The sequence below is a fragment of the Chionomys nivalis genome, chromosome 8, assembly GCF_950005125.1.
Source record: "Chionomys nivalis chromosome 8, mChiNiv1.1, whole genome shotgun sequence".
Classification (NCBI taxonomy): Eukaryota; Metazoa; Chordata; class Mammalia; order Rodentia; family Cricetidae; genus Chionomys; species Chionomys nivalis.
This window is the reverse complement of record NC_080093.1, coordinates 92,224,538-92,296,626: the sequence shown is the minus strand read 5'-3', so window position 1 is coordinate 92,296,626 and position 72,089 is coordinate 92,224,538. Positions and strand designations below refer to the sequence as shown.

The window sequence follows — 72,089 nt, the reverse complement described above, 5'->3', positions numbered from 1 at the left end:
ATCTCTCTTGTCTTCCTGATTGTATGTGTCATGTGACAAGCTGCCTCACACTGCAGGAGTTATACCTTCCCTACCTCAGTGAACAGTAAACTGAATTAAACACTTCCTTCCTTAAACTGATGTTGTCCAGTATTTATTTTTCTACAGGTTTAAAGAATTTATATTCACAAGCCCTCTCTACTGTTACAGACCAGTCTTGATAAAAATACCACTTGCCAGGGTAGGGACATGGGAATTAGAAGTATCTGAAAAAAGTACAAAGACATGAAAATAATAAAACAGAGAACAGAAAAATACTAGGAGGGAGTTTCTGTGAATACTGAAATCACCCACGTTTAATTTCTAATTGCTTAAAATATCCCAATCCCAAGAGGTAGAAGTAAGAAAAAAGACTGTATTAACATGATACAAGGAAATGAACAGACCAGTTGAAGGTCGTGGACTGCTAGTGGTAACCTGCCCACTGAGGCGTGGCCTCTTGTACTATATATGCTGATGTAGAGCTTGCTTCAGGCCTCCTTTTTCAGCCCCTCCCTCTGTTCCAGTTGCAGATTTCGATTTCTGATCGCATTCCAGCAGAGGATTCTGATTTGTGAGTTTACCCCCTATATAAATAACCATCTATTTATGGTTATTTATCATAGATGTGCTATGTTGGGGTAAAGGTTTTGCTCTTGTTTCCACAGGAGAAGAAAAAATATGGATACCATCAAAATTTTAATAAAGATTCGGTTTGAAAAGGAGAAACCTCTTGAAAAAAAGAAATGACAGCTCATCCACAATGGTGACAACCACATAGGTGATAAAGAAAGCATATAGGGTTGGGGCAGAGTTATGTTCTTGTCTTTGCAGAAAAATACTCATCTTCAAATATTCAAGAGACTCTGGATATTTGAATGATGACAGATGGAAAAATAACTACCCAATAAGGATCATCAAGAAAATCAAATATGATTTGTAAGTAAAAATGATAGAGTATATACATTTATATAGATGTATATATATATTTATGAATATATAGAGCTGGCTTTGGAGTTGGACACTGGCTCTGTCCCTCTCTAAATCCAAGCATGTTGTTAAAATAAAAACCCAGAATTTCTGTCTCATGTCAGGAGCCATGATATGGGACAGAAAAACGAAATTATTAAAATTTTACTTTTCTTAATATCAATTTTTGTCTCTATGGTATCTTTCATTGAATATATATCTGTGTGTGTGTGTGTGTGTGTGTGTGTGTGTGTGTATATATATATATATATATATATATATATATATATATTTTAAGTTTTCCACAATGAACAATGAATTTTCCTGCACTAATCTTTGAAGTTTCCAGGAAGAAGATGGGGCCCCACAACAAGAAATCCACCTGATTGGTATGATGTCATGATGCTGATAGCACTACTACAAGACCTGTTTTGGGTACCATCTGCTAAAGCTGGTTCCAACTTGCTTAGCTGAAATGGTGCACTTTTTTACAATGTTCTGGCCAGATCTCCACAAAATACTCAGAGACTATTATACCAGACATTAATCTTGGAACTTAACCATCATTTTACTTTCACAGGATTCCATAGAAAGAACATCACCCTCATGACAGATGGAAGTAATTCTTGAAGATGATGTCTCCTCTCCCAACAAAATTTGTCCTCAGGGTTAGGGACATCATTTAGGGGTTGATTGTAATTTGTATAGGGTTAGGATTTGGGGTAAATTTTATAGGCTCAGGGATCTCTTTGAGAAAAAAAGAAAAAGGGAAAATTGGATGGGATAATAGATTGGTATGAGCTTACTCACACTAATAATAATAATAGTGAGTGAATAGTTGTGAGTTATTATTTATAGGCAACTACATTGGTATAGATTCTTGTATATTGATACAAAGTTAAATTATATTGAATATTGTATGCATGCATGCTTCTACTTCTGCTTAAAACATTTTTATATATTGTTATATATTTATCATATTGTAATGTACATTTATACCTCTGATCAAGATACTTATACATTGTTTAAGTTTTTTTTCTCATTTTTTTATTCTTTTTTAATTAAAATTTCCAACTGCTCCCCGTTTCCCATTTCCCTCCCCCTCCTCCCACATATTGCCCCCTCCCCCGCTCCCCTCCCCCTATCCCCACTCCTCTTCTCCTCCCCCAAGTCCATTCCCCCTCCCTCTCGATACTGAAGAGCAGTCCAAATTCCCTGCCCTACAGGAAGACCAAGGTCCTCCCACTTCTATCTAGGTCCAGAAAGGTGAGCATCCAAACAGGCTAAGCTCCCACAAAGCCAGTTCATGTATTAGGATCGAAACCTAGTGCCATTGTCCTTGGCTTCTCATCAGCCTTCATTGTCCGCCATGTTCAGAGAGTCCAGTTTCAACCCATGCTTATTCAGTCCCAGTCCAGCTGGCCTTGGAGAGCTCCCAATAGATCAGTTCCACTGTCACAGTGGGTGGGTGCACGCCTCGTGGTCCTGATTTCCTTGCTCATGTTCTCCCTCCTTCTGCTCCTCATTTGGACCTTAAGAGCTCAGACCGTTGCTCCAAATTGGGTCTCTGTCTCTCTCTCGATCCATCGCCAGATGAAAGTTCCTGTGCCATTCTCCTTGGCCTCTCGTCAGCTCTCAGTGTCTGCCACATTCAGAGAGTCCGGTTTTATCCCATGTTTTTTCAGTAGCAGTCCAGCTGGCCTTGGTGAGCTCCCAATAGATCGGCCCCACTGTCTCAGTGGTTGGGTGCACCCCTCATGGTCCTGACTTCCTTGTTCATGTTCTCCCTCCTTCTGCTCCTCATTATAACCTTGGGAGCTCAGTCCGGTGCTCCAGTGTGGGTCTCTGTCTCTATCTCCATCCATTGCTAGATGAAGGTTCTATGGCGATATGCAAGATATTCATCAGTATGATTATAGGATAGGTTCATTTCAGGTTCCCTATCGTCAGGTGCCCAAGGAACTAACTGGGGACATTGCCCTGGGCATCTGGTAGCCATTCCAAGTTCAAGTCCCTTGCCAACCCTTAGGTGGCTCCCTTAACTAAGGTATGAGTTTCCCTGCTCCCCTATCCAACCTTCCTTTATCCCCAATCACCCCGATTCCCCCAGTTCCCCTCATCCTCTCCTTCATACTTTTCTCTCCCCATCACCCCTCATCCCCATCCCACTCCACCCCCAAGATTCCAATTTTTTGCCCATCGATCTTGTCTATTTCCCATAGCTGGGAGGATATCTATATGTTTTTCCTTGGGTTTACACTCTTGTTTAGCTTCTTTAGGATCACAAATTATAGACTCAGTGGCCCCTATCCATGACTAGAAACCAATTATGAGTGAGTACATCCCATGATCTTCTTTTTGGGTCTGGGTTACCTCACTCAGGATCGTATTTTCTATTTCCATCCATTTGCATGCAAAATTCGAGAAGTCATTGTTTTTTACCGCAGAGTAGTACTCTAATGTGTATATATTCCACACTTTCTTCATCCATTCTTCCATTGAAGGGCATCTAGGTTGCTTCCAGGTTCTGGCTATTACAAATAATGCTGCTATGAACCCACAAACCTATGAACAACTGATTTTCGATAAAGGAGCTAAAAGTATACAATGGAAGAAAGAAAGCATCTTCAACAAATGGTGCTGGCACAATTGGATGTCAACCTGTAGAAGAATGAAAATAGACCCATATCTATCACCATGCACAAAACTCAAGTCCAAATGGATCAAAGACCTCAATATCAATCTGAACACACTGAACCTGATAGAAGAGAAAATGGGAAGTACCCTACAACATATGGGCACAGGAGATCGCTTCCTATGTATAACCCCAGCAGCACAGACATTAAGGACAGCATTGAATAAATAGAACCTCCTGAAACTGAGAAGCTTCTGTAAAGCAAAGGACACTGTCATTAAGACAAAAAGGCAGCCTACTGACTGGGAGAAGATCTTCACCAACCCCACAACAGACAAAGGTCTGATCTCCAAAATATATAAAGAACTCAAGAAACTAGACTTTAAAAGGATAATTAACCCAATTAAAAAATGGGGCACTGAACTGAACAGAGAATTCTCAACAGAAGAAGTTCAAATGGCCAAAAGATACTTAAGGTCATGCTCAACCTCCTTAGCGATCAGAGAAATGCAAATCAAAACAACTTTGAGATACCATCTTACACCTGTCAGAATGGCTAAAATCAAAAACACCAAGGATAGCCTTTGCTGGAGAGGTTGTGGAGAAAGGCGTACCCTCATCCATTGCTGGTGGGACTGCAAACTTGTGCAACCACTTTGGAAATCAGTGTGGCGGTTTCTCAGAAAATTTGGGATCAACCTACCCTTGGACCCAGCAATAGCACTCTTGGGAATATACCCAAGAGATGCCCTATCATATGACATTGTTTAAGTTTTGAGGTCATTGGCCTCATTCGTTTCACAATTGTTTATTGTATAATATTCTAATATGAAGTCTTAATGCTATATAGGAATTAAGGATTATAGATCAATAGCCATCTATGTTTGTCATACTTATAGACTAATCAGGTTCCTTAGATACAAAGACATTATATTATGCATATGTAGTTAATCTTCAACCACTTCAAAGAACTGTAGGATACGGCATTTAAATAACGTAAGGTTCTGTTGAAGTGAGACACAATTGCTCCAGGCAGCACTGATCTATTCCCTAGAGAATGTTGAGCATCAAAGACATTCCACTTGGAGCTTGTTTTTTCTTGACAAAACTGGCTTTGGGCAAAGAAATGTCCCTGCCTCAACACTGACAAGATACATAGTAACCAGAAATGAATAAGCAGAACTGTCAAACCTTGCCAAGACAGGGTAAGACATTTTTGAAAAATTTCCTGCCTTTGAAAATGGTCTGTCAGTTATTCTAGGCCATAGCCACAGTTGGTTGCTTCAACATTGCAAATGAGTCTTTGAGTGATTGCTCAGGTAGCCAGTTGTCTCTGTCATTTGTTGCACATTTTGCAAGTTGTTTGATTGCACTTCATGCTTACTCAAGTAATATTATTTCTTTTCTCAGATCTTCAATGGAGTTGAAGACTAGATAGTTGTAGTTACTTTTCTCTCATGATTTGGCCAGTTATTTATTATACAAGACCTAAACTAGTTAGGATAGGATAATTATTGAACATATTTGTTCTTATTGTATATAATTTTGTATTAGGCTTAGAACTCTCTTATTTAAACAAAAGGGGGAGGTGCTGTGGGAAGTCTTACAGTGGTAACCTGCCTACTGGAGAGTGGCTTCTTATACTATATATGCTGATGTAGAGCATGCATCCAGCCTCTTTTTTTCAGCTTCTCCCTCTGTTTCAGTTGCGGGTTTTGGTTTCTGATCTCCATCCCAGTAGAGGATTCTGATTTGTGAGTCTACGTCTAAATAAATAACTACCTATTTCTCAATTCTGAGCTAGCCCATCTTCAATGGCCTACATCCATAGTTAATCATTAATTTTTCTAGAACAAAACAGGTCAGGCTCACACCCTAGACCAAAACATTCTGAGGCACAGCACTCCCTGGATGGAATCCAATGTTATCTCCTTAAAGGAACTGGAACTTTTGTTGGATCCTAAGACTTTTGTTTGATATAGAAACATACCTACTTCTATATTCTTGAAATACAAGGTCTGGATATTAGCTACACCTGTTGACAATTACCCTGAGAAAGGAGAACCTGCTGATCTAAATCTAGGTGGGACCTTTGTTTGAGGTAGAAACACAATAATCTTGATGGAATAGAGGTAAATTCCAACTTGCTGGCCTTTGGTCAAGGTGGAAATAGGCTCACATTTTTGGGCCTTCACAATTCCTCCTATTTTGGTAATTATAAGAAAGCTTGTGCTTCTGCAACAGGAAAGATGCCTTAGGTGAGCACTTTCCCATTTTCCAGACTTACCCGTGTTCAGTTCATGCATTCCAACTATGCAAACCCATGTCTTAGTCACGTGGGGGGGGGGAGGATCAAACATCTCTGACTGTCAACCTCTATAATCAAAGGGTTAAGGGAGAAAATACTTCGGGGCTCTGTGTCTCTGAGCTGAGTTTTTGCCAAGGGAGTTCATCAGCAATTAGCTAATTGTTAGCAAGATACTGCTTTGTGCTATCCATACTTCTATGGCTATAGTATCTCTCAATTAAAGGAATAGAGGTCACCAGGGTTGGGAATGCTCCTTTTGAATTGGTCTAGAGTGTTTCTTGATAGTATTCAGCTGTATCAAAATCTAAATTTGTCTTATCAAGCATGTCAAGTTCAAGAATTCATTGGAAATGTCAAACTTTTCCTTGACAAATTCTAATATTTTTCTAATCATTAACATCTTGTAGTGAGCTAAAGCACTAACAGGTCAGTACCATAACACAATTTGTCAAATGACAATTCTCTTAAATTCATTCTAACCAAAAGACAGGAAAAGGTTTCTGTGATGGGTGAGAGTCCAATTGCAATGCAGCTTTTAAGAAATTGTCCCAGTCTCTGAGCAGCAGCAAATACCCTTAGGCTACTCTCCTCATATTTGAGAAGGGGCTTTAGTTACTTCTTGTAATGAGTCTTTTTTTTCCCTGAGGGGAAAATTGGGGCCCCAGTTCTTAGGGTTTTTTCAACATTTCCATAAAAGACTGAATACTTAATTCACAGTCAGAGTTCTGTGTCAGAAAGTATAACACAGTTAAATGTTCAGTCTGATGTATAGCCTGGTTCCAAAGTAAACAGTTTGCCCATCAAGAGGCTGGGAATCACTGTCAACTTGATCTTCTTTTCCTTCTTAGCCTGCAGTATTTGTATATCAGGATCATGATCATTGATTCAGGTACCCCTTTCCGCAACCTGCAGCATGGTAGTATGAGGAACCCAGGAACATAGGTTCTCATTCTGACTCTGTGGGAGCATTGGCAGCTATGATGTCATCAGGGCTGGCACCCTTCTGTTGGATGCTTCAAACCATATGTTCTGGAAGCCCTCTTGTTTGATTCTTATCCTGTGAAAAAACAACAGACATGTCCTGACCTCATAGTTTCACAGGACTGGGTCCTTTTCATAATCCAGTGCAACGGTCTCTCTACCTTGCTCTAGCAAAGGTTGCCTCGGTGCCAGCATGCCAAAATCTGACCATAGTAGATTGCTCATGGACATCCATGTTCAAGAAATTTAGCATAAAAATTGCATGGCTCAAGGCATTATGTGGCATTTGAGAATATAATTCTCCTATTTTTATCTTTTGAAGTTATGTTTCCAAGGAGCCTTGGACATGCTGCACAATTCCTTGTCCTTGAGGATTATAAAGAATACCTGTCTTATGTTCGATATTCCATTGGGAGCAAAATTGATGAAATGCTTTACTAACATATCCAAACCTGTTATCAGTCTTTATGACTTGGAGTCCTCATATATGAGAAACATTTTAAGCAATGAGTTACTACATGGAGTGGCCATCAAAAATCATGAATATGTACTGATTGTCACATTCACGTATCTTAATTTGCCAAACTCTGCAATGTGAGTAACATATACTTGCCATAAATGATTAGGAAGTAGTCCTTGGGGAATTTGTCCTAGATGAGGTATAGGTAACTACTATGGGCATAACAATTTTAATGAGCATCTTCTCCTGTTAATTTAAATTGTTTTCTTAAACTTATACTATTTTGATGATGCAGAGCATGTGATCACTGAGCAAGCTCAACCTGTGATAAAACAATTAGTTTTGTAAGCTTACCAGCGAAAGCATTACCTTCAGCTAAAGGACCAGGAAGATTTGAATGTGCTCTGATATGTCCTACAAAGCATGACAACTTTCTTTGTTGTGTGGCATTTTGAATTTGCTGGAATAGCATCTTAACTTGCTTATTGCTAGTCACAATACATGGTATGGTTTCTAGAACTTCAAGAGCATTAAATATATATTGGCTGTCAGTATATAGATTAAATGCCTTATTTGCAAAAAGCTGAAACATTATAGCCACAGCTTGCGGCTCAACTATTTGAGCTGAGGCCAGTTCCATTTGCACTACAAGTCCTTAACCATTAACCACATACATAGCTCTTCCATTGGAAGAACCATCTGTAAAAATTAGCATAGCATTCTTTAAGGGATCTTTTGCTACAACTTTAGGAAAAATAAAGGAATATAGTTGTGCAAATTGCAGCAATGTAGTAGTGGGAATGGCAGGCCACTTCCCACCACTCAGCTCCTGGCCACCAGCTAGCTTTACCCAAAATAATTACATGGAAACTGTATTCTTTTAAACACTGCCTGGCCCATAAGCTCTAGCCTCTTACTGGCTAACTCTCACATCTTGCTTAACCCATTTCTATTAATGTGTGTAGCACCATGAGGTTGTGGTTTACCGGGAAGGATTCTAACCTGCTTCCATCTTGGAGAGGAGAGCTATGGTGACTGACCTCACTGCCTTCTTCCCAGCATCCTCTTCTGTTTCCTCTGCCTACCCAATTTTCTGTCCTATTAAAGGGCCAAGGCAGTTTCTTTATTTAACCAGTGAGATCAACACAAAACAGAAGACTCTCCCATATCACAACAACAGATCATCTGTAAAAAGGTTATTAATCTAGTCATCAAATTGAGCAAACACAATTACTGTTTCCAATCACTATTATAAAAGAATAAGTATTTTGAAATAACCAATCAATCTGTTGCTTAGTATAAGGAACACTGATCACAGCTGGTTCTCTGCCAAAATATCTCCTAGATTTCATTCTGCTCTTCTGTGCTAGGCAAGCTACTGTTTCAAAATAAGGGTTTAATACATTAAGTGGCAAAATGGGAAGGTGTAGCCATAAAAGTGGACCAATTTTCCATAATACTGCCATAGGAGTAAGTTTTGTAGTCAATATATGTGCTTTCCAAGGTTAATCATAACTAATTTGATGTACTTGCTATTCATGTATAGCATACTCTACCTGTGTTGAGTATCTGTCTGACAGTTTCTGTAAGCTGTCTAGTGGAATTCGTATCACTGCTCTGTTTAAGAATTTCACTTAGCCAGGCGGTGGTGGCGCATGCCTTTAATCCCAGCACTTGGGAGGCAGAGGCAGGCGGATCTCTGTGTGTTCGAGACCAGCCTGGTCTACAAGAGCTAGTTCCAGGACAGGCTCCAAACCACAGAGAAACCCTGTCTCGAAAAACCAAAAAAAAAAAAAAAGAATTTCACTTAGTGGCTAAAGGTCTCCTGTAAAATATTTTAAATAAAGTGTCAGTCATTGGATGTTTCCAAACAACTTTTAAAAATCATTTAGGGTCTTTATACCATCTTTCCTAATTTCTAATTTTTGAGGTTCAATTTCTTTAGAATGCAACATATGATCTAAATACTGAAAAGGTGGGTGCCTTTGCATTTTCTCTATAGCAATAATTAACCCTGTATGGGTTGTAGTAGTGCATATGTCTCAAGTAAAACTCCTTTATCATTATGGGCAAGCAGGATATCAGTCATATAATGAATAATATAAACCTGTGGAAATTGATCTCTAACATTTTGTATATCCTAAACTACAATTTTCTGGCACAAGGAAGGTTTGCCATACCCTGAGGTAAGATGCACCATTGATATATTGAAATATATTTCATATTGAATATATGAAAATTGGTTCTTTGAAATTAACTAAGGGAATACTAAATGCAAATCTTTGGCAATCTTGTGGTGCCAAAGGAATGGTATAAAAACAATCTTTTAAGTCTAAAATAATCTTATGGGTGCCTTTGATATAACTGTAAGAGAATACAGCCTTGGTTGTAACACTCTCATCAGTTGTGTGGTCCCATTTACCTCTCTTAGGTCTTGAATTAATATCCACTTTCCTGATTTCTTTTTAATTAAAAAATTAGGAGAATTCCAGGGTGAATTGTAGGGTGTAATGTGACCATTATCCAGCTGTTTCTGCACTAACTGTTGGGTAGCTTGTAATTTTTCTTCTGTTAGAGGCCACTGATTTACCCATACAGGCTCATCACTTTTTCAGACTATTGGGTCTGCATAAAGTGCAGGTTTTTCAATGACCGCTCCTAAAAATACTGTAATCCTGCCCTGGGAGGCATTTCACTAGGTAAGATAGGATCAATTCTTCCTTTATTTTCCTTACCTAGACCTTGATTGGGTAACTCCTTGCTGAAATATTTGATTAGCAATAACTGTGTTGGGGCAATATAAATATATTCCCATTCAGATAACAATATCTCAGCCCCATAAAATTACAGGTAAATGAGGAACAATGTATGGTTGGAAAGTCCCTTCATGACCTTCTTTATCCTTCCAGTAAAGTTAATTACTACTTTGTTCAGAATTTTGAGTCTGACCAATCGCTTGTAGCTGTGTAATGGTCTCCATTGTTGGCCATTTAGAAGCCATTGACTGACAGTTTTAACAGAAATTCCCATCCACACTCATGTCCAGAAGACCAGAAAACCTTTTTCCATTTATAAACAAGGTGAGTACTGGTTGTTGAGGACCTATGACTTGTAGCTAATAGGTGTCAGATGAACCAAATCTGGCCTACTTCTCTTATCTCTCTTAATTTGATTTTTGGTTTGCACAGCTAGAAGTAAAATTAATTGTGCAAACCTCTGAGCTGTCTTTACCATAGAAATCCCATTAGGAGAGTGAGTCATAACCTTGATCTCTCCTTCAAAATCAGTGTCAATGAATATAGGGGTAAGAAGAATCCTATAAGAAGAATATAGGAGAAGGGTGCTTCTTCTCCCCTCTGGTAAAGGCCCATAAACCCCAGTTGAGAGAGCTTTCATCCCCATTTTGGGATTCAGAACAGTACATATAGAAGAGCTGAGATCGAGCCCTGTGCTGCCTGGGGTTGTTCTGCAAGGGTCCTGAATGGATTTTCTTGTGGGAGAACAGGTGGCTGGATTTCCCCAAAAATTTGTGTTGAGGCCTGAGGCCATTTCCCAAAAGGGGGTTTCCTTGGTCATCTCTCTTTGACCTGCACTCACTAGTTCAATGTTTCCCTCTCTTGCATCTCTTGCACAGTCCTGGTTTCTTCCCTGCCCTTGGGCTTACTCTCCTATCAGGACATTGCCTAATCTGATGCCTCATAAAATCACACCAGAAGTAGCTTCCAGGAGGACCTGTAGCCCTCATTCTCCATAGGCTTTGATTTCTTTGTTGGGAGAGAACTTCGTTAACTGTCTTTCCCTGTAAAGCAGCAGCTATGACCATTCCCTGAGAATACAAGTGGCCAATATCAGAACAAATCCAAATATAATCGGCAAAGTTACTTTTCTTTCTAAAGAGCCTTAAAGGAGCTTTGCACACAGTGTTAGCATTCTCAAAGACTAGCTGTTTAACTATCAAAAGTCCTGCTTCTGTATCTCCAATCAACCTGTTTTATGGCCTGTGTCAATCTGGAGATAAAGTCTTGAAACAATTCATCTGGTCCCTGCCTTTACTAGACAATTTCTCAGTTTGTTCTTTAGAAGACAGAAAGCCTTTTTGGCAGCTGCATTAATTTGAGCATATGCTGCCATATCAAAATTTAACTGCTGATATGTCCCTATATAAGGTCCCTTACCTACAAGCATTTCCTAGGAAGTAGGAACTTGCTGAGCTCAACCCCCCCGTCTCTCTTTCTCTCTCATTAGATTAAAAATATACCAATCCAAATTTCCACTTCCTCCCCTCCTCCCATTCCCTCCACACACCTCTTACTCCTTACTCCACCCCCTTTTAAACCTAAGAGAGGGTAAGGCACTTTGTTTTGTGGAAAATTCAAGGCCCTCCCTACTATATCTAGGCTGAGCAAGGTCTCCATTCAAAGAGAATAGGATCCCCAAAAGCCAGTACATGCAGTAGAGATAAATCCCAATGCCCCTGCCAGTGACCCCTCAGTCTGTCCCAGCCATCCAACTGTCAACCACATTCAGAGGGACTTGTTTGGTCCTATGCTTGTTTCTTCCCTGTCTAGCTGGAGTTGGAGAGTTTCTATTAGCTCTGGTAAACTGTTTCAGTGGATGAACCCATCATGGTCTTGACCGCTTTGCTCATATTCTCATTCCTTCTACTCTTCAACTGGACCTTGGGAGCTCAGTCCAGTGCTCTGATGCGGGTCTCTGCCTCTGTTTCCATCTGTTGTTGAACAAACATTCTATAATGATATTTAAGATAATCATCAGTCTGACTACAGGGCAAGGCCAGTTCGGGCACCCTCTCCTTTATTGCTTAGGATCCTTGTGAATTCCTGTGAATTTTTCTAGAGCCAGGTTTCTTGCTGACCCCATAATGGCTCCCTCAATCAAGATATCTCTTTCCTTGCTCTCATATCTGTCCTTCCTCCATCTCGACTACCTCAGTCCCTCAAGTTCTCTTCAACCCTTCCCTTCTCCCCTCCTCTTTCCCTTCTCCTCTTCCTTCCACCCCTGCCCCCAGGCTCCCAATTTTGTCAGGCGATCTTGTCTGTTTCCAGTTTTTAGGTGGGTCTATATATGTTTTTCTTTGGGTTCACCTTATTAGTTAGCTTCTCTAGGATCATGAACTGTAGGCTCAATCATACTATAAAAGCATTTGTTCACCTATGTTCATAGCAGCATTATTTGTAATAGCCAGAACTTGGAAACAAACTAAATGTCCCTGAACTGGAAGATGCCCCTGAAAATGGATAAAGAAAGTGTGGCACATTTACGCATTAGAGTACTACTCAGTGGTAGAAACAATGACATCTTGAATTTTGCATGCAAATGGATGGAATTAGAAAACACTATCCTGAGTGAGGTAACCCAGTCCCCCCAAAAATGAATATGGTATGTACTCACTCATAAGTGGCTACTAGCTATAAACAAAGGACATTAGGTCTTGTTTCTCTTACCTGCAGCCTGGTATGTTTTGCAAACTCGGTTTTCCACAATAGATAGTCTCCTCCTGACAGGCAAGCTTTGACCAACTGCTTCCAGTCCCCTAGGGCAGAGCTTCTAGAGACACATTTTCCGGTAGCGTCTTCGGAAAAGAAGCCGTGAGATCGTATTGAGCACAAACTGCTTTTTAATTCTTTGAGTAACTTGAATGATATGGAAGTATGTACCCTGAGTGGATTTCCTTGAACGGCTCTTTGCTCCACTACAGGAAACAACTGAAATCCTTGCGTATCTTCCCCTCTGCAAGCAACCTCTCTGATGTTAGCCTGCAAGGGAGACTCATGATTAATGTTAAGTGTCTGCCTTGCTCATGGAGCTCTTTGTACTGTAGGTGGATTTCTTTTTAGAAAATTTTACAACTTTATTTATTACAAAATTAATACATGATTGTTGTCAAAGAAAAATGCATTGTTTTCCTTATAACTGCGAAGAGAAAGTCCTGGGCTTATCTTTTCTTGTAACGAGGCAAACAATTATTAATTGTATTGATCAGAACTACAGACTTTTATCATCAGACCTATGAGTTATATGCATCATTCTGGATAATTTGACTTATCATTCTTCGTGCTGTTTTAATATCCCTGTTCTTATCCAGAGAGAAATAAGATCCTGTTAAGAACGTAAATTAATTTTAAATAACCAAGAATCATGTACTGGTAAATTCTTGGAAGTTAAAATCTCATTTAAGTTAATGCCATGCACAAAATTGTACATAGATAAAACTTGACGTATAAACCCTTTTCCTATTTGCTTTGCTTGATTATGTTCAATATGTCTTCGGATTATGATATGGAGATTTATCTATGTGAGAAGTTTCTTCAGGAATGTGTTTGGGAATAAACCCTTGGGGAAAAAAATAGAACACCTCTTTAGAGTTGCCCTGAGATGAGATCAAGTGTCAGGTTTTTAAACTACTGCATCAACCAGTAATTGATTGTGCCCTCAGGAAAATTGTGACAACTGTGTATTGGTGACTCTTGATGAAGAAGGATAATTCCAAGAATGGAAGCTCAGTTCTATGTAGCCAGTAACCACTTTTCCCAACAACAGGTGAATGACTACTTCTAAATAAGTTATGGGAGATCTGGGTCACTAATGACACGATATGAACATATGCATCCACACAAGCACGCATAGTCTGCATCTTCTGAAAGAGTACTGGTGAGGGTACATATAACAGATATTTAATTCAGGAATTGCCATGCTAGTTGCTTCCCACCAATTTTCAGTATATTGGCTGCACACATGAATTGTATGTTTAGACATTTTCAACTAATCTGATGTAGCAGAAGGAGGGAGGAGATGAGCAAGGAAGTCAGGACCTTGAGGGATTGGTCCACCCACTGAGACAGCGTACCTCGGAATTCACCAAATCCAACTGGACCGGGACTGAATGAGCATGTGATCAAACTGGACTCTCTGAATGTGGCTGCCAATGGGGGTGGACTGAGAAGCCATCGATAATAGCACTGGAACCTGTTTCTACTACATGTGCTCGCTTTTTAGGACCCTAGTCTATTTGGATGCACATCTTCCTAGGCCTGGATGGAGGGGGGAGGGCCTTGGACTTCCCACAGGGCAGGGTACCCTGTCATCTCTTAAGGAGGGAGGTGGAGGAAGGAGGATAAGTGAGGGAGGGGAATGGGAGGAGGGGAGGAAGTATAAATTTGTGAATGGAAAAATAAATTTAAAAAAATGTTGACAACAGCTGATTAACATAAGAAAGTATTTATTAATTTACACATAGTGTTTGGACATGAAAAAAAAAGAAAATGATATCTTTCTTCAAATGGCTTTAACTGTAGGTGGATCTAACCAGCTATTATGGTAGGAAAAGACATACTCTTCTGAGATGAGGGGATCTGCAGAGTTTCTAGTTTCTGTTAAAATGATGTTACCAACTCTTCCTGTCTCTCAGCATTGCTGGTCACTAATGAGGGAGGTGAAGACTCCTCCTCATAGTCCTCTGAGTCATCAGACTCTGACCAAATGTAATCATCCAGTTCTGTAAATACATCCAGCAGCTCCTCCAATGATGCAGAGGGTTTTCTTTCCCTTCTAGTTCATTCAGGGGGAAGTACCTCCTGCCATTTGGGATTTAAATACAAACTCTCCTGTATTAGTGCCCAGAAATGAAGTATATTTGTAGAGAAGATTTCTGGCCCACATTTGTAATAATGCTGCTGGATTTTTTTCCTGATGGCTTTCCATGTTGCAGCATCCAAGGTCCTACGCTCAGAAAACTGAGGGCATAGCTGCTCTATAAATTCCAAAAATTTTTGTATTTGCTGCTGCTGTACTCGGGCTCCCCTGTCCTTTAAAATATCTCCAAGCAACTGTAAAAACATTTGATTACTTTTTCCTTTCCCATAACTACAGTTATTATTTACATGTTTTATTCCCGATTTTTTGCCACACCTTTCTCTTTCTTTATTATCTATTATTTATTTCCAAGTGCTCATTACTCACCTCTATATCTGTGGTGAAATTTTCTTGCAGAGTCCTTCATATTCTCCCTTGTATGCCTGGCTACACTTATGTGTGTTTCAGGGTTCACTGGTCACTCTCAAGTTGTAGTGCCATATGTCTGGGACCAGCATCTTCAAAAATACCACTTGCCAGGGTGGGGGCATGAGGGTTAGAAATATAATAAAAGAGTATGAAGATGTGAAAATAATAAAACAGAATCATAGAAAAGTATCAGGAAGGAGTTCCAGTGACTACTAAAATCACCCACCTTTAATTTCCAATGGGTGAAAATATCCTGACCCCAAGAGGTAGGAGTAAGAAAAAAAAATACATTAACAAGATACAAGGAAATGAACAGACCAGTTGAAGATCATGGACTACTTCCACAGTTAAACATCCTGTTGCTAGAATAAAACAAGTCACGGTCACACCCTAGACTGAAACATTCTGTAGGCACACCACTCCCTGGGGGAGGGGAGAATCCAGTGTTATCTCCTTAAAGGAACTGAAATGAAACCTTTGTTGGATCCTTAGACTTTCATTTGAGGTAGAAACATACCTAGTTCTGGATATTAGCCACACCTGTTGACAATAATCTTGAGAGAGCAGAACTTGCTGGTCTAAACCTAGGTGGGACCTCTGTTTGAGATAGAAACACAATAACCTTGAAGGAATAGAGGTAAATTCCAACTTGCTGAGCTTTGGTTAAGGTAGAAATAGGCTCACACACAGTTTTGGGCCTCCACACTCTACAGAGGATGCCAGAAGGCATACTTCTGTCTGAAGAGAAGATTAAACATTCCCAAAGAAGACACAAGGAATATATAGTCCCAGAATGGTTAACCACCTCCAAACAACAGGAATTAATAAACTCCATTCAATAATAACTTGCAATATTAACAGTCTGAACTTCCCCAACAAGAAGACACAGATAAACAGATTAGATTAGAAAACAGTATCCACTTGTTTCTGTCTTAAGAAAACACACTTCACCACTAATGAGAGATGCCATTTTGAGTAAAATGTGGAAAAGGTATTTTAAACAAATAAGAAAAAGAAACAGTGAGTGTACCTATTCTAATATCTATTAAAATAGATTTTAAATCAAAATTACTCAGAAGAGATAGAGAAGACATTTCATCCTCATTAATGGAAGAATTCATCAAGAGCATATTATAATTCTAAACATTTATGTATCAAATAGGTGCATCCAATTTCCTAAAAAAAAGCCACTATTAGATCTAAAATCACAGGTTGACCCCAACGCAGTGATACTTGATGATGTCACTATATATTCTCACCAATAAATAGGTCATCCAGACAAAAATTAAATAGAGAAGCTCTGGAACCAAACAGCATCATAAATCAAATAACAGATTTTTCTAGAACACTAAAGAACACAGTTTCTTCCCAGAATCCCATGGAACTTTCTCCAAACCTGACCAGCATCCTTCAGTTCTTTCTTGGGCGCATGTGCACATATGGGCAGGACTGAGCCAGGTTAGCACACTTGCTTTCACACTGCTGCTCAGCTGAATAGTACTGGGGTGTTGCTTTCTGTAAATTGCTCAGGCTAGTCATCTTCAGGGTTCATGGAGAATTATACCTTCATAGTCAATGCTGTTCCAAGCTCATACCAAGCTCATGTTTGCTCCTCTGCAGCCTGTACAGTCTCTCTCCAGATCATCTCTTCTCAATTTCAGTGTGGATATGGACCAGCCTGGAGATTTCAATTGACTACAGTCTTGTACAGGTGGGGCCAACCCTCTAGCTGCCACTCATAGCTGCCGCTTCTGTGGGATAATGGCTCTCTTTTTTGAACATGATTAATATATAACTCAATTGCAAATGATAAAAATTTTGGTTTAAGAAGTTATTAACCAAATCTTTCTCAAAATATGTAATTATAGGTTAAGAGGTATTTATTTGGTACATTTAAATTATATCTTTTCTAAAACATATTTTATTTCTTTTAATTTTCATAATTAGTAGGCATATATAGTACATGCATTAATTTGTTAAAAATTTAAAAGAATATAAAGTTATAATTATTTATTGTTTAGGTTTGCTGTGATCACCATTGCCATTTCTACTTCAGACATTGCAAATCCAAGCATATCTAATTTATTAAACTTTGGCTCAGCTTCTAAGTATGATAATATTATTGTCAATCCCTTTGAAAATAAAGAAGCTTATGAAAATCAGATCCAATGTTATCTAATGCTTTTTTCCAATTTTTAGTCTCACTTGTAGAGTTCTCAGGTCTCCATATTATTTCAAATAGATACAATTATACAAAGTGAACTAAAAGATGAGACTTTGTATGTGAATGATTCAAATAGTTACTATTATAATACATAACTCACAAACCTTTAACAGGATGCTGAAATCACATAAATACCATGATTTTTATATAAAATAACACATTTATTCTCGTTACCTTCACTATATGGATACTCACAGACATGTGCATAATCCAAATGAAATCATATACTACAGGAAACCGTAGGATGGAAATCTCTATCTACTTATCCTCCTCCCATAGTGTTACCTTGTTTTCTTTTTTATTGTATTTTTAATTTAAATTGTTTTTATTAATCTATGTAGTTTTCTCTCCTCCTTTCTCTTCTTCTCCCCTCCCCTTCAACCTTCTCCCAAGGTCCCCATCCTTCCAATTAACTCAAGAGATCTTGTCTTTTTCTATTTCCTATGTAAATTAGATCCATGTATGTCTCTCTTGGACCTCTTTGTTGTCTAGATTATCTGAGGTTGTGAAGTACAGGTTGTTTTTCTTTGCTTTATGTCTAAAAACCACTTATGAGTGAGTACATATTATATTTGTCTTTCTAGGTTTGTGTTACCTCACTCAATATGATGTTTTCTAGATCCATCCATTTGTCCATAAATTTCAAGATGTCATTTTTTTTGCTGTGTAGTACTCCATTGTATAAATGTACCACATTTTCCTTATTCATTCTTCGGTCAAAGGGCATTTAGGTGGATTCCAGGTTCTGGCTAGGACAAACAATGCTTCTATGAACATAGTTGAGTACATGTCCTTGTGGCACGATTTAACATCCTTTGTGTGTATACCCGAAAGTGGTATTGCTGTGTCTTGAAGTAGGTTGTTGTTTCCTAATTTTCTGAGAAATCGTCATACTGACATCCATAGGGATTGTACCAGCTTGCATTCCCATCAGCAATGCAGGAGTGTTCCTTTTCCACCACATCTTCTCCAGCATAAGTTGTCATCAGTGTTTTTGTTGGTGGCCACTCTTACAAGTGTAAGATGGTATCTCAGAGTTGTTTTGATTTGCATTTCTCTGACGGCTAAGGATGTTGAGCATTTCCTTAAGTGTCCTTAACTATTTGCTGATGATATGAAGTTTGCATAAATGTCCCCAAAAAGCCTACCAAGGAACTTCTATAACTCATAAACACCTTCAGTAATATAGCAGAATACAAGATTAACTCAAAAAAAAATCAGTAGTCCTCCTTTACATAGATGATAAATGGGCTGAAAAGGAAATCAGAGAAACATCACCTTTCACAGTAGCCACAAAACAGCATAAAATATCTTGGAGTAACTGTAACCAAACAAGTGGAAGACATTGTTTTTGAAGAAAGAAATTGAAGATACCAGAAAATGGAACGATCTCCCATGCTCTTGGATAGGTAGGATCAGCATAAGAAAATGGCAGTTCTACCAAAAGCAATCTATAGATTCAATACAATCCCCATAAAAATCCCAAAACAATACTTCACATACCTTTAGCAATAATAAATTTCATGTGGAAAAACAAAAACCCCAGGATAACCAAAACAGTCCTGTACAATAAAGGAACTTCTGGAGGCACCACCATCCATGGCATCAAGTTCTATTATAGAGCTAAAGTAGTAAAAATAACTTAGTATTGGCATTAAAATACTAATTGGTATTCCATAGGTTGACCTATGGAATCGAATCCCAGTTATTAATAGAAGACACAATTATTAATCCACACACCTATAAACACACGACTTTTGACAAAGAAGCTAAAATTATACAATGGACAAAAGAAAGCACCTTCAACAAATGGTACTGGTATAACTGGATGTCAACATGTGGAAGAATGAAAATAGATCCATATCTATCCCCAGGCACAAAACTCAAGTCCAAACAGATTAAAGACTTCAATATAAATCTGACCATGCAAAACCTGATAGAAGAGAAATTGGGGAATAGCCTTCAATGCACGGGCACAGGAGACTACTTCCTAAATATAACAGCAGCAGCACAGACACTGAGAGCAACAATAAATAAATAAGACCTCCTGAAACTGAGAAGCTTCTGCCAAGCAAAGGACATAGTCAATGAGACAAAAAGGCAGCCACTGAATGGGAAAAGATCTTCACCAGACCCACACATCAAACAGCGGACTGATTTCCAAAATATATAAAGAACTCAAGAAATTAGACATCAAAATTCCAAATAATCCAATTAAAAATGGGTACAGAACTAAACAGAAAATTCTCAACAGAAGAACCTCAAATGGCTGAAAGACACTTAAGGAAATATTCAGCTTTCTTAGTCATAAGGGAAATGTAAATTAAAAAGACTGTGAGATATCATCTTACACCCAGTCAGAATAGCTAAAATCAAAATCAGCAATTATAGCTTTTGCTGGAGAAAATGTGGTGTAAAGGGAACACTCATCCATTGCTGATGGGATGCAAACTTGTACAACCATTCTGGAAATCATTATGGTGGTATTTCAGAAAATTGGGACACAGCAATACTACTCTTGAGCATATACCTGAAAGATGCTCAATCATACTACAAGGACATCTCTGCAACTATGTTCACAGCAGCATTATTTGTAACAGCCAGAAACTGGAAACAACCAAGATATCCCTCAATCGAAGAATGGATAAAGAAAATGTGGTACATTTACACATTGGAATACTATTCTGCTGTAAAAAACAATGACATCTTGAAATTCGCCTGAAAATTGATAGAACTAGACAAAACCATCCTGAGTGAGGTAACTCAGACCCACAAAGATGAACACGGTATGTGCTCACTCGTAAGTAGATACTAGCTGTAAAGTAAAGGATATTGAGCCAATAGTTCATGATTTTAGAGACGCTAAGTAACAAGGTGAACCCTAAGAGAAATATACATAGATCCACCTAGGAAGGGAAAATAGAGAAGATTGCCTGACAAAGTTGGGAACATGGGGGTGAGGGGAAAAGGGAAGGTGGAAGAGGAAGCAGAAGGGAGCATGGAAGGGGTGAGGAGAACTTGAGGGAATGTGATGGTCGAGTTGGAGGAAGAACAGAAATGAGAGCAAAGGAAAGAGATATTTTGATTGAGGGAGCCACTATGCGGACAGCAAGAACCTGGCACTTGAGAATTTCCCAGTAATTCACAAAGATGACCCCAGATAAAACCCTAAGCAATAGAGGAGAGGGTGCCTGAACTGGCCTTGCCCTGTAGTCAGACTGATGAATATCTTAAATGTCACCGTAAAACCTTCATCCAACAAGTGATGAAAACAGAGGCAGAGACCCACATCAGAGCCCTGGACTGAGCTCCCAATGTACAGTTGAAGAGTGGAAGGAGTGAGAATATGAGCAAAGAGGTCAAGACCATGAAGAGGACTGAAACAGTTTACCTGAGCTAATGGAAGCTTACCAACTTTAGCAGGACAGGGAAGAAACCAGCATTGGTCCAAACTAGTCCCTCTGAATGTGGGTGATGGTTATATGGCTGGGGCAGACTGAGGAGACATTGACAGTAGCACTAGAACTTATCCCTACTGCTTGTATTGGCTTTTAGGGAAACTGTTCTCTTTGGATGGATACTTTGCTCAGCCAAGATATGGTAGGGAGGGCCTTGGACCTTCTCCCAAAACAATGTGCTTTATCCTCTCTGAGGAATGGATGGGGGTTGAGGGGTATAGGTAGAGGGAATGGGAGGAGAGGAGGGAGACGGTACTGGGATTGGTATGTGAAATGAAAAAAGACAGTTTTTCTTTAAATAAATAATGATCTGTGACAGTTGTCAAGTAAAAAATAAATACAAAATTCTGTTTAGTTTATTTCACTGAGTTTTTAAAGGTTTTTGCTTAAAAAGGCAAGATTGATTGCAATATTAGCATTTAAGATCTTGGCTTTCTTTAGCAAGGAGGAAAGAGAAAGCTGGCTGTGGAGGAGTGTGGGGGCTGCTCACACAAGTGCATTCATTTGTTGTTTTGTTTTTGATTTTTTTAGACAGGGTTTCTCTGTAGCTTTGGAGTCAGTCCTGGAACTAGCTCTTGTAGACCAGGATGGCCTCAAACGCACCGAGATCTGCTCATCTCTGCCTTCTGAGTGCTGGCATTAAAGGCTTGTGTCACCCATGCCTGGCTGCATTCATGTTGTAATAATGCATCTAGTTTCACAGAAATGGATGTGTGTCAATTTGTGAAAGTGCATCACCTAACAAATATTTTAATAGTTAACTGATTTTGATATAAATCAGTAGTAGAGTATCCAGCAAGTAGGAGGCCCTAAATTCAACTCACAACAAACCCAAAATAAAAACAAACAAAATTTAATTATTATATTCATATTACAGACTCTAGCCTATTTACCATTATTATATAAATATGTATTTGATTAATCACACCAAAATCAATTATTAATAATTAATCAATCATATAAATTAAAAATAAAAATAAAATATTAATTAATTAATTATATAAATTAAAAATATTAATTATAAATTATATAAATTAATTATTTATTAATTTTATTGATAGTATGTATTAATACATACTATTAATAAAAATTTTGTCATACATAAGTAGAGAATGTAGAAAGATTTTTGTTCTAAAACACACTGCAATCTAAGATTGTAGCAAAGAAAAATTTGTACATTAAAGTCTCCCTTGGGGTCGTACTTTAGCTCTCCAGAGAAAACATCAGTCAACCCAAATACAGCCATCACACTGTGATATCCAGCTATTTCCACCATGCACAGAAGATCATAAACAAAATTATAATTTCATCTCATTTTTTATTTCTCAATAGGGAAATAGAAGGAAAGCATGGTCCATAGAATTTCCAGTTATTTGATGAATTAAAAACATAATGTGCCATATAAGCAAGTTCTTACATCATAAGAATAATTAGTGTATGTGACAACAGAATGGAAGGATTAAGACACAATTTATCCTCAATTTCATACCCTGGGTATGTCTGCATCCAACCCTGTCACCGATAACCAAGAATAGAATGGGGGCATTTTTTTATTAGCAAGATATGTTCATTCTGATGGGAGTTCCAAGTATTCTTAGCTGGCAGCACTGGCTCTCCCTGCCTCTGGCTCTGCTCTATGCTTTGGATCTCGTTGCCAACACACTTATTGTGACTGTCATTTGCCAAGAGGCATCAGTGCACCAGCCTATGTATTGCCTAGGCATCCTGGCAATTACCATCATGTCGAAGATTTTGGTTATCTTGTTTTTCAATGCTAAGACCATCAGTTTCATTGAATGCTTTACCGTCCTCTTTTTGTTGCCATGGAGTCAGACATCTTTGTCTGCATGGGTATAGATAGGTATGTAGCAATTTGCTGACCACTGAAGTACACTTCAATATTTACCGAATCTTTTCTGATCAAAGCAACTTTGCTTATGGTCCACAGAAATTGTGTAGCTCCCAAGTCCTGTGTTGGTTGCTCAGGGAAATTACTGTTCCCAGAATCAAAACAATCACTATTTTTGTACTAACTTGGGGGTCACTAGCCTGTCTTGTGATTGCAGGGATATCAGCAGCTTTAACCAGCTGGTCTGCACAACCTGGCTTGGACAATCATGGGAGTTGACCTGGGTTTGATTATAGTTTCATATGCTTTGATTCTTCTGAACTCTTCAGAAGCAGCATCTAAGGCCTTAAGTCCTTGAACCTCTCACCTCATCCTAATCCTTTTCTTCTACCCTGACATTATCGTCCTTTCCATCACTCATAGTGCAAAAATAAAAGTTCCCTTCACCCAGGTTCTGCTGAACGTGCTGCACAATGCTGTCCCCCTGCTCTGAACCTCATGGTGTATGCACTCAAGAACAAAGAGCTAAAACAAGGCTGATACAAGGTGCTTAAGATGAATGTCAAAGGAGACTAAAAATGAGAAAACACACAACACCTTTACGTTTTCAAAACTAGGATGTCTGGTTGTAACTATTAATCTTAAGGGCTTAATAGGCAACATTCTTGAAAAAATTTGTATAGTATCTTAATATTTATTCTCAATATCACTTAGAATAATTATTTTTTGAAATAGGATCTCACTTTTGTGGTCCTGGCTAGACTAGAACTTGCTGTATAAACCAGCCTGGCCACAAACTCTGAACGCTTTAGTCCCCTCTGTTTTCTGAGTATTGGCAATAAAAGCATGGACCATCACATTCAGCAAAAATAAATTTCTTGAAAAATCACAAGTCATGTTATCTAGTAGTATCTAGTAGTCTGGCTTAGACATTGCTAAACACTCAATGAATAATATGATTTATTAAAATAGATATGTGAAACCATCTATGAATTAAGGAAAATGTAATTGTTGTGTGTGAGTCTGGGACTTTTTATGTAAAATAAAAATATATATTCCCTTGGCAGAAAGAACATCTATGAAATGATATTAATTATGGCTTTTAAATCAGATACTTTGCCTTTCCCATGTGTATACAAAGTCACACACATGCATGTGTACCGATTGAGAATGAATATGAAAATATCCAGTTGTTTATGAGCATCATACAGGTGGCAATAATGGAAATCCCCCACTCTCAGTCCTTCTATGCAGGGTGTACTGATCCTTATACAGGCATTTTTAGCTCTAAAGTTTCTAAATAAGACATTGGATTTTCCCTTTAAGGCTAAGTCAGTTTAAATGTGCAGCTGTTAAGGGACAGAGATGTTAAGGGATGAACACATATATAGAACAGCATCAGATGGTTTTCGAACAAGACTGTCTTCTTGGACCAGACTGCACTCAGCTCTCTGTTTTGATATCCAGACAGTAGGCATTGAACAGGGTAAGCAGAGAGGCTTTGCTCAAGTTTACAGTGACTTTGAGCATATACTAACTGATTAGCGCATTCAATCTCAGAACAATAGATTTGATTCTAATCATTCAGCTAAAAGACATTAATTTGTTTTTCTTGTGCAATGTATATTTACTAATTTCTAGGATGGTAATTCAGAGTAGCCTTCTCTGAATAAATGGAATCATTGGAAACAGTACAAGTCATGTTACATTACCACAGGACAAAAAGAAGTATCTGGTGATGAGTTCCCCATATATTCCAAGTACTGTTGCCTCTTACTTGCCCTCACCGCTTTTCAGAAAGATAATCTAACTAACTTGCCTCGGCTCCAAAGGGAGTTTTTTTAAAAAAATACTTTAGATGTTTAAGTAGACCAGATGAACCCACTACCATGTTGAGAGAAGAAAAAGTTTTTCAAGTTGCCGGGTAGGCAAGTAAGGACACAAACTGACCATCAGTGGGGCTTGGAGTAAGGTCAAATAATAGATCCTTGCAAAGTTATCTTTTCATAAATAATATTTATATTTAAACCTGTTGCATCAATAGATCTTCTTACTCGTAGGGTAATGATTCTTTGTTTCAGAAAATTATCTAGCATTTTATATCTGTGTTGAAAATTTATAAATTGCTTCATTGTTAATACTCTGTTATTTGCTATCATAATGCATCTTTTATTTGAGAGATTTAAAATCATATTGAAGAGACCAAAATTACTTGTATATTAGAAGCACCATACTACCTATTACATTTATAACTGTGAGGGAAATAAGCAGGACATTTATCTTGCATATTGAGTAATAATCGCTTCAGAATATAGCATATAGCCTCTCTGGTATATAACTTCATTTCCTAGATTAGGGCTATTCACATTCCTTCCAATTTATCTACTTGCCATTGTTTTATGAAAACCTAAAAGTCTATCTGCTTATTCTTTGTGATTCCTTTCTTTGAGATGTTTTTTAGACTTATTTTATGTGTATGAGCATTTTTCATACATGTGTGTTTGTATACCATATGTGTGTATAGATTCCCTGGAGCTAGAGTTATGGATGTTATAAGCCACTGTGTGGGTGCTAGAAACCAACTTAGGGTGCTCTGCAGAAGCAACAAGCACTCTTACCCATTTAGCCATCTCTCCAGTCCATATTGTGACAATTTTATAGGCAAGAAGTTTATCTATTACACTGTTTTATTATGTAGATTTTTGGATTTATATAACTAAAAAGTAGGTTTAAAAGGTAAGATTTATTTACAATCTTAGTTGCTAATATTCTTACTCTGCTACATTGTAGAGAAAAGAAAAGAAAAATGATGACCAGGTAACACAACAGAAGTTGAATGCATTTCTTGGCTACAAAATGTATTCACTCTGATAATGAACTTATATTTTAATATGTATCCTTTCTTATATGCAAGTTACATTGTAGTAAATATTTTAACCATTCAATTCAAAGTGTGTCTTAATTGCACAGCAATCAGTTATAATGTTCATATGTTCTAATAAATATATGTCTGTGTGTAGATATTTATTCTTAGATTTATTTTTAAAAGTTTTGCTTTTTACTTTATTCTTTTGTTTTGTGTATGATACATGTATGACTGCATGAATGTCTATGCAGCATGTGCATACAATGCCCGTGGAGGTCACCAGAAGGCATTAAATCTCCTGGAGCTGGAGTTTCACATGATTGTGAGTCATTTAGGTGCTGGGGGATCAGACTGATGTTCTCTAGAAGACTATATAGTGCTCTTCACCACTGAGTCATCTCCCTAGCTCTGAGTTCTTGGTTTTCTTAATGAAGTATTTAAAAAGAAAAAAAATTAAAAATGTAAGGTTGAATACTAACCAATGAGAAGAAATGCTTCTGGAGTGGTACATTCATAAAATAAAAATATATAAGCCTGACCAAAGGAATGTGGTGACAATTTTTACCTAAAATGAAAGACTTTTTATATCAAAAATCAGCATTAATTTCCTTGTCTACAGTACACATTGTAGAACCTTGTATAGACTGGTTCATTATTTCCAGCGGCGCTGGAAAACCAGCTCACAGACTGTGATTATTAGGTTCTCCACTGTTTTATTTACACTGTGGGCTAACAAGCTGACGATGGCACATTCATCATGCCCTATTATTTTGCTTGTGGAAAACTGTTGAACATAGAGATAAAGCAATTTGATTGCACGAGCTCTAATTATCTCATACTGGGTCTTAGCTTCAGGACAGAACAGTGATGTAACTACTCTGTTTTTCTCCCTCCTTTTCATTCCTCTTTAATTTCTCTATATCAAATATTTGATCTATGACACCTAAAAGTGAGCATCATCCAACTGTTCTTGCCTTCAGTTCCTCACATCTGACTGACACTGGTATCTCCTCATTAACGTTTTCAGAGTATTTTAATGATTTGTATGGTGGCATTTCCCAAAATATTTTTAGGGATGCTGTACACATGGGCTTTTTTGTATACATTTTTATTACATATATGTATTTTAAATATTGTGAATGTGAAATATGCCCATATATAAGGTCTCTAACTTTAAATAAATTATAACATTTATTTATCCTCTCCTCTCCTCCTCTCTCTCTCTCTCTCTCTCTCTCTCTCTCTCTCTCTCTCTCTCCCTCTCTCTCTCCCCTCTGCCCCTCTCATTCTATCTCCCTGCATATGTGTGTGTATTGTACATGTAGACACATACTTGCCATGGCAATGGCATGGAGGCCAGGGGACCATTTGTGAGAGCTGGTTCTCTCCTTCAAACATGGGAGTCCCAGGGATCAAACTCAGGTTGTTGGGTTTCTTTCTGGGCAAGTGCCTTTACCTAATGAGTCATCTCATCAGCCCTTCTATTAGACTGTAAAGAACTGATGGGACTGCACAAAGCAAAATATTTGTTTTTCTTGATGTTTTCTTTTTCTACTATTATAGTGTTTCCTTACGATTTCTCTAATTTATAACAGAACTTTTATTGAAATTTTTATTTATCCTTATTTAAGAGGTATACTTTAAATTTTTTATGTTTGCTGGTAGAGATCTTCATCTTTTCAATGAAATTCTATATGGACAAGAATTTAATAGTCTTGCCGGGCGTGGTGGCGCACGCCTTTAATCCCAAAACTCGGGAGGCAGAGGCAGGCGGATCTCTGTGAGTTCGAGACCAGCCTGGTCTACAGAGCTAGTTCCAGGACAGGCTCCAAAGCCACAGAGAAACCCTGGCTCGAAAAACAAAAACAAAAACAAAAACAAAAACAAAAAAAAAAAAAAGAATTTAATAGTCTAAATTTTTATTATATTCCTTCCTTTTGTTGACTACTCAGTTCATTAATTATTCACTTGTAAACATTTCTTGACATCAATAGAACTATAATACCTTGTTCAATTTTGAAAATATAAATACAAATTAAATGTGTGCATTAAAAGTTGTATTATTTTATGGGTTTTTTAGTATAATAACAGTTTCATATTCCTGTGATATTAAAATGACAAAACAGACAGAGTCCCATTAGTTTGTCACTTTTCTAATTCCATCTTATAAAAACCTTTAGGGGTCGTTCTTTATCTTCTCAAAAAAGAGAGATGAGTTTTGTTGAGCTGTAGGTAAATTTGATGGAGTGGTAGGGGTGAGAGCACCTCAGAGAACAGAGGGGTGCAGGAAATAATCAATCTAAGAGAATAATGGGCTATCAATAATGGGCTCAGGCACAAGGGCATTTGTCTTTTCCTCTGTGAAAGCAACTATCGTTGCCTCCAGAGTTTGAAGCACTTGCCATTTCTGCCTAATCCTGTACGGTCCTAAGGATTTACGATGACTTGGGAAGAGGTCTCAGAGACCTCACATGCATTTCCACCTAACCCTGTATGCCCTGTATGGTTATAGGGTTTTATTGTGACTTGGGATGAGGTCTCAGAGACCAGCCTCATAAGCATTTCTACCTAGTCCTGTATGGTTCTAGGGTTTTATCGTGACTTGGGAAGAGGTCTTGGAGACCACCCTCATGAACAGGCTTGTCTTGTATTTCTTTTCTTCTTGCAAAAAAAGGTACCTTGAGCAGTGTCCAGTGACACTCCAGCAAAAAACTGGGAAAGAGGTAGGAAAGGTTAACAGCGAGAAATCTGATATATTAGGTTTTCCCACCACCCTCCACAGCATTAAGTAGCCTCTTGTGATATCTGCAAGTTTAGTCTAAGGAGGAATTGTAACAAATGCTCCGGCATCTTCCCATTAGAACTGACAAGGATGAAGGTGACCTTTCCTAAAGGTTGGAGGGTTGAATTTAAGATTGGTACTTCAGTGTGAGATTCCCAGTAGGATTATGTTACACCAGGATGGCTACAGTGGCACCCATAATTCTAAAGTATGTGTGTGTGTTGTGTGTGTGCATATGTATGTATGTATGTGGGTATCTTATCTATCTATCTATCTATCTATCTATCTATCTATCTATCTATCTATCTATCTATCTATCTATCATCTATCTATCTATCATCTATCTATCTATCATCTATCTATCTATCTATCTATCTATCTATCTATCTATCTATCTATCTGTCTATCTATGTATCTAATGTTCTGAGATAAAGATATTTTTCTACACTTTTTTTCAAATGTGTTCAATGAATTATAGTATGTTTGCATGGACTGTTGCAAGAACCAAAATAATTGTTACAGATAGAATAAGCTATTTATACACATAATCAACAGAATTTAGACATCACAGGCCTTTAAATTATACTAATTCCTAAGTGTATGTCTAGGTTTAGAGAGGACATTAACGTATTTCTAAATCAGTTTCTTTAGTATAAATAGGTCTAATCCATTGTCTCAGCACAATTTGTTTATATAAAATATACATAATCTTATCATTCAAAATTAACTGTAGGAATAAAATATCCATATATATCATAATGTAAATTTATATGCAAGAAGTATCTGTGCATCAAAAACTTTCATCCAAAACACATTAATTAAGGACAGTTATCAGATTAGCAAAACCAGATAGAAAAGTCAGGATGTGATATCACATTCTTATTATCTTTATTGCTTGGGTTGTCTCTACAAGGATAGTGATGAACAAGGTACTGATTGTCTGTAATACCCCATGTGTCTGTATGGAGATAGCATAAACACAGTCTTTATTATGGAACTTAAAGGGTGAGTTAACAAAGAGAAAGTTTCACCTACCAGAGATGATCTTATTTAATCACATCTCTGTCTAAACCAGGTGTCTGACTAATAAAAGCAGAATGATGGGAATAATGAAGATGCCAGATCCTCTTAAATATAATGATCTGTGTTAAACTCCTTTCAGATGACCTATTGCTAGTCTAAACTAACAACATTAACCTTTTTTCTTCTTAGCAAGAGATGTTCCAGGATCTGACCAATTCCAACAGCTCTAGGTTCCAAGTGTCTGAGTTTATTCTGATGGGATTTCCAGGCATCCACAGCTGGCAGCACTGGCTTTCCCTGCCCCTGGCTTTGCTCTATGTCTTAGCTCTCATAGCCAACACACTTATCATTACCATAATCTATCAGAAAGTGTCACTACACCAGCCTATGTATCATTTCCTGGGCATTCTGGCTATAGTAGACATGGGCTTGGCAACCACCATCATGCCTAAGATTTTAGCCATCTTATGGTTCAATGCTAAGACTATCAGCCTCCCAGAGTGTTTTGCTCAGATGTATGCCATCCATTGCTTTGTTGCCATGGAATCAGGTATCTTTGTCTTCATGGCTATAGATAGGTATGTAGCGATTTGCAAACCACTGAGGTACTCTTCAATAGTTACCGAATCTTTTGTTGTCAAAGCAACGGTGTTTATGGTCCTCAGAAACTGTGGGACTCCCATGTCAGTTCCTATGTTGGCTGCTCAGAGAAATTACTGCTCCCAGAATCAAATTGAGCACTGCCTGTGCTCTAACTTGGGGGTCACTAGCCTGTCCTGTGATGACAGGAAAATCAACAGCATTAACCAGCTGATCCTGGCTTGGACAATCATGGGAGGTGACCTGGGTTTGATTATGATTTCATATGCTTTGATTCTTCGGTCTGTGCTGAAGCTGAACTCTGCAGAAGCGGCATCTAAGGCCTTAAGTACCTGCACCTCTCACCTCATCCTAATCTTTTTCTTCTACACTGTCATTGTTGTCCTATCCATCACTCACAGTACAAAAATGAAAGTTCCCCTCATCCCGGTTCTGCTGAACGTGCTGCACAATGTTATTCCCCCTGCTCTGAACCCCATGGTGTATGCATTCAAGAACAAAGAACTCAGACAAGGCTTATACAGAGTGATTCGTCTGGGATCTGAAAGGTAACCACGAGTCAGAGATTCTCCTTTTTAACTTTCTACACAATTACCCTTTATATTCTCCCATGATGACAAGCAGTAAAAGAAAAATGCTATGGATAACATAGGAGGTTTGATTTAACATCAGGAATCAACTAAAATTCAGAAAAACAACAACAACAACAAAATCACAATATTACTCCAAGTCTCCAGAAGTTGAAAATCTTTAGCATAGAGAGAAACATAATGATGCTACTTTTGTTCAAGAACCCAAGGGAAGAACTTGCAGGATACACATCTCAATAATTTGTTCCTGGCTAGAACAGCCAGATAATTTTGAATATATTGGCAGAGATCTTTGCCAATTACTCTTTTAAGTTGGAGAGATCATCCCACGTATTTAATTCAATTTATGGGAAAAGACATGGGTTACTTCTACTATTTGCTGCTTGTGATTTTTTTTTACTGAAAAAGTATCTTGAATATAAGTTTTCCTAAAAAGATATGTAAATACCATCCCATAAAAACCAACTGATAAAATGTTGTCACCAAATAGTGTGCATAATCCCGAAGAACCACAACAGCTGACCAAATACCTCCTAAGACAGGTATTCAAGAGTGCACAAGAAATCCGACAGCATTTTCTATCTCTTGGACATGAGGATCCTTCTATACTGTTCTGGAAATGTGAACAAAATTTTGTATTTTCCCAGGAAATTAAACAAATACAATAGCCACAAGACACAGCAATTAAATACTGTCAATATACTTTGATCATAACCCTAACAAGGGTTTTGAATAAAAACTTGTTTGTGAATTTTTTAGTATTTCTTGTTAAAAAGTAAACAATGTATATATCCTTTAAATGTTGTTTAGATGTGGATCTATAAATGTGGAAAAATGGAACAAAGTTTATTCTGAGAAGGTGCTAAGGGAAAGGGGCCAGTGGGATTGTTTAGTGGGTGAAGACGACACTGGCCAAGCCTAAGGAACTGACTTTGATTACCAGGACTCACATGGTGGAAGAAAGTGAATGACTTAGGCAAGTTGTCTAGGGCCTCACTTGTGCCTGCTCCCACATAGATGTAAATATAATTTTTAAATTAAAAGAGTAGCCCTGTGATAACAGTATCGGTTTCATTATCATCATTATTTTACTATCTAATGATATATCCAATAACATCATGATATAAACCTTAAAATGAAGAATAAAGTTGACTTTCTTAAAATTTGGCTTTTTTATTCCTCTGATTCTTTTATTTCCCAGCCACAGTCTCCTCCTACCGTTCTCCCCTCCCAGTCCCTTTCCCTCATTCCCTGCTCTCCCACCCCCAGTCTGGCCCCTTCTGTCTCCATCCAGGAAATGGCAGGTTTACCATTGCTTATCAAGTTGCAATAAGACTAAGCACCTCCCCATGTATTAAGGCTGGGCAAGGCTAACCAGAATGAGGAGTAGGGGCCCAAAACCAGTAAAAGAGTTGGAGACAGTCCCTGTTTCCACTGATAGAAGTTCCACAAGGTACCAAGCTACACAACTATAACATATATGCAGATTGCCTAGATCAGCCCCATGAAGGTTCCTTGGTTGCCAGTTCAGTCTCTATGAGTCCGTGTGAGCCCAGGTTAGTTGACTGTGTGAACCTTCGCGTGGTGTCCTTGAGCCTCCCCACTCCTACACCTCCTTTCTTCTCTTCTGCAAGATTCCCCGACTCCACCTGATGTTTGGCTTTGATTCTCAGCATTTGCCTCCATCTCATGAGAGTCGGGCCAGGCACCAATCTGGTGACAGGAAATGGCCAGTTCAGCTTTACTTATTCACTATTGCTAGGACTCTAACGTAGGATCCTCACCATAGACTCCTGGAAGATTCCCTTGCACCTTGCTTCCTAAAGATTCAGCACTCTCTCCCTCCATACTCCCCATCCTGATCACTTGTATTTCCAGCCCCACTTTCCCTGTCCACTCAGGAAGAAATTTCTTTCATTTCCTCTTTCTTGGGTGATCTGGTTTCCTCCCATGAACTCCTTTTGTTATGTAGTCTCCCTGAGTTGGTGGATTGTAACACAGTTATCCTTTATTTTAAAACTAATATCCACTTATGTTTGTCTTTCTGTGTCTGGGTTACCTCACTCAGGATGACTTTTTTTCATAGTTCTAACCATTTGCCTTCATGTTTCCTTGTGTCCTTGTTTATAACAGTTGAGTCATACTCCATTGTGTAAATGTATCACGTTTTCTTTATCCGTTTCTCGGTAGAGGTACACCTAGGTTGTTTCCAGGTTCTGGCGATTACAAAGAAAGCTGCTGTGAAGATAGTTGAGCCAGTGTCCTTGTGGTATGATTAAGCATACTTTGGGTACACGCCCAAGAGCAGTAAGGCTGGGTCATGTTGTAGATTGATTCCCAGTCTTCTGAGAAACTGCCACACTGACTTCCACAGTGGCTGCACACGTTGCACTCCTACCAGCAACTGAAGAGTGTTCCCCATGCTCCACATCCTCCCCAGCCTCCAGCAGGAGCTGTCACTTGTGCCTTTGTTCTTAGCCATTCTGACATGTGTAAGGTGGAATCTCAGAGTCATTTAGATTTGCATTTCCCTGATAGGTAAAAATGTTGAACCTTAAGTGTTTCTCAGTCATTTGAGAGTCTTTTGTTGAGAATATTGTTTAGATCTGTACAATTAGATTATTATTTAATTAGATTATTTGGTTTGTTGATATTTAGTTTCTTGGCTTCTTTATATATTTTGGAAATCAGTCTTCTGTCTGGTGTTGGGTTGGTAAGATCTTTTCCAGTTCTGTAGGTTGCCATTTTGCTCTATTGATGGTGTCCATTGTCTTAAAGAAATTTCTCAATTTCATGAGGTCTCATTTATTAGTTATCATATTAGTACCTGTGCTATTGGTGTCCTATTCAGAAAGTTGTCTCCTGTGCCAATGTGTTTGAGATTATTTCCCACTTTCCTTTCTATCAGCTTCAGTGTATCTGAATTTATATTGAGGACTTTGATAGACTTGTATTTGAGTTTTGTGCAGGGTGGAAAATGTGGATCTATGTGCATTTTCCTACATGTTGACATCCAGTTATGTCAGCACCATTTGTTGATGATGTTTTCTTTTTTCCATTCTATAATTTTGGCTTCTTTATCAAGAATCAGGTGTCCATAGTTGTGTGGGTCTTTACATTTGGGACTTCAATTAGATTCTATTGATCCACATGTCTGCTTTTATGTCAATACTATATGGTTTTTACTCCTATAGCTCTGTAGTAGAGCTTAAAATCAGGAATAGTGATACCTCCAAAAATTCCTTTATTGTACAGGATTGTTTTAGCTATCCTGGATTTTCTGATTTTCCATACGAAGCTGAGTATTGTTCTTTTGAGGTCTATAAAGAATCGTGTTGGTATTTTAACGGGGATTGCACTGAATCTGAAGATTGATTTAGATAAGGTAGTCATTTTTACTATGTTATTATGCCGATACATAAGCATGGGAGATTTTTCAATCTTCTGTTATCTTCATTAATTCTTTTCTTCAAAGACTTTAAGTTCTTATCATACAGGAGATTTACTTGCTTTGTAAGAGTTACACCAAAATATTTTATATTAATTGAGACTACTTGCAAAGGATGTTGATTCTTTAATTTCTTTTACAGTCCATTTATTGTTTGTATATAGAAGGGTTACTGATTTTTTTTTTTAGTTAATCTTGTATCCAGCCACTTGACTAAAGGTGTTTATCAGTCATAGGAGTTCCCTGATAGAGTTTTGGAGGTCAGTTATTTTTACCATTATAACATCAGTGAATAATGATAATTTGACTTCTTTCTTTCCAATTTGTATCCACTTGGTTTCTTTTAGTTGTCTTATTGCTCCAGCTAGAATTTCAAGATGTATTGAGTAGCTATGGAGCGTGGATAGCCTTGTCTTGTTCCTGATTTTGGAGAAACTCAAAGTATGTGCCTAAAGCAAGCAATCTGAAATATAAGAAAATCAGTTGTTTGTTCTCAGGAAAAAATGTTGAGAAACAGTGAGAGAAGCTGATGACAAGCTATGTAGCTTCCTTCTAGGAATTCCTCGGGACTCTCCAGGAATTACATAGTGAATGCTTGCTTGGAAGTCTGAACAAAGGGAAAGTCATTCAGCTGTCTGCTTTCAAATCATGTAAAAACATTAGCTTTATAATATGCGATTTTTATTTCAATAAAATGGGAAAGTGTAACAGAATTATTTTTCTACTCATGTATTTTCTCTAGTTTCTTGTAAAAATAAAAACAGATTTCAATGAATTAGAATGTTATTACAGGAGTATGTAAATACTCAATACATACTTATTTATAAAGAGTAACACAGACTAACCCTGGTATAAATCTCTTTAATGTATTACAATGACGATAACAATTAAATTTAAATTTTAAAAAATGTTGTTTGAATGTTTTATTAGAAACATACATAGAGATTATATATTTAAAATGCATTTTAAGATTCCAGACAAGGAAGCAGGTAGCCTAACTGCAGATCTTCACTTATCCCTCCTCTCTTCCAAGTCCAATTCTCCATTTTCCTTCCCGGTTCTATAGGAGACCACCTGCTGCAGGCTATCTTTCTTCCCGGCCCCATCTGTCTATAGTGGAACATATAGTTCTTCCCCTAGCTTACTGCTTTATCTCAGGTCTCAGCTCAGCAGGCAGTCTCTGAGAACCTGTCAACCAAGCCTGCCACAGAAGCAAGTAGGCCAGTGAAGCAGGTAGGCAAGCTCAGATTTCATTCTCCCTCTGCTCTTCTGTATCTAAACCTCCAGCCCCATGTCATGTTCTATAACAGACCTGTGGCCTTTCCCACTCTCTGCTTCCTTTCCTAGGGGACTAAACAGATCCTGGCAGAACACCCTGTTTTTCCCATCTCGTGGAAACCCTCAGCCCCTCTCAAGCCAATCCCCATTCCTATTTGTCAGCTCACAATACCTAGGAACACATTTTACCTGGAAAAGTGGCCATATCTAACAGAATCCCAGAAGAATTTAATCAAGCAACACAACCACCACACCCTTCTAAGTACCAGAGAGGGCAACAGAAACCAAGAAATAAAACACCTGCCCAACAAAGACAAGACCAGATATCAAAACCTAGAATTACAATCTTCCCAAACCCAAATTCCTAGACACCAGTGTAAAAACACAATCAAGAACCCGGACAAAATGTCTTCACTAGAGCACAGCAGCCCTACCAGAGCAGGTTCTAAGTATTGCAATATAGCTACAGCACAAGGCACAGACCTTAACACAGCTGTTATGAATATGATAGAGGACAATAAAGGGGAAATGAATTAATCACTTAAAGAAATATATGAAAACATAAACAGCGGAAGGAAACAAATAAAACAGTTCAAGATCTGAAAATGGAAATATAATAATCCCTAAACTAAGAAAAATCTGGAAATGAAAAATTTAGGACATAAAATAGCAACCTCAGAGACAAGTCTCACCAAGAGTATACAAGAGACAAGAGAGAATTTCAAACATTGAAGGCATAATGGAAGAAATGAATAGCTCCATCAAAGAAAAAGTTAAAACTAAAAACTTCCTGGAACAAAATATCCAGGATATATGGAACACTATGAAAAGACCACATCTAAGAATAATAGGAATAGAGGATGGTACATAACTTTTAAAAACAAGTTTATAGAAGAAAATTGCCATAACCTAAAGAAGGAGATGCCTAACAAGGTAAAAGAAACATACAGAACACCAAATAACCTGGACCAGAAAAGAAACCCCTCTTAGCCTAAGTACAGAACAAAGAAAAATATTAAAAGCCGAAGGGAAAATGATAAAAGACATTCCATGATAAAACCAAATTTAAGCAATACCTATCAACTAGTCAAGCTCTACAGAAAGTGCTAAAAAAAGGAAAACTCCTACATAAAGAGGTTAACTACAGCCAAGAAAACACAAGGGATAAATAAATCCAGACTAGCAAATCAAACACACACACACACACACACACACACACACACTGTGAGCCCACCCTCCCCCACACACACCACAACAAGAAATTAGAAGGAATCAATAGGCACTGATCATTGATATCACTCAGTATCAATGGTCAGATAGAGCCATTTTAATATTTCGCAAAATAGATCTCAAACCAAAACTACTTAAAATAGGAAAGGACACTGCATACTCATCAAAGAAGAAATCCACAAAGAGGAAATTGCAATTCTTTTTTTTTCTTTCAGTTTTTTTATATGGTGGATTACATTGATAGATTTTCATATGTTGAACCAGCCTTGCATCTCTGGGATGAAGCCTACTTGATCATAGTGGATTTTTTTTTGTTTGTTTTTACATTCTTTTTTCCTTATTAAAAATTTCTGCCTCCTCCCCGCCTTCCTTTTCCCTCCCCCTCCACCCACTCCCCAAGCCCTACTCCCCTCCCCCTCCCTCTCCAGTCCAAAGAGCAGTCAGGGTTCCCTGCCCTGTGGGCTGTCCAAGGTCCTCCCCTCTCCATCCAGGTCTAGGAAGGTGAGCATCCAAACAGGCTAGGCTCCCACAAAGCCAGTACATGCAGTTGGATCAAAACCCAGTGCCATTGTCCTTGGCTTCTCAGCAGCCCTAATTGTTCACCATATTCAGAGAGTCCAGTTTTATCCCATGCTTTTTCAGTCCCAGTCTAGCTGGCCTTGGTGAGCTCCCAATAGATCAGCCCCACCGTCTCAGTGGGTAGGTGTCCCCCTCACAGTCTTGACTTCCTTGCTCATGTTCTCCTTCCTTCTGTTCCTCATTTGGACCTTGGGAGCTCAGTCCATTGCTCCAATGTGGGTCTCTGTCTCTATCTCCATCTATCGCCAGATGAAGGTTCTATGGTGATATGCAAGATATTCATTAGTATGGCTATAGGATCGGGCCATTTCAGGCTCTCTCTCCTCAGCTGCCCCAGGAGTTGGGGACATCTCTCTGGACCCCTGGGAACCCCTCTAGAGTCAAGGCTCTTGCCAACCCTAAAATGGCTCACTTAATTAAGATATATACTTCCCTGCTCACATAGTCATCCTTCCATTATCCCAACCATCCCGTTCCCCCAAGCTCTCCCCATCCTCGAGAAGCTAAATAAGGTGAACCCAAAGAAAAACATATAGTTATCCTCCTGGATATTGGAAGTAGACAAGATTGCTGGGCAAAAATTGGGAATTGGGGGCTGGGGTGGGATGGGGAAAAGGGGAGATGGGGAGAGACAAGTGAGAAAAAATGGGGCACTGAACTGAACAGAGAATTCTCAACAGAAGAAGTTCAAATGGCCAAAAGACACATAAGGTCATGCTCAACCTCCTTAGCAATCAGGGAAATGCAAATCAAAACAACTTTGAGATACCATCTTATACCTGTCAGAATGGCTAAAATCAAAAACACCAATGATAGCCTTTGCTGGAGAGGATGTGGAGTAAGGGGTACACTCATCAATTGCTGGTTTGAATGCAAACTTGTACAATCACTATGGAAAGCAGTGTGGCGGTTTCTCAGGAAATTTGGGATCAACCTACCCCAGGATCCAGCAATATCACTCTTGGGAATATACCCAAGAGATGCCCTATCATACCACAAAAGTATTTGTTCAACTATGTTCATAGCAGCATTATTTGTAATAGCCAGAACCTGGAAACAACCTAGATGCTCTTCAATGGAAGAATGGATGAAGAAAGTTTAGAATATGTACATATTAGAGTACTATTCAGCGGTAAAAAAAACAATGACTTCTTGAATTTTGCATGCAAATGGATGGAAATAGAAAACACTATCCTGAGTGAGGTAACCCAGACCCAAAAAGATGAACATGGGATGTACTCACTCATAATTGGTTTTTAGCCATAAATAAAGGACATTGAAGCTACTATTCGCGATCCTAGAGAAATTGCAATTCTTAACATCTATGCACCAAACACAGGGGCACCCAAGTTCATAAGAGGAACGCTACTACAGCTTAAACCACATATTGGACTCCCACAGAGACAGTAGGAGGCTTCAGTACTGCACTCTCTCCAACAATGACCTTCCAGACAAAAATTAAAAAAGGAAATGCTGGAGCTAAGTGATATGATAAATCAAATGGACCTAACAGATGTTTAGAGAAGATTTTACCCAAACACAAGAAAGAATATACCTTCTTCAGCACCTTATAGAATTTTCTCCAAAATTAACAAATACTTAGACATAAAGTTTATTCTGTCTTCCTTATACTCTTTCTCAATCCCATTTTTATTTTTACAATAAATGAAAACATACAGACAACAATTCTTTAACTAAAGATATATAAATATCATATTTTATCATTGCATTGATCAATATATTTACCATTAAAAATTAGGACATTTTCTTGGTGTGGTGATGCATGACTCTAATCCCATCACTTGAGAGGCAGAGGCAAGTGGATCTCTGTGATTTCGAGTCCAACCTATTCTACATAGTGAGTTCCATGACAACTAGGGCTATATAGACTCTGTCTTAAAAAATATTAGGGTATCTGTTTATCCCTAATTTAAGTTTTTAGTGTAATATCCTGAACTTCCATGAAGCTATGTGATGTCATAATACTCTCTATCCACGTATATTGAAATAAATTTTTTGTAAACTACAGTCATCTATTTCAAAATCATCGAGTCCTTCTTAAAGTAGGCTGACTATTCTCATCTAAGATTTCCATGGATGCTTATATTAACCATGTTCTGGACCAAACTCATTCCTTCAACCTGCCTAAACTGGCCTTGATTTCTGATGTCAGTCTTCTGCATAGTGGTACCTAGCCTTTGCTATACTACCTAAATCAGTATCTTTATGATCCTGTCTTATATTGGCCAACCTTATGGTGGTGATGATCTTATCATAGCCAGTGTCCCAGTTCTTATTCTGCCCATGTCTATTTTCTTAACTAGGTAGAAAGAACTTACACTTTTAGCTGTGAAGTATTTAAGACTACACCCAAAAGATCCTCAGAAAATATTCATCTCATAAAATACAATAACTGTCCAAGCTATACAAATCAATAAACATGATACCAACAGAATGGAAGATAAAAAGCACATGATTGTTTAACTAAACGTCATTCAGAACAGAAATCTAAGACCAAATTAGTTATTAAAAAGAACATATCTCAACACAATAAACTTTGGCATACCTATGCTTTATTTTGTACTACATGGGGAGACTTTGAAAGTTTACTGTTAACATGTGGAACAAGGACTCTCACCCATTTCTATGCAACACAAGGTTGATCTTTGAGCAATTTGCATAAGAGACTAAAATAAAAGTCACCCAAATTGGACAAGAAAACAAGTAATTTATTTTGTTTGGTGGCACAGTCATTTATAGACCATCTAACACTAACAGGACAATCAAACCTGGTCATGAATTCAGTAAAGTTGTAGGACACAAAATTAACAAATTGAATACCGCCAGTCAACCACTTGAGTGAAACTGAGAAAACAACATCATGTACACTGCATGCCAAATAAGTTGTAGATGTTTAGTCGGTATTCTTTTTCTAAAGCTACATAATGGAAGCTAGCAATTATTAAAGATATAAATTTAAAAAGCCATAAACAAATTAAAAATTATTAGTTGTTTATCAGAATTAGTGTTGTTAAAATTTATGTGTTAGACAAAATGGCCTACAGACCCAATGCAGTCCCTATCAAAAACTAGTGAGGAACAGACTAAAAGTAGCCACAAAACATTTCGATTAGCCAAAACAACAAAGGGTAAAAAGAGCAAAGCAGGGAAGTTGCTCTCTGACTTCAAACAAAATCCATGTTAGAGCTACCCAAACAGCATGATGATATCCTAAAAACAGACATGTGGAACAATGAAACAGAATGGAAAGCCACAAATAAATCCTCACATTTGTAGTCAAATTTGTTTTTAATATTAAGTTTGACTTACTATTTTATTTTCTGTGTATGGGTAGTGTGGGTATTTTGTCTGCATGTAAGTATGTGCATCACACACATGCTTGGTGCCTTCGGAGGCCACAAGAGGACAGCAAATCTCTTGGAACTGGTGTTAGAGACAACTATGTGCTATCACATGGGTGCTTCTGAAGAGCAGTCAGTGTTTTCAACCACTGTTCCAGCTCCTTAGATCCAAAACTGGTTTTTATAAATCAGTGAATATTATATAACAGTCTCTTTGATAATGCTGTTGATAAATCTGGGTGTTTCCATTTAAAGTTGGAAAATTAGAGCCTTATATGTTACATACATTAAATAAAAACCCAGATGAACTAAAGTTTTATGTGTTACATACTTAGGTTTTGAACATGAAGAGAATACCATTTTCTTGAAGAAGCTAGTGTTTCCGGAGCTGAGTGAGCTGTAGCCATTAAATTTCCTGCTGAAACTGTGTACATACAAGTAACACCATATGGACAGAGCTGGTTGTATTTATATATTTATAATATGAAAGTATATACTTATATATAAAGAAATATGTATTTATATATTCATATATATTACACACCACACCAACACACATAACTGCAATTAAAGAAATGATGAAGGAAAGAGAAAGGGAGAAAAGTTTATAATTAAATTTTAATTTCAGAACTTAAAGATATCCCTGTTATGAGAGTGTATATTTAATTTGCTTGCCTAAAGCTATTCAATAATTTATCTTTTAATCTGATTTAGTGTTTAGTTTCTTGTGTGTTCATTTTCTCTGGAGGAAGATGGAATGTTAAGTCTTTAAAGATACCTACAATGCCCCCTTTATAATGCTTACCATTTTCCCCTTGCCCAACACTCCAATCATCCTCCAGGTAGAGGACTGTGTAAAGAGATTCTTTGTTTTCCATCCAGAGTGAAGGTAATTTGGTTAAAAGCACCCTTCATATTTCTCCAGAGTCCCTCCACCCTCCATATTTTTTGCTTTTATTAGAGAAAATGAAAGGAAATACTAGGAGTCTGTTAAAAGTATAATACTGAGAATGAAACATTATACTATTTCAGCACACACTGACTAGAAATTGAAATCAAACTAAATGTTCATCAACAGGCAAATTCAGAAAATATGATATATGTATGTGATGAATGTATTTTATCAGTTACTAAAGGATGATTTACTGTAGCATCATAAATGGTCTTAAAGGACATTATGCTGAGTGAAGTATATCAGTCAGAAAGACAGGTACTGTATTATTTCAACTACATAAGAATCTAAATGTGGAGGCCCCAAAATCTGAGCCTATTTCCTTCTTTTCTGGTGATCAGAGACTTAGAGGTTGCTCAAAGTGGCTGGCAAGTATAGTTGTACATCCCAACTCAGGGTGTGATTACTTAATTCCTTTGACATTAAGATAGCCCATACAGTTGACAGGATATGCAAATGTACTTCTGCTACTTCTTTTGTAATTATGAAGTCACCTGGGAGGTGGCTGTCTTCAGGATAGTGGTTGAGGGTAGCTTCACTGCCTAAGCAACAGAATGCTAATGATTTGATGCCTCAAAGTGTTAAAGCATTTAACTGTTTGAGTTGTGCTTTGTACCATGTTAATAGAGTCTTTTGTTACATTCTCCCCTGATTTATACTGGGTATAAAAACATATGGAAAAGTAAATGTGGGCGATTTCAGTGTTCACTGGAATGTCCTCCCTTTTTATGGTTTCTTTTCTTATTAGTTTTCATGTGTCTTCATATTCTTTACTAATATTTCAAAATCCCCACACCTCTACCCTGGCAAGTGGTGTTTTTGTCAAGGCTGGTCAATGACATATGGCAGCCCAATGAGATCAGTCCACGACATCTCAATAGCTGAGCTCATAGATGTTTGAGAACACAATAGTGCTTACCAGAAAATGAGGGCATCTTGAAGAGAAGACAAGGTGAACCAACACATACAAATCCATATATATATATAAACAATAGTATCTGTAGAGTTGGGAGATGGCAAGATTTTGAGTGTTATTTTGAGAAAGAAGTAACATATAAGATAATAGATATGCTTACCAGTCCAATTTGATATTTTAACTATACATAAATTGTGATATCACATTGTATCCTATAAATATGTCAGTTGTTACTTATCGTTTAAACCTAAAATCTGTATTGAAAAGAAAGTATTTTATAGCAGCTTAGATCGACTCTTGTTTTAACAGTTGTTTCTTTTAATGACAACTCTAAAAGACAGATATTTGTCTTCCTAGACACAACATTAATACATGTTTTGAGTTATTCTTTATGAGTTTTAAACCAGAACTCACTATGTATCTAGGATGGCCTAGGGCACATGATTCTCTTGCTTTAGCCTCCTGAGTAGCTGGTATTAAGGATGTTCATAATTTAGCCAGACTTACTTTGAGTTTTTATTGCTGTGATTTTTTTTATTCCTTTCTATAAGACCTTTGCAATGGTATTATCCTCTTCTGAGATACATTAAATATAACTTGTTCTTATCTATCATGTAATTTCTTAATGTTTTAAATCATCTGCTCTATCCTAGTTCATACAAATGCCTCTATTGTTTAACTAGTAAAACACATTCTCAGACATCTCTGAAGAAGTTGATCTTGAAAACATATTTCAGAAAAGATAGGGTAATGATACTGAACCAACAATAAAAGAATCAAAATCCTGGATTGGTTGTAAAGTATTCAGTATTCATAATCCAACTCACTAATAGTTATATGATGATGCCAATCGAAGACTTGTTTATTAGTTTTCAATTAGTAAACTGAAATCTAAATAAATTCAGAGAGTCACAGAATTATAGCAAACAAAACTTTCATAAGATCATAAAAGTCAAACATATGGCCTCCTGACATTGATGTCTTGGTAACAATTACCTACTCACACAAACTTTGTGTTTTCCACATTACATTACACAACATCTGTGGACCAGATGGTTAGCAAAATGGGTTCAGATGCAATAAGCAAGTTAAATCCTCATTGTATATAATATAGTGATTAATAATCCACTTAAAGTCCAAGCACACCTTGGAAAGAATCACCAGAAAGAACACTGCAAGCATGTACATGTGAACACATCCTCTTTTTTTTTATTTTATTTATTTTTTTATTTTTATTTTTTGGTTTTTCAAGACAGGGTTTCTCTGTGGTTTTGGAGCCTGTCCTGGAACTAGCTCTTGTAGACCAGGCTGGTCTCGAACTCACAGAGATCCACCTGCCTTTGCCTCCCAAGTGCTGGGATTAAAGGCGTGCGCCACCACCGCCCGGCTGAACACAACCTCTTTAAAAGAGCACACAGGGTAGGAATTAGATGAAGGAGATTTTGAACAGAGGAACTGTTTTCACTATGATCTTGTCCACATTTTTATTATAATTTGTACAAATATGCAAATACAATTTGCACTAAGTTTAACATTCTTCTGAAAAAAAGCAAATATATACAATTCATAAATCATGCATAGCTAGCCTAGGAGGTAAAAAGAAATGTTACAAAGATTAGACAGTCATGATATTGCTCAATTCATGTTACTGGAAACACAAATCAGATTGAAGTAAAGAATGTATGAAGAAAAAGTTCACAACATAACTAAAAGATTATTAATTTGTCATGTGTCATCCATATCAAAAACCAAATCTAAAGTATCTCAGACATGTCCCTCCTTAGACGGTATCAAAGACAAACATGACCTTAATGTCTAATAACATAAATCAGTTTGCCTGTTCCTTAGTTTTATACAAATGAAAACATGTTTCATGTTTTTCCTTCATGATTATATTTGATTAATCCCAACTTATGTATTCAGTTAATTTGATATTGATGAATATTGCTATCACACCTGCTTCTAGACAGTATAAGTAATTATTCCATGATTTACATCTCTTAAAAGTTCTTTTCTTAGTGAGCATGTGTATGAATTACAAATGAATAAATAGCTGCTAAATTTGGGATTAGAAAGCAGATAACATAGGACACAAGAATGAACTCCAAGTGATTTTGTGAACACAAAGTTGAGATGAAGAACAATAAGCACAAATATTGCTGACGATAGGCACAAAATTGCCAGTTGTCAGTATTTTTGAAGCAGTCAACTCTACGCCTAGTGATCTGAGCACTACGGTAACATTTATAAGATTGTAGCCAAGGAGAGTGATACTTGTCCATGGAGACTGAAAGCAGGGAAGGCACAGAGAGCTCAAGGGAAGCGATGTTGAACAAAACAGGTTCTCTACTTATGAACATGATTGCAGTTCTTCCAAACACGTAGAAGAATCTGAGTCACGTATGTGCCCTTATTGCCATCAGACATGGGCTTTAAAGTTTCTTTTTGTTTGTTTGTTTTCTTAACCTAAAGCAGGTTAAAGGAACTATGACTTTTTAAAAGTGTCCATTAAATTTTATGAGAAGAATTTTCTTTCCCTTTAAACAAGAACCTAATGACACTGTCTCGTATCTGCTTGGTTTTCACTCCATACACAATAGGGTTCATGGTGGGAGGCATGAGTAGATAGAGATTAGCCATAATGATGTGTACAGGGGGAGAGATGGTCTGCCGTCCGAAACGGTGTGTAAAGAAGGTGAAGAAGGCTGGGACATAGGTGATGACGATGGCACAGATGTGGGCAGTGCAGGTGCTGAAAGACTTCTGTCGAGCGTCTGCTGAGGACAGACTCATGACTGCCCGTAGGATCATGGTGTAGGAGACAGTGATACACAGGATGTCAAAGCCCCCAATCAGAAGGGCAACCATTAGCCCATAGATGGCGTTGATCTGAACATTGCCACATGATATTTTAGCGACAGACATGTGGTCACAGTAGGTGTGGGGGATGACATTACCCCTGCAGTATGGCAGGCACTTAGTGAGGAATGTGAAGGGGATAACGAGAATCACACCCCTAAGAAAAGTGAGCATCCCTGCCTTGGCAATGACCACATTAGTGAGGATAGTGGCATAGCGCAGTGGGTAACAGATGGCCACGTACCGGTCTAGGGCCATGAACATCAGCACCCCGGACTCCATCCCAGTGAAAGTGTGCACAAAGAACATCTGGGCCAGGCAGGCCTCAAAGTCAATCTCCTTGAGATTGAACCACAATATGCAGAGAGTGTTGGGAAGAGTGCTACTGCACATGAGCACATCTGTGAAGGAAAGCAGGGCTAGGAAGATGTACATAGGTCTGTGTAAGGCCTCTTCCGAGTAGATAAGATACATGAGCCCAAAGTTTCCTGTAAGAGCGATGCTATACATGGTGAACAGTGGGAAGGAGATCCACAAGTGCACCTCTTCCAGACCAGGAATGCCACTGAGGAGAAATGACGCAGGAGTAAGGCTGCTGCCATTTAGAAGTGACATAACGAGTGTTGGAAGTTCATGGTAAAGCAGTCCAGAATTGTAATTCCCTAAAGATCACAGACTATGCAATAAACATATTTTTCCTCCCCATAATGACTAATTTGTCTTTTTTGTGCTTTTTTATGTGCTCCCCCAAATTTTTGCATGTAGTACATACAGTTTGTATCCATGATTTTGGGGTTCAGTATCCAGAAGGTAAAGTCTGGTCCCTGTATCTGGGTTGTGTCATCCACTCCACAGACTATAGATGGACTGGCCTCTATTGTAGCAGCTAGGCTGGCAAAACATTTGATGTGTTTCAGATGTTACTCATCCACCTCAGGGTGCCTGTTTTGTACTAAATATATGCAAACATCAGTGGCTCATACATCACTTTCAAAGATTTTATTTTATAGTCATTCTGGCAATGATTTCAACTATGCATTAGCTTCAACTATTTCATTACGATGCATAGAAAAATTAAATTACCTAGAATATAAATAATCTATTTGTACTAACGTATTTTTTTTGTTTTGTTTTTTTTTTATTTTTATTCTTTTTTAATTAAAATTTCCACCTGCTCCCCATTTCCCATTTCCCTCCCCTCCTCCCAAATATTGCCCTCCCCCCACTTCCCTCCCCCTATCCCCACTCCTCTTCTCCTCCCCCCACTCCATTCCCCCTCCCTCTCGATACTGAAGAGCAGTCCAAATTCCCTGCCCTGCGGGAAGACCAAGGTCCTTCTATCTACGTCCAGAAAGGTGAGCGTCCAAACAGGCTAAGCTCCCACAAAGCCAGTTCATGTATTAGGATCGAAACCTAGTGCCATTGTCCTTGGCTTCTCATCAGTCTTCATTGACCGCCATGCTCAGAGAGTCCGGAATCAACCCATGCTTATTCAGTCCCAGACCAGCTGGCCTTGGTGGGCTCCCAATAACTCAGTTCCACTGTCACAGTGGGTGGGTGCATCCCTCGTGGTCCTGATTTTTTGCTCATGTTCTCCCTCCTTCTGCTCCTCATTTGGACCTTAAGAGCTCAGACCGTTGCTCCAAATTGAGACTCTGTCTCTACCTCGATCCATCGCCAGATGAAGGTTCTAAGGTGATATGCAAGATATTCATCAGTATAGGATAGGGTCATTTCAGGTTCCCTCTCCTTAGTTGCCCAAGGTACCAGCTGGGGACATATTCCTGGACACCTGCGAACCCCTCAAGAGTCAAGTCTCTTGCCAACCCTAAGATGGCTCCCTTAGATAGGATATATACTTCGCTGCTCCCGTATCCATCCTTCCTATATCCCAACCATCCCAATCCTCCGAGCTCCTCCCATCCTCCCCTTCTCATATTTCTCATCCCATTTCCCCTTTGCCCCATGCCACCTCACCCGCAAGTTCCCAGTTTTTGCCCTGGAATCTTGTCTACTTCCCCCTCTCCATGCGGATGACTATATGATTTTCTTTGGGTTCACTTTCTTATTTAGCTTCTATAGGATCACACATTATATGCTTAATGTCTTTTATTTTATGGCTAGAAACCGATTATGAGTGAGTACATCCCATGTTCCTCTTTTTGAGTCTGGGATACCTCACTCAGGATAGTGTTTTCTATTTCCATCCATTTGCACGCAAAATTCGAGAAGTCATTGTTTTTTACTGCTGAGTAGTACTCTAATATGTATATATTCCACACTTTCTTCATCCATTCCTCCATTGAAGGGCATCTAGGTTGTTTCCAGGTTTTGGCTATTACAAACAATGCTGCTATGAACATAGTTGAACAGATACTTTTGTCATTTGATGTGGCATCTCTTGGGTATATTCCCAATAGTGGTATTACTGGATCTTGGGGTAGGTTGATCCCAAATTTCCTGAGAAATCGCCAAACTGATTTCCAAAGTGGTTGCACAAGTTTGCATTCCCACCAGCAATGAATGAGTGTGCCTCTTTCTCCACAACCTCTCCAGCAAAGGCTATCATTGGTGTTCTTGATTTTAGCCATTCTGACAGGTGTAAGATGGTATCTCAAAGTTGTTTTAATTTGCATTTCCCTTATCGCTAAGGAGGTTGAGCATGACCTTAGGTGTCTTTTGGCCATTTGAATTTCTTCTGTTGAGAATTCTCTGTTCAGATCAGTGCCCCATTTTTTTATTGGGTTCATTAGCATTTTAAAGTTTAGTTTCTTGAGTTCTTTATATATTTTGGTGATCAGACCTTTGTCTGTTGCAGGGTTGGTGAAGATCTTCTCCCAGTCAGTGGGTTGCCTTTTTGTCTTAGTGACAGTGTCCTTTGCTTTACAGAAGCTACTCAGTTTCAGGAGGTCCCATTTATTCAATGTTGCCCTTAATGTCTGTGCTGCTGGGGATAAACGTAGGAAGTGATCTCCTGTACCCATATGTTGTAGAGTACTTCCAACTTTTTCTTCTATCAGGTTCAGTGTGTTCAGACTAATATTGAGGTCTTTAATCCATTTGGACTTGAGTTTTGTGCATGGTGATAGATATGGATCTATTTTCATTCTTCTACACGTTGACAACCAGTTCTGCCAGCATCATTTGTTGAAGATGCTCTCTTTTTTCCATTGAATACTTTTAGATCCTTTATCAAAAATTAGGTGTTCATAAGTTTGTGGGTTAAAATCAGGGTCTTCTACTCGGTTCCATTGGTCGACTTCTCTGTTTTTATGCCAATACCAAACTGTTTTCAATACTGAGGCTCTGTAATAGAGTTTGAGGTCAGGGATGGTAATGCCTCCAGACGATCCTTTATTATATAAGATTGTTTTGGCTATCCTGGGTTTTTTGTTTCTCCATATAAAGTTGATTATTGTCCTCTCAAGATCTGTGAAGAATTTTGATGGGATTTTGATGGGGATTGCATTGAATCTATAAATTGCCCTTGGTAGAATTGCCATTTTTACTATGTTGATCCTCCCTATCCAAGAGCAAGGGAGATCCTTCCATTTTCTGGTATCCTCCTCAATTTCTTTCTTCATTGACTTAAAGTTCTTGTCAAATAGATCCTTTACTTCCTTGGTTAGGGTTACCCCAAGATATTTTATGCTATTTGTGGCTATCGTGAAGGGTGATGCTTCTCTGATTTCCATCTCTGCTTCCTTATCCTTTGTGTATAGGAGGGCAACTGATTTTTTGGAATTGATCTTGTATCCTGCAACACTACTAAAGGTGTTTATCAGCTGAAGGAGTTCTTTGCTGGAGTTTTTGGGGTCGCTTATGTACACTATCATATCGTCTGCAAATAATGAAAGTTTAACTTCTTCCTTTCCGATTTGAATCCCTTTGATCCCCTTATGTTGTCTTATTGCTATTGCTAGAATTTCAAGCACTATATTAAAGAGGTATGGAGAGAGTGGACAACCTTGTCGTGTTCCTGATTTTAGTGGAATAGCTTTGAGTTTCTCTCCATTTAATTTGATGTTAGCTGACGGCTTGCTATAAATAGCTTTTATTATAGTTAGGAACGACCCTTGTATTCCTAATCTCTCTAAGACCTTTATCATAAAGGGATGTTGAATTTTGTCAAATGCTTTTTCAGCATCTAATGAAATGATCATATGGTTTTTTACTTTCAGTTTATTTATATGATGGATTACATTGATAGATTTTCGTATGTTGAACCAGCCCTGCATCTCTGGGATGAAGCCTACTTGATCATAATGGATAATTTTTCTGATGTATTCTTGGATTCGGTTTGCCAGTATTTTATTGAGTATTTTTGCGTCGATGTTCATGAGTGAGATTGGCCTGTAGTTCTCTTTCTTGGTTGTGTCTTTGTGTGGTTTTGGTATCAGAGTAACTTCAGCTTCATAAAAGGAATTTGGCAATGACTTCTCTGTCTCAATATTGTGAAATACATTAAGGAGTATAGGTATTAGGTCTTCTTGGAAGTTCTGGTAGAATTCTGCATTGAAGCCATCTGGACCTGGGCTTTTTTTGGTGGGGAGGTTTTTTATAACAACTTCTAATTCTTCGCGACTAACAGGTCTATTTAGATTGTTCACCTGGTCCTGGTTTAACTTTGGTATATGGTACTTATCTAAAAAAGTGTCCATTTCTATAACATTTTCCAATTTTGTGGCATACAGATTTTTGTAGTAAGATCTAATGATTCTCTGAATTTCCTCTGAGTCTGTGGTTATGTCTCCCTTTTCGTTTCTGATTTTGTTAATTTGCGTATTCTCTCTTCGCCGTTTGATTAGTTTGGATAGGGGTTTATCAATCTTATTGATTTTCTCCATGAACCAGCTTTTTGTTTCATTGATTCTTTGGATTGTTTTCTGTGTTTCTATTTTGTTGATTTCAGCCCTCAATTTGATTATTTCCAGTCTTCTACTTCTCCTAGGTGAGTCTGCTTCTTTTTTTTCTAAAGCTTTCAGGTGGGCTATTAAGTCTCCAATGTGTGCTTTCTCCGTTTTCTTTAAGTGGGCACTTAATGCTATGAATTTTCCTCTTAGCACTGCTTTCATAGTGTCCCATAGGTTTGAGTATGTTGAGTCTTCGTTTTCATTGAATTCAAGAAAGACTTTAATTTCTTTCTTTATTTCTTCCTTGATCCAGGTGTGGTTCAGTAGTTGACTGTCCAGTTTCCATGAGTTCATAGGCTTTCTGGGGATAGCATTGTTGTTGAATTCTAACTTTAATCCATGGTGATCTGATAAGACACAGGTGGTTACCGATATTTTTTTGTAACTGTGTAAGTTTGCTTTGTTACCAAGTATGTGGTCTATTTTCGAGAAGGTTCCATGAGCTGCAGAGAAGAAGGTATATTCTTTCCTATTTGGGTGGAATGTTCTATAGATGTCTGTTAAGTCCATTTGATTCATTACCTCCCTTAATCCTCTTATTTCTCTGTTAGGTTTCTGTTTGATTGACCTGTCCATTGGTGAGAGAGGAGTGTTGAAATCTCCTACTATTAGTGTGTGTGGTTTGATGACTGCCTTGAGTTTTAGTAACGTTTCTTTTACATAAGTGGGTGCTTTTATATTAGGGGCATATATATTCAGGATTGAGATTTCATCCTGGTGAATTGTTCCTGTTATGAGTAAAAAATGTCCATCTCCATCTCTTTTGATTGATTTTAGTTTGAAGTCAACTTTCTTAGAAATTAGTATGGCCACACCTGCTTGTTTCTTAGGTCCGTTTGCTTGATAAACCTTTTCCCAGCCCTTTACTCTGAGTAGATGTCTGTCTTTGTGGTTGAGGTGTGTTTCTTGTAAGCAGCAGAATGTTGGATCCTGTTTTCGTATCCAATCTCTTAGCCTGTGCCTCTTTATAGGTGAGTTGAGTCCATTGATATTAAGTGATATTAATGACCAGTGGTTGTTAACTCCGGTCATTTTTCCTTTCTTTCTTTCTTTTCTTTGGTAGTAGAGTTTGTGTGTTTCCCTTCTTCAAGTTGTGCTGGTGAAGGGTCTTTAGATGTCTGAGTTATTGTGGGCATTGTTGGACTCCTTGGTTTGTGATTTTCCTTCAATTACTTTCTGAAGGGCTGGATTTGTGGCTACGTATTGTTTAAATTTGTTTTTATCCTGGAAAACTTTGTTTTCTCCATTTATAGTGAACGAAAGCTTGGCTGGGTATAGTAGTCTGGGCTTGCATCCATGGTCTCGTAGTTTCTGCAGTATGTCTATCCAGGACCTTCTGGCTTTCATGGTTTCCATAGAGAAATCAGGTGTAAGTCTGATAGGTTTACCTTTATAGGTAACTTGACCTTTTTCCTTTGCAGCTCTTAATATTCTTTCTTTATTCTGTATGTTTTGTGTTTTGATTATTATATGACGAGGAGATGTTTTCTTTTGATCCAGTCGATTTGGTGTTCTGTATGCTTCTTGGACCTTCAAAGGAATATCTTTCTTAAGGTTGGGAAAGTTTTCTTCTATAATTTTATTAAATATATTTTCTGGACCATTGAGCTGTACTTCTTCTCCTTCTTCTATCCCTATTATTCTTAGGTTTGGTCTTTTTATTGTGTCCTAGATTTCCTGAATGTTTTGTGATGAGAATTTGCTGGTTATGCTGTTTTCTTTGATGAGAGTGTTTATTTTCTCTATGGTATCTTCAGTGTCTGAGATTCTTTCTTCTATCTCTTGTAATCTGTTGGTGGTACTTGTCTCTGTAGTTCCTGTTCGTTTATTCAAATTTTCCATCTCCATCCTTCCCTCGGTTTGTGTTTTCTTTATTACTTCCACTTCGTTCTTCAAGTCTTGAACCGTTTCCCTTACCTGTTTGATTACTTTTTCTTGTTTCTCTTGGTTTTCTTGGGTATCTTTGAGAGATTTATTCATTTCCTCTACCTTTTTGTTTGTAATCTCTAATTGGTTGTGGCAGTTTTTCACCTCCTGTTTAAGGTCCTCTATTATTTTCATAAAATTCACTTTTGAGTCGAATTCTTCTAATTCTTCTGGATTAGGGTTTAGACTTCTCATTTCGGGATTCCTGGATCCTGGTGATGTCACGTTGCCTTTCAAGTTGTTGGGGGAATTCTTGCATTGGCGCCTGCCCATCTTTTCCTTCAAATGGAGCCAGGAGAGGCCTGATGTCTTGGACCAGTCTTTGCTGTGACTAACTCTCTAGGTGTATCTCCTCAGTGTAGGGGCAGGAACCGTTCCCTTCCAGGTGAACTCCTCAACACCAAAACATGGATGCGTGGTATTCCAATGACCCGCGTAAAGAAGGCCGAATGCAAGGGGTCGGGCGGGGTCCAGTAGAACACAGGCGACACTGCAGTACAAGCTGGAGGTGCCTGCGCTCCCTTTCGGGGGTTGCTGAGGCCTGCCCGCTGCTCTGGTTGGGTAGCCTTAGTGTAGGGGCGTTTGTGCTCTCTACCGGGACCGTCCGCCCCAGGATAGTACACACTCACCCGTCCCAATGAAACTTCTTGGCACCTACACAGGAACTCTTGGATGCCCCAATGAGCCAGGGACTAATGGAAGTAGGGCGCAGGCAGAGCAGGTCCAGCAGATCACAGCAGAGACTGCAGCCCCAGCAGCAGGGGCCCGCTTTCCCTGGCGGGGACCTTGAGGCCTGCCCTCTAGTCAAGAACTCACTGCTCTGGGTTGGTAGCCTTAGTGAAATGGCAGGAAACTGTTCCACAGCTAAGGACCTTGCAGACAAGGCAGGTTTGGAGGTGGGGGTGGGGGCGGGTGTGTAGGAGAGCAAGCCCTGCAGCAGGAGCTGGGGGAGGGGTGTTTGTGCTCTCTACCTGGACAGTCCGCCCCAGGATAGCACACACTCACCCGTCCCGATGAAACTTCTCGGCACCTACACAGGAACTCCTGGATGCCCCAATGAGCCAGGGACTAATGGAAGTAGGGCGCAGGCAGAGCAGGTCCAGCAGATCACAGCAGAGACTGCAGCCCCAGCAGCAGGGGCCTGCTTTCCCTGGCGGGGACCTTGAGGCCTGCCCTCTAGTCAAGAACTCACTGCTCTGGGTTGGTAGCCTTAGTGAAATGGCAGGAAACTGTTCCACAGCTAAGGACCTTGCAGACAAGGCAGGTTTGGGGGTGGGGGTGGGGGCGGGTGTGTAGGAGAGCAAGCCCTGCAGCAGGAGCTGGGGGAGGGGTGTTTGTGCTCTCTACCTGGACAGTCCGCCCCAGGGTAGCACACACTCACCCGTCCCGATGAAACTTCTTGGCACCTACACAGGAACTCCTGGATGCCCCAATGAGCCAGGGACTAATGGAAGTAGGGCGCAGGCAGAGCAGGTCCAGCAGATCACAGCAGAGACTGCAGCCCCAGCAGCAGGGGCCTGCTTTCCCTGGCGGGGACCTTGAGACCTGCCCTCTAGTCAAGAACTCACTGCTCTGGGTTGGTAGCCTTAGTGAAATGGCAGGAAACTGTCTGTACTAACGTATTTTTTTAAATAAAAAAAAAACCAGAACTATCTGTAAAACAAAAAAAAGCATAGTAAAATACTATAAGTAATACATTTCTTGCTAACACTATGGGATGGGGATGTCCGTCTACTTGATGGACTGAAGTAAACAGATGACAATGAGTCACTACTAGTACAACTTCAGAAGCCAGTATTTGATTCACATTGCTTTCTAGTCTAACGGACTCTAGAATCAATTGGATGAGAATGGAGATGCCTTTTATAATAAACCAAGCAAATGACGTAACATCATAGTGTTTTATTCTCTATCTGTATCACAACCTCACAGAACCATAGATTCCATTTTTCTCAGGTCATGTAATCAATTGAAAATTTTGTTTGTAAAGTAGACAATATGTCTTTATACTCTGTAACAAAACAGCATAGATATTAGGATCGGAGTTCACAAAATAATTATACATAGCAAGAGAGGGAAACACTGGATATAATAGCATGTTTTTGTAGAATCAAATTAAGTCATGGCCATAAGATGTATCCAGGTAGGAAACACAGGTCTGGAGAAGTGGCCACATTGACCTAAATGTATGGGTTGAAAGCAGTAACAATGAAACAAATGCAATCATGGGAATGGTTACAGGTTCTTGAGGAAAGACATTGAAGGAAAGATAATAGACTCTTATTTCACAGTTATCAATTTTAAATTCATAGTATTTTTTGATAGTTTGAGAAAGGCCCACAAGACATTCAAACAGATGGATGTACTTATGTAAATTAGAGGTTTATGAAATTTATTCTCCTTTCCTCACATCCTTTATTTAATTTTATATAGTTTTTTCAAACAATAAAGACTGAGGAGATAAGTTCTAGGTACACTTTGAGTTGAGGAATAATAAATATATTGTAATTATGAAACAGAAGCAGTTCTCTGAAAAGAAGGACAGTATTAAAATAGAAAGTTGTGGCATAAAACTCTATCATTCTTTTTTTCTTTGCTTGCACAAGATAAATATTCTTTCTCTCATAACTGTTGTTGTTGGTCTATATGTGCAGATTAGCCAAGAGCTAATAACTCCTCCTCCTGGAGTTATGTTTTAGAAGTCAAAAGCCAAATGCTTAATTCAAAGGGAAAACTGAGCTTGTAGTGTGGGGATGTAGCCTTCTAAGAGGGTCCACTGAGACTTTTCAAATGTTAGGAGATAAGACTCTCTGAAACTCGCCTCATTTCTTTCACAATAAAAATACAACCCCAATGTAGAAATCTGATACTTACCCTAAAAATCAGTGATGTTTCTCAAGAAACCAAATATCCAAGGGTGAAATCTTATTCACATCTTTAGCATTCAGGAAAATAAAACCAATATTGAGACCTTGAGAGGCAGCAGCAGAAGAAACACTGTTATTTACTTATTCTTCTCCATCCTCCCTTTTCCCTTCTCCATGTATGTGAATTTGTACATGTGTGCATCCGTATGCATGGAGGCATGAGAGGGAAAGAGAGAAACAGAGAGAGAAGGAGAGGTTCTAAAGTGGGAGAAAAAACTCAATTGGTTCTGTCTCATTTTACTGTAACCTCCAAGGAAAGGTAATTTCCCAAATGTATGGGTGTGTATGCCCTAAACCCAGCTATATCTGGATGCTAAGGACACTAGCTGAGCCATTGGGAATAGTCTGATAAACTCTTTTAATCTTCCATCACAGTCTAAAACTCCTAAGGGTGTAATTTTTCCTAATTACAGCAGGGACTATAACTTTATATGTTCTTTTTAAATTTTAATATATCACATGCAAAAACTGATACATATATATGTATAATTATACACACACGTATTTATTTTTTTGAGACAAGCTTTCCCTGTGTAGCCCTCGCCATCCTGGAATTTGCTCTATAGATTAAGTAGGCCTCAAACTCAGAGATCTACCTGCCTCTGATTCCCGAGTGCTGGGATTAAAGGTATGTGTCACCAGAGCCTGACTTGATACTAAAATATTTTAAAATCAAACAACCAGGAGTATACATGATGTATTTAGTGCCCTTGATAAATTTCTGGCATCATAAATTTGGGTACATTTTTTGGGTTTATCTGGATGTACCATCATCATGGTGTCTGTGAAAAGGGAGACTGTTTCTTCCCTATTTTAACACCTTTTTCTTACCTTTGTGTAATGCTAGCATCTCTGTGCTGTGGGTATTTACCAGAAGTAGTGATAAGAGATATCTTTGTTTTTGGTGACTAGGTGTGATAGTTTGAATGAGAAATGTCCCCTAGCCTCATGTCTTTAGACTCTTTGTCCCCAAATGATAGCACAGTTTGGGGAGGCTTAGTTGGTGCATCTTTGGTGGAGAAAGGGTGTCACTGGGGGCAGACTTTGAGATTGAAGGCCTTGGCCACTCTAATCATTTTTTTCCCTTTGTTCTTGTGAATGAGGAAGTGAGTTCTCAGCTTCCCATTCTTGCTTTCAAACCTGTTGCTTGCTTCTATACCTACCATCCCTCTGGAACCATAAGCCCAAATAAACTCCTCCTCTTAAAATTGCTTCTAGAGATCGTATTTTAACAGAGAAACAGAAAACTAAACAGTACATTTAAGTGTAAGGAATCCTCCTGAAGGTATAGAAAATTGGTTCCAATGGTCATATATGAAGAGTTGAACATATAATGAAGAAACATAGCTAGGTAATAAAACTACAACCACTTAAAACTTATCTTGAAAGCTGAAGAAATTGTCCTTGGCTAAATGTTTGCAGACACACATACCAGTTTGCAATGTGTTTATATGATTATAAAATTCACTATTTTCAAGTACACCTCTGTATACATCCCAAATTTCCTGTTTTTGGTGTCCTGGTTATACATAACTTTAGTTGAAACATCAAACTGTAGTGTTTATCCTTTTCTGGCCTCTGTTTGTCTGTCTCCTCTTTGCTTCTGTGTGACTGTGTCTTTATATGTGCTGCATTCCTGTGAGACCAGGATACTTGGAGTTTTACAGCAGCGTGTGAAAGCCCTTGGAAGATGTTGGTTTTTTTCTTCCTGAATTTTATGTGACTTATGTGTTTGAGACAGTGACTCACACTGGACTGGAAGCTCAACAGTTTGGCTACCCTGGCTGTATAGCACACTCCTGTGATCACCTTATATTTGCTCTCGTACTGTGGGTGAGGTCTCTCAGAGTGATGTTGTTTTAGCCAGGTTTCTATTGCTGTAAAGAGACACCATGACATGGCAACTTTTATAAAGAAAATATTTATAAGTGAGGATTGCTTACAGTTTTAGTGGTTCGGTCCATTATCATCAAAGTGGGGAACATGGCAGTGTGCAGGCAGACAATATTGGAGAGGTAGCTGAGAGTCCTACATCTTGCAGGCAATAGGAACTTTACTGACACACTCAGCAGTATCCTGAGCATAGGAAACTTCAAAGCACGCCCTCACAATGACACTTCCTCCAACAAGGCCATACCCACTCCAACAAAGCCACACCTCCTAATAGTGCCACTCCCTATGAGATTATGGAGCCAATTACATTTAAACTACCATAGATGTCTTTATCCTTAAGTGAGTAGTGGGTCTCAAACCTTACAACATCTCTCTGGTTGGGCATCTCCTGCTTGACTCTCCTTTTAGGTAGGCCACAGTTTCCTGCCAGTTGCTATACATTGTGTTCTTCTCCTGGAATCTCATCCTGAGCTCATTTCCTTTTCCAGATCAGGAGTTCTTTTGTTCCACCAACTTTCTTTCTGCTTCATGCTCCACTCTTTTCTTCACTTACTAACGTAAAACTCATTTTCTGAGCTTACTTGTTATTTATTTATTATGTATACAATATTCTGTCTGTGTGTATGTCTGTAGGCCAGAAGAGGGCGCCAGACCTCATTACAGATGGTTGTGAGCCACCATGTAGTTGCTGGGAATTGAACTCAGGACCTTTGGAAGAGTAGACAATGCTCTTAACCACTGAGTCATCTCTCCAGCCAAATTGTTATGTTTTTTTTTTATTCTTGTTGGACCCTGGAGTCCAATCACTGAGGAGGAGTCACCCCAAGAAACCACCCTCACACCAAGTTGATGTATAAACATGAGGATTTTATTAATTCTGCCGCGACAGGGTCTTTCAGCATTCAAGAAGCCAGAAAGACCCTGAATAGCTGGTACAGGCTACTTTTAAAGCAAAAAGCCACAGAAATGGTGGGGGGGGGTCTGGGGGCTGTTCTTAAACTACTATGATTGGCTTGTTCAAAGGACTATTACCAATAATTGGCTGGAGAGCGGTTGCCAGATCAGATGAGGTAAGAGGGGACATCTGAGGGTCGCTTTGACCCTTTCACAGGGACTGAGTCAAAACATCAGGAACTGAGTTAACATCTCAAGGGTTATCTTGCCCCAATTCTAATAATTGTGTTCTATTTGGAAAACACTCACAAGGACTCATGGAGATAGAATTTCCCAACATTTTAGTATGTGCATGTATAGTTGTTAGGTCCTTGGTTCCCAGGGGAGGGGAGAGCATTAATGCTGAGAGGCCTCAGATTAAAGTTTTAAACCCTGACCCATTGGTAGAAACTGTGTATCTGTTATTTCCAGTCAGAGGAATCCCATGTTTGCATTGGCTAGATAGCTGGAGAAGATCCTAATGGATACCCTCAACCTGCTTCTAAATCTCTTAAAGGAAACTTCATACAAATGCCAGACGTTGAGGCCAGGCTGTAATGTAGCACAAATAATAAAAACCCAGAGATAGATATTAGGGTTCAACCTGAAAACCAGAAAAATAAAGCAGCCAAGCCACAAGAGAAGTCTTACTTCTACCAAGGCTGGGCGACTGCAAACTAAACAGACTAAGCCTCTCTCTCTTCCCATTTTATATCCCTAGGACTGGGATAAAAAGCCTGAGCAACCACCACCTGGGTTTATTTCTGTGTAGGCCAGGGTAGACTTGAACTCACAAAGATCCATCTGACTTTAATCCCAAATCCTGATTGCCAACACTGCCTGACCTCTAGTGACTTTAGCCTTGCCTCTGGTCTTCAGGAAAGATATATTTACCAAAATACAAATAATACAGCACTATACTGTGGGTTCAGGCCACAAATACCAGCTCTATGGTGGCAAAGGTCATAATGTCAGGACTTCAGCTCAAGGTCAATATGGTCCTCAAGGGATCTTGTGGGATCTCAAAAAAGAAATACATACACATACATACACACACACAGTAGCATTTGTTTGGTATGGTCTATCTAAACCTTAATCTTATTCGCTCTCAGCCAAAGGCAAATGACTGCTGGAGTAATCGACCCGGGCTACTCTAAATGTGAATTCAGGTGACCCTAGCCTACTAGGACTTGATACCCTATTTTATGAAAAACACAAATCACCTCAGTATTTTTTGATAATTTTAAACACAAGTATTAGACTTACATCATTTCCGAATTTCTTCAATGCTTTCTACTCCCATGTTGTTTTCTTCATACTGTCTATTCCATGATCTATTAATTTTTCTAGAAGTTTCTTTCTTTTCTGAAACCGTGATTTCAATACTGTGATGGCTATTCTAAGTTGTTAATTTCAGATTACACCTGGAATTAAGCAAAAATTGGCAACTGGGGGGTGGGGTGGGATGGGAGAAAGGGGAGAGGGGGAGAGAAAAGTGAGAATGGGATGATGGGGAGAGCTTGGGGGAATGGGATGGTTGGGATAAAGGAAGAGTGGATATGGGAGCAGGGAAGTAGATATCTTAATTAAGGGAGCTGTTTTTTGGTTGGCAAGAGACTTGAATCTAACAGGGTTCCCAGGTGTTCAGGGAGACGTCCTCAGTTAGTTCCTTGGGCAGCTGAGGAGAGGAAGCCTGAAATGGCCTGATCCTATAGCCATACTGATGAATATCTTGCATATCACCATTGAACCTTCATTTGGCGATGGATGGAGATAGAGACAGAGACCCACATTGGAGCACCGGGCTGAGCTCCAAAGGTCCAAATGAGGAGCAGAAGAAGGGAGAACATGAGCAAGAAAGTCAGGACCGCGAGGGGTGCACCCACCCACTGAGACGGTGGGACTGATCTAATGAAGCTCACCATGGCCAGCTGGACTGGGACTGAAAAAGCATGGGATAAAACCAGACTCTCTGAACATGGCGGACAATGAGGGCTGCTGAGAAGCCAAGGACAATGGCACTGGGTTTTGATCCTACTGCATGTACTGCCTTTGTGGGAGCCTAGCCTGTTTGGATGCTCACCTTCCTAGACCTGGATGGAGGGGGGAGGACCTTGGACTTCCCACAGGGCAGGGAACCCTGACTACTCTTTGGACTGGAGAGGGAGGTGGAGGGGAGTGAGGGGAGGGGAAAGGAAATGGGAAGCAAAGAGGAGGCAGAAATTTTTAATAAAAAAAATTTAAAAATAGAAAAGAAAAAAACAAGTGCGCACCTATGAGGGATTTTTGTATTACTTTAAACAGAACATGTACTTCTAATCCAGTTTTCCAAGGGAGGAAGGTTTAATCCAGATATTTTGAACTGGGAAAATCAACCTCTAATTTGAGCCATGCTTTCTGCTGGAAGCCTACATAGGAACTTGAAAGAAAGAAATTTTATGCTTTGTGTCTCATTACCAAGTCACATTTACACATGAAATAAGCAACCATTTATAAAGAAAGAGAATCTCCATCTCTTTTTTCTTCCTCCCCTCCCCTCCCCACTCTGACTGCCTTCACCTCCTCCTCCCATTCCTCTGCCCCTCCCACATCTCTACATTTCCTCTCTGTGCCCATCCCACTTCCTGTTCCCTATGCTCTATATCTCCATCTGCATCCCCTGGACCTTCCCAGCTGTGGGGACCTTTTGGAGTCCTGGCCTCCAGCTGCTCTTCCCTGCTAGTGATTTGAGCTTCTGAGAGCTGTGTCAAAGTTGTTTACCAACCTACTTCCTGAGTATTCATTGCCCTGGCCTTGACCGAGGATCAGGCAATGAGGTCTTCACCTGTTGACCCATCTGGCTGGGTTAGGTATAAACACTTGTTGGTTCACCAGGCTGTGTTAGGTATAAACCATCCATTGTGCTGTTCAATAAAGGGCTTCTTTTACCAGCAACTAGAGAGGTGTATGTGTGTTTAATCTTGATGTCCTTTGCTCAGGTTTCAGTTCCAGGCTGTTCAGGCATGGCAAGTGGATGCCCCACCCACCAAGATCCAAGAAAGAGGGATAAGTGGACAGGGTCTTCCTGGGCCAGTGGGGACATATTGGGGAATCAAGATGAAAACTGCTAGCAGTAAGTTTTAAGTGTTCCACTGGGAAAAAACCAAGTCAGATTAAAAGGAGTATGTGTGTTTTCAACCCCAAAGACGCTCCGAGAAACGTCCTCTGAAAGATTGGCCAGTAGAGAAGTAATAAAGAGGAGGTGGAAGGGTGAATTGAAGGCCTCAAAAAGATAAAATGTGTACAGAGGTATGTTATTATATTGATTGTGTTGTCTTTTGTGTTCTGAACTGGAGAAAGACATTTGATTCTGCGAACTGCTAAGAAATGTATTTTGGCTTTAAAGTACAGGCCTAAGGATTTGATACTTTGGAAAAGAGGTTCTGCTTTTATCTCCACAGAGAATGATAACCTGAGGGACCCCCTAAAATGTTACAGTAAAATAGTCCCAAGAATGCAGCACCTCCGCTCACCAGGAAGTAGCCAGACAGGTTGATGATGCCCAAATTTTCCAAAAGATTGTTTAAGTGGGGCCCCTTCAGTACTTCTGGAGCAGCGAGCCTGCTTCCCTCGGTTCTGCTCTGCTCCATGCATCAGTTTGAACCCAGAGCGAGTGCAGCTTTAGCCAGAAGGCAGCTGGAGCAGACCTTTGATAGGTGGCTGCTCTGAAGGCACTTTGCCCCTGGCCCAGTCAGTGCCTGGCCTGGGGAACGCTGTGGTGAAGTCAGAAGTATACAGTTGCCGTTATTGCTTGCTATCTCTGCCACCACAGCTACTGCTGTCAGAGTTGCTCTCTCCCAGACTGTGCAGACAACTGAGACTGTTGAAAGACCCCCCAAAGGATGTCTTTCTTCTGGAGAGACCCCTTACCCAAGGACCAGTCGAGACCACTCGTGCGGATGCAAACAGCAAGAGGATTTTTTGTTCTGTCATGACAGGGTCCCTCAGGTTCGGGATATGAAGGACATCCACAGCTGTTACAGCCCATCTTTTAAAGCAAAAAGCCACAGAGACGGGGGGGGAGGACCTGTAGGTTGTTTTTTAACTTATTGGATTGGCTTATTCAAAAAGGCTATTACCAATAATTAGCTGGAGAGTGATTGCCAGATCAGATGAGGTAAAGGGAAACTTCTGAAGATCACTTTGCCCCTTCCCAGGGACTAAGTCAAAACATCAGTAACTGAGTCAACACCTAAGGGTTATCATGCCCCTATTCAGGGTAATGGAAAGTTTCCAACATCTCAGTACGTGCATGCATAGCTGTTATGTCCTTGGTTCCCAGGGGAGGTGGGGAAGTACTGAGAGTCATCAGAAATGGCTTTAGATTTTTTTTAAAGTTTTACATTTTCTTAGGGTTGAGGGGGCTTACAAATGCATTTAGAGGCGTTCACTGTCAACCAGCTAGCTGAAAGAGTCAGCAATGCTTTGGACATTCATATTCTTAATGGATATATTCAATTGGGCATATTGACCTTGAACCAAGCAGCTCTGGTTCAGGAGCAAATGGACTATCTTTGGACTATTCTACAGTTATTCATGTTGTGTGTGTTGCTCCTGGCACTGTATTGCATGCTTCTGCTACTGTTATGGAACTCAACCATCATATGAGAAGGGTTTGGAATGCTGCTTTTGTTAATTTTGCCACCCAGTTAGTGCATGTTAATTAAGTCGTAAATTCCACCCAGGTTGAGTCTGCCCAGGCCAATGATTATTGGCTTGTATGGCTAAAGTAGAGGGATGGTTGCTGCGCTGGTCTGGCTCTTGGTGCTGTCAGTCTTGGGGATACTTGGTTTAGGACTATGTGTCTGGATCCTCTGTTGATTCTACCTCCAATATCAGAATCAGTAGGGTGTCACCCGACAGGCACTTCTAGCAATGGCTGCACAGCCTGAATCTGCACAAGTTTGGCTGCTAATGCAGGATAAGTGGTAGCCATGGACTGGCAATACCTGAGGTCAGGATGTCCTAAGACAGTAGGGTCTTCTGTCTTATAAAGAATATAGAGGGGAGATGTTGGAACTGTTTGGAGTCCTGGCCTCCAGCTGCTCTTCCCTGCTAGTGATTTGAGCTTCTGAGAGTTGTGTCAAAGTTGTTTACCAACTCTGTTTCCGGAGCATGCTTTGCCCTGGTCTTGACCAGGATCAGGTGATGAGGTCTTCACCTGTTGACCCATCTGGCTGGATTAGGTATAAACACCTATTTGTCCACTTGGCTGTGTTAGGTATAAAACCTCTGTGGTGCTGTTCAATAAAGGACTTCTTTTACCAGCAACTAGAGAGATGTATGAGTGTTTAAACCTGATGTCCTTGCAGGCGTGGCACCCATCCATATCACCTCAACTTGCTCCTCTTTATCTCACTTTTCCTCCCTCCTCAGCCTTACTCCCTACTCCTCAACCCCTCACCCTCAGGTTCATTCTTCCTCTTCCTTTGCTGTCACAAACGGGGACTCACTACATATCCCTGGCTAGCCTGGAGAACTTTGTGTTTATCAAGACTGGCCTGTTAAACAGAAAAATCCTCCTGGCTCAGCTTCCTAAGAGTATATTGGGGAAAAAGAAAGGAGACATAAATTGTGGATGAAATGGGAAAATATTCTTCTCATATTTGAATACAATATCAATAGGATGATATTCGTAAATCATAAATGTGAAAATCTTTTTATCTGAAAAATGTATGTGTTCATTATTATACATATATATTTAAATTACAAATATGTTGCTAAAAGAAGCCTGTAGGTCAAATGATCATGAGAGGAGAGGAGCATATTGAAGGTGATTAAAGAATAGAAGGGGTGAAAGTGAGTACATACCTGTTTTAGTTAGGGTTCTCTAGAGTAACAGATTTTATACGATGGATATCTGATTATACATATAAAGGGATTTTTAAAAATGGCTTACAAGAAAAACAGTATATCAACACCCTCCTTGCTGATTTATATGTCATCATCCCCTCTGCTCTTAACCTTCTCATTTATGGGGTGAGATCCAAGCAGATTCGAGATCGTGTGGTGATATTTTTTCGTAAGGAAATTTGACTGTGAGCCGCTGATTTGTAGTCTTCTGATCTTTGTCCTTCATATTCTTAATAGAGGAGAACTTATGTGTGAGTGAGATTAGACAGAACAATTGCTTTACAGAATATTTTGTTAAACTCACAATGTTTTTTTTTATTGAAAAAAAAAATTTCCGCCTCCTCCCCGCATCCCATTTCCCTCCCCATCCTCCCGCCACTCTCCCCCTCCCCCCACTCCTCTTCTCCTCCCTCTCCAGTCCCAGGAGCAGTCAGAGTTCCCTGCCCTGTGGAAAGTACAAGGTCCTCCCCCCTCCATCCAGATCTAGGAAGGTGAACATCCAAACTGTCTAGGCTCCCACAAAGCCAGAACCTGAAGTAGGATCAAAACCCTGGGCCATTGTCCTTGGCCTCTCGTCAGTTCTCATTGTCTGCCATGTTCAGAGTCCGGTTTTATCCCATGCTTTTTCAGTCACAGTCCAACTGGCCTTGGTGAGCTCCCAATAGATCAGCCCCACTGTCTCAGTGGGTGGGTGCACCCCTCGTGTTCTCCCTCCTTCTGCTCCTCATTAGGACCTTGGGAGCTCAGTCCGGTGCTCCAATGTGGGTCTCTGTCTCTACCTCCATCCATTGCTAGTTGAAGGTTCTATGGTAATATGCAAGATATTCATCAGTATGGCTATAGGATAGGTTCATTTCAGGTTCCCTATCGTCAGGTGCCCAAGGAACTAACTGGGGACATTGCCCTGGGCATCTGGTAGCCACTCCAAGTTCAAGTCTCTTGCCAACCCTTAGGTGGCTCCCTTAACTAAGATATGAGTTTCCCTGCTCCCCTATCCAACCTTCCTATATCCCCAATTATCCCGTTTCCCCAAGTTCCCCTCATCCTCTCCTTCACACTTTTCTCTCTCCATTACCCCTTACCCCATCCCACCCCACCCCCAAGATTCCAATTTTTTGCCCGGAAATCTTGTCTACCTCCCATAACCAGGAGGATAACTATATGTTTTTCCTTGGGTTTGCCCTCTTGTTTAGCTTCTTTAGGACCACAAATTATAGACTCAGTGGCCCCCTATCCATGGCTAGAAACCAACTATGAGTGAGTACATCCCATGATCTTCTTTTTGGGTCTGGGTTACCTCACTCAGGATAGTATTTTCTATTTCCATCCATTTGCATGCAAAATTCGAGAAGTCATTGTTTTTTACCGCAGAGTAGTACTCTAATGTGTATATATACACACTTTCTTCATCCATTCTTCCATTGAAGGACACCTAGGATGCTTCCAGGTTTGGGCTATTACAAATAATGCTGCTATGAACATAGTTGAACAAATGCTTTTGTCATATGATAAGAGATCTCTTGGGTATATTCCCAAGAATGGTATTGCTGGGTCCAGGGGTAGGTTGATCCCAATTTTTCTGAGAAACCAACACACTGATATCCAGAGTGGTTGCACAAGTTTGCAGTCCCACCAGCAATGGATGAGGGTACCCCTTTCTCCACAACCTCTCCAGCAAAGGCTATCTTTGGTGTTTTTGATTTTAGCCATTCTGACAGGTGTAAGATGATATCTCAAAGTTGTTTTGATTTGCATTTCTCTGATCACTAAGGAGGTTGAGCATGACCTTAAGTATCTTTTGGCCATTTGAACTTCTTCTGTTGAGAATTCTCTGTTCAGTTCAGTGCCCCATTTTTTAATTGGGTTAATTATCCTTTTAACGTCTAGTTTCTTGAGTTCTTTATATATTTTGGAGATCAGACCTTTGTCTGTTGCGGGGTTGGTGAAGATCTTCTCCCAGTCAGTAGGCTGCCTTTTTGTCTTAGTGACAGTGTCCTTTGCTTTACAGAAGCTTCTCAGTTTCAGGAGGTCCCATTGATTCAATGTTGCCCTTAATGTCTGTGCTGCTGGGGTTATACATAGGAAGCAATCTCCTGTGCCCATATGTTGTAGGGTACTTCCCATTTTCTCTTCTATCAGGTTCAGTATGTTCAGATTGATATTGAGGTCTTTGATCCATTTGGACTTGAGTTTTGTGCATGGTGATAGATATGGGTCTATGTTCATTCTTCTACAGGTTGACATCCAGTTGTGCCATTTGTTGAAGATGCTTTCTTTCTTCCATTGTACACTTTTAGCTCCTTTATCGAAAATGAGGTGTTCATAGTTTTGTGGGTTAAAGTCCAAGTCTTATATACGATTCCATTGGTCGACTTCTCTGTTTTTATGCCAGTCCCACGCTGTTTTCATTACTGTAGCTCTGTAATAGAGTTTGAAGTCAGGGATGGTAATGCCTCCAGAAGTTCCTTTATTGTATAAGATTGTTTTGGCTATCCTGGGTTTTTCTTTTTCTATATAAAGTTGATTATTGTCCTCTCAAGATCTGTGAAGAATTTTGATGGGACCTTGATGGGGATTGCATTGAATCTATAAATTGCCTTTGGTAGAATTGCCATTTTTACTATGTTGATCCTCCCAATCCAAGAGCAAGGGAGATCCTTCCATTTTCTGGTATCCTCTTCAATTTCTTTCTTCAAAGACTTAAAGTTCTTGTCAAATAGATCTTTCACTTCCTTGGTTAGAGTTACCCCAAGATATTTTATGCTGTTTGTGGCTATCATGAAAGGTGATGATTCTCTTATTTCCCTCTCTGCTTCCATATCCTTTGTGTATAAGAGGGCGACTGATTTTTTGGAGTTGATCTTGTATCCTGCCACATTACTAAAGGTATTTATCAGCTATAGAAGTTCTTTGGTGGAGTTTTTGGGGTCGCTTAAGTACACTATTATATCATCTGCAAATAACGCAAGTTTAACTTCTTCCTTTCCAATTCGAATCCCCTTGATCCCCTTATGTTGTCTTATTGCTATTGCTAAGACTTCAAGAACTATATTGAAGAGGTATGGGGAGAGTGGACAGCCTTGGCATGTTCCTGATTTTAGTGGGATGGCTTTAAGTTTCTCTCCATTTAATTTGATGTTAGCTGTCGGCTTGCTGTAAATAGCTTTAATTATATTTAGGTATAACCCTTGTATCCCTAATCTCTCCAAGACTTTTTTCATAAAGGGATGTTGAATTTTGTCAAATGCTTTTTCAGCATCTAATGAAACTATCATATGGTTTTTTTCTTTCAGTTTATTTATATGATGGATTACATTGATAGATTTGCGTATGTTAAACCAGTCCTGCATCTCTGGGATGAAGCCTACTTGATCATAATGGATAATTTTTCTAATGTGTTCTTGGATTTGGTTTGCCAGTATTTTGTTGAGGATTTTTGCATCGATGTTCATGAGTGAGATTGGCCTGTAATTCTCTTTCTTGGTTGAGTCTTTGTGTGGTTTTGGTATCAGAGTTACTGTAGCATCATAGAAGGAATTTGGCAATGACTCTTCTGTTTCTATATTGTGAAATACATTTAGGAGTATAGGTATTAGGTCTTCTTGGAAGTTCTTGTAGAATTCCGCATTGAAACCATCTGGTCCTGGACTTTTTTTGGAAGGGAGGTTTTTGATAACAGCTTCTAATTCTTCGCGACTCACAGGTCTATTTAGGTTGTTTACCTGGTCCTGGTTTAACTTTGGTATATGGTATTCATCTAAAAAAGTGTCCATTTCTTTCACATTTTCCAGTTTTGCGGCATACAGGCATTTGTAGTAAGATCTAATGATTCTCTGAATTTCCTCTGTGTCTATGGTTATGTCCCCCTTTTCATTTCTGATTTTATTAATTTGCAAATTCTCTCTCTGCTGTTTGATTAGTTTGGATAGGGGTTTATCAATCTTGTTGATTTTCTCCAGGAACCAGCTTTTTGTTTCATTGATTCTTTCAATTGTTTTCTGTGTTTCTATTTTGTTGATTTTAGCCCTCAATTTGATTATTTCCAGTCTTTTACTCCTTCTAGGTGAGTCTGCTTCTTTTTTTTCTAGAGCGTTCAGGTGGGCTGTTAAGTCTCCAATGTGTGCTTTCTCTGTTTTCTTTAAGTGGGCACTTAGTGCTATGAACTTTCCTCTCAGGACTGCTTTCATAGTGTCCCATAGGTTTGACTATGTTGTTTCTTTATTTTCATTGAATTCAAGGAAGACTTTAATTTCTTTCTTTATTTCTTCCTTAATCCAGGTATGGTTCAGTAGTTGACTGTTCAGTTTCCATGAGTTTGTAGGCTTTCCGGGGGTAGCATTGTTGTTGAATTCTAGCTTTAATCCATGGTGATCTGATAAGATACAGGTGGTTACAGATATATTTTTTGTAACTGTGGATGTTTGCTTTGTTACCGAGTATGTGGTCAATTTTCAAGAAGGTTCCATGAGCTGCAGAAGAAGGTATATTCTTTCCTATTTGGGTGGAATATTCTATAGATGTCTGTTAAGTCCATTTGATTCATTACCTCCATTAATTCTCTTATTTCTCTGTTAGGTTTCTGTCTAATTGACCTGTCCATTGGTGAGAGAGGAGTGTTAAAGTCTCCTACTATTAATGTGTGCGGTTTGATTGCTGCCTTGAGTTTTAGCAATGTTTCTTTTATGTACGTGGGTGCTTTCATATTAGGGGCATAGATATTCAGGATTGAGACTTCATCCTGATGAATTGTTCCTGTTATGAGTAGAAAATGTCCCTCTTCATCTCTTCTGATTGATTTAAGTTTGAAGTCAACTTTGTTAGAAATTAGTATGGCCACACCTGCTTGTTTCTTAGGTCCATTTACTTGATAAGCCTTAACCCAACCCTTTACTCTGAGTAGGTGTGTGTCTTTGTGGTTGAGGTGTGTTTCTTGTAAATAGCAGAATGTTGGATCCTGTTTTTGTATCCAATCTCTTAGCCTGTGCCTTTTTATATGTGAGTTGAGTCCATTGACATTAAGTGATATTGATGACCAGTGGTTGTTAACTCCGGTCATTTTTTTAGTAGTAAATTTTGTGTGTTTCCCTTCTTCGAGTTGCGCTGGTTAAGGGTCTCTAGTTGTCTGAGATATTGTGGTCAATGTTGGACTCCTTGGTTAGTGATTTTCCTTCTATTACTTTCTGTAAGGCTGGATTTGTGGCTATGTATTGTTTAAATTCGTTTTTATCCTGGAAAATTTTGTTTTCTCCATTTATAGTGAATGAAAGTTTGGCTGGGTATAGTAGTCTGGGCTTGCATCCACAGTCTCTTAGTTTCTGCAGTACATCTATCCAGGACCTTCTGGCTTTCATGGTTTCCATAGAGAAGTCAGGTGTAAGTCTGATAGGTTTACCTTTATAAGTAACTTGGCCTTTTTTCTTTGCAGCTCTTAATATTCTTTCTTTGTTCTGTATGCTTTGTGTTTTGATTATTATGTGGCGAGGGGATTTTTTTTTTGATCCAACCTATTCGGTGTTCTGTATGCTTCTTGAACCTTTGTAGGTATTTCTTTCTTTATGTTGGGAGAGTTTTCTTCTATAAGTTTATTAAATATATTTTCTGGACCGTTGAGCTGTGCCTCTTCTCTTTCTTCTACTCCTATTATTCTTAGGTTTGGTCTTTTTATTGTGTCCCATATTTCCTGAATGTTTTGTGATGAGAGTTTGTTGGCCTTGCTGTTTTCTTTGATCAGCGTGTTTATTTTCTCTATGGTATCTTCAGAATCTGAGATTCTTTCTTCTATCTCTTATATTCTGTTGCTTATGCTTGTTTCTCTAGACTCTATTCATTTACCTAGATTTTCCATGTCCAGCCAGCCTTCTGTTTGTGTTTTCTTCTTTGCCTCCATTTCAGTTTTCAAGACTTGAACTGTTTCCATTATCTGTCTGATTGTTTTTCCTTGGTTTCCTAGGGTATCATTCACTGGTTTACTCAATTCTTCAAACTTTCTGTTATACTTCTCATCCATTTCTATAAGGGCATTTTTTACATGCTGTTTAAGGGCGTCAATCACTTTCATAAAGTCAATTTTTTCTACTTCTTCATGATTAAGGTGTTCATGTCCTCCTGTTGTGAGGTCTCTGGGTTCTGGTGGTTTCATATTATTTTTCAGATTGTTGGGTGAATTCTTGCATTGGTGCCTGCCCATCTCTTCCTCCGAATGCTCTCCTATGGATCTTCTTTTACAGGATCAGGTCTCCTTGCCTACTGTTGTACCTTCCCAGTGATGGTACTCCCCAGTGATGGTTCTCCTGGTGCTCCAGTGATGTCTCTCCTGGTGACAATATCAGATCTCCGTGCCCAGTGATGGCTCTCCTGGTGCCAAGATTACCTCTCCGTGCCCAATGATGGCTCTCCTGGTGCCAAGATCAGATCTCTGTGCCCAATGATGGCTCTCCTGGTACCGAGCTCAGATGTCCGTGCTGGTTGTGTAGTTCCTACACAAAGCGCATACCTTGCTTGGTGCAGGCAGGCCAGTGAAACAAAGGAACTCCCGCCCGCCTGTTTGCCCTGAGGATTCGCCCCCAGCGCCCAGACGGGCTGAGCTAGGTGGTGTCATGTGCCCAAAGAAGGAAGGGGCAGAAGGAAGAAGGGTTCTGGATGCAAGCAGGGTGGGCTAGGAAGAGAGAGCCAGTCTGCGGGGAGTAGGGTCTCTGCAGGGAATCCAGGAGGGATGGGGGGGTGAGAAACTTCTGAGTTCCCTGTCCGGGGCTGCTGCCACGGGTCACAAACTCACCCCAATGATGGTTCTCCTGGTACCGAGCTCAGATCTCCGTGCTGGTTTGGTAGTTCGTAAACAAAGCACCTACCTTGCTTGGTGCAGGCAGGCCAGTGAAACAAAGGAACTCCTGCCCGCCTGTTTGCCCTGAGGATTCGCCCCCCAGCACCCAGACAGGCTGAGCTAGGTGGTGTTATGTGCCCAAAGAAGGAAGGGGGCAGAAGGAAGAAGGGTTCTCTGACAATGTTTTTGTATTCATGGAAGCAACCAAATATTTTATAGTAAATATTTGTTCCTAATCTGAATGAGATAATCGCATCACAAATGGTGTTTGTTTTTTACAATGGACACTAGAGCCTTGTTTGAAGGATCAAGCAGTTCACAATACTTTTATGCAGAATCCATTGATTCCAGGTGTTTGATGATGCCATTCTTTATCATGGATGCACTAGGATTGATAGCATTAGTCCTGAACAACAAAAAAATCAATCACAATTCCAATTTCCTCATGGTAATGTCAGATCTTGTCATTGAATAACAATGGGAAAGAAAACATTGAACAGAATAAGACCTATCTCTTTGTAATCTATTTTCACATCTTTGGGGGGGAAAGCACAACTGCAGCAATTACCCAGGGTCAAACATGCAGAAGTCTTCATTTTAAGTCCAAGTATATAGGAATTCTCCCAGATGGCAAAAATAATACAATGAAGAAATATGGAAACAGTACTAAATAAAGAGAAATACCAAATAAAAATAAGAAAAGAAAACTCTCTAAGTCTAAACCCCAGAGAGACTGTCAGGCAACGAGTGAAATTCATCTTCTTCTCAGCTAAGGCAGTCCAAATGCTTACCAAAATTTTTTAATTATCTTCTTACAAAACAAACACTGCATCTTTTTGAAGACCCTTTAGATAGAAAAGAGTTTAAAACCCCTTCCAAACATGAAGGGATTCTTCCAGATGCTGTGTCTGTCTCTAGAACACACAATAATTAGAAGGTGGGCCAAGGATTCACTAAGCATTGATGAGAGACAACTGAGCAAACTCTTCACTCATCCTCTCTCCTTCATAATCCTGACTCTGATATTGATTAATTAAAATATTTTAATTTTCTTTATTACAATATGACACTAAGAATATGAAAAAAATAACCCAACACTGGAGTAAGAGACTTTGAACTCCTATCAGACAATATATTTGAAACTCAATTGTGCAAAACCTTTTTATAAGTGACCAATAAAAAACAAACATCCAAAATTTGAAAATTTTGACAAATTTCAAAAAGATGTTTCTTAAAGAGATGAGTGACAAATAAGCATATTAAAACTCACCAGGATAATACAAACTGAAATTACAATTAAATGGCATTTCACATCTATTAAAATGTCTAAAATTAAAATGATTAGTCTTACAAAATATTAGAAAATATAAAGAGAA

General features: G+C 39.1%; 2 protein-coding genes and 1 pseudogene across 2 annotated transcripts; 2 read left to right on the top strand and 1 right to left on the bottom strand.

Annotated features, from left to right (window-relative positions):
* The first annotated feature begins 22,638 nt into the window (after positions 1 to 22,638).
* Positions 22,639 to 23,464, top strand: LOC130879962 (putative olfactory receptor 56B2; annotated as a pseudogene).
* A 6,326-nt stretch (positions 23,465 to 29,790) lies between these two features.
* On the top strand, positions 29,791 to 30,747 carry LOC130879961 (putative olfactory receptor 56B2). Its single transcript, XM_057778775.1, has one exon. It carries the CDS (start codon positions 29,791 to 29,793, stop codon positions 30,745 to 30,747), a length of 957 nt encoding a protein of 318 aa, XP_057634758.1.
* Positions 30,748 to 45,058: 14,311 nt separating this feature from the next.
* LOC130880406 (olfactory receptor 52N1-like) lies at positions 45,059 to 46,024 on the bottom strand. Its single transcript, XM_057779417.1, has one exon. The coding sequence runs from the start codon at positions 46,022 to 46,024 to the stop codon at positions 45,059 to 45,061; it is 966 nt and encodes a 321-aa protein (XP_057635400.1).
* Positions 46,025 to 72,089: the final 26,065 nt, after the last annotated feature.

What these genes read in the sequence shown, in the direction of transcription:
- LOC130879961 (XM_057778775.1), top strand. Translation starts at nt 29,791, where the DNA reads ATGTTCCAGGATCTGACCAATTCCAACAGCTCTAGGTTCCAAGTGTCT.
- LOC130880406 (XM_057779417.1), bottom strand. Translation starts at nt 46,024, where the DNA reads ATGTCACTTCTAAATGGCAGCAGCCTTACTCCTGCGTCATTTCTCCTC.